The sequence below is a fragment of the Natator depressus genome, chromosome 25 (genome assembly GCF_965152275.1).
Source record: "Natator depressus isolate rNatDep1 chromosome 25, rNatDep2.hap1, whole genome shotgun sequence".
Classification (NCBI taxonomy): domain Eukaryota; kingdom Metazoa; phylum Chordata; order Testudines; family Cheloniidae; genus Natator; species Natator depressus.
The window spans coordinates 9,917,828-9,989,265 of NC_134258.1; the positions used below are offsets into that span (position 1 = coordinate 9,917,828).

The 71,438-nt window shown below is 41.9% G+C and overlaps 3 protein-coding genes across 5 annotated transcripts in view; 2 read left to right on the forward strand and 1 right to left on the reverse strand.

Annotated features, from left to right (window-relative positions):
- Positions 1-6,596: 6,596 nt before the first annotated feature.
- Positions 6,597-30,427, reverse strand: LOC141977905 (scaffold attachment factor B2-like). 2 transcript variants are annotated; one of them, XM_074939685.1, is made up of 21 exons: positions 30,122-30,427; positions 29,166-29,253; positions 26,876-26,940; positions 26,511-26,789; positions 25,284-25,346; positions 24,186-24,213; positions 22,780-23,269; positions 22,326-22,372; positions 21,215-21,315; positions 18,885-19,034; positions 18,677-18,777; positions 16,316-16,452; positions 14,989-15,080; positions 14,298-14,434; positions 12,266-12,559; positions 9,812-9,949; positions 9,217-9,256; positions 8,206-8,318; positions 7,278-7,387; positions 7,027-7,093; positions 6,597-6,801 (listed from the first exon to the last, which is right to left on the reverse strand). In XM_074939685.1, the coding sequence occupies exons 1-21, from the start codon at positions 30,308-30,310 to the stop codon at positions 6,675-6,677; spliced, it is 2,856 nt and encodes a 951-aa protein (XP_074795786.1). In that variant the 5' UTR covers positions 30,311-30,427; the 3' UTR covers positions 6,597-6,674. The 2 variants fall into 2 exon arrangements, with proteins under 2 accessions (XP_074795786.1, XP_074795787.1); XM_074939686.1 differs by lacking the exon at positions 26,511-26,789 and having other exon boundaries at positions 6,600-6,801; positions 30,122-30,425.
- A 275-nt stretch (positions 30,428-30,702) lies between these two features.
- Positions 30,703-60,159, forward strand: LOC141977906 (scaffold attachment factor B1-like). Of its 2 annotated transcripts, none has more exons than XM_074939687.1 (21): positions 30,703-30,991; positions 32,535-32,622; positions 36,389-36,450; positions 36,531-36,737; positions 37,770-37,832; positions 38,979-39,006; positions 39,904-40,402; positions 40,803-40,849; positions 47,752-47,852; positions 49,811-49,960; positions 50,057-50,136; positions 51,600-51,739; positions 52,813-52,904; positions 53,197-53,303; positions 54,927-55,220; positions 56,435-56,572; positions 57,297-57,339; positions 58,048-58,169; positions 59,262-59,374; positions 59,464-59,515; positions 59,864-60,159. In XM_074939687.1, the coding sequence occupies exons 1-21, from the start codon at positions 30,803-30,805 to the stop codon at positions 59,991-59,993; spliced, it is 2,745 nt and encodes a 914-aa protein (XP_074795788.1). In that variant the 5' UTR covers positions 30,703-30,802; the 3' UTR covers positions 59,994-60,159. The 2 variants fall into 2 exon arrangements, with proteins under 2 accessions (XP_074795788.1, XP_074795790.1); XM_074939689.1 differs by having other exon boundaries at positions 30,704-30,991; positions 59,464-59,543; positions 59,864-59,902.
- Positions 60,160-65,413: 5,254 nt separating this feature from the next.
- LOC141977877 (disintegrin and metalloproteinase domain-containing protein 10-like) overlaps positions 65,414-71,438 on the forward strand; it is a 17,460-nt gene continuing 11,435 nt past the window's right edge. Inside the window, exons 1-4 of the mRNA XM_074939635.1 lie at positions 65,414-65,483; positions 68,329-68,479; positions 69,941-70,059; positions 70,819-70,977. Coding sequence (XP_074795736.1) covers positions 65,414-65,483; positions 68,329-68,479; positions 69,941-70,059; positions 70,819-70,977 — 499 coding nt within the window. The remainder of the gene's footprint in view (positions 65,484-68,328; positions 68,480-69,940; positions 70,060-70,818; positions 70,978-71,438) is intronic.

A 71,438-nucleotide genomic window follows, 5' to 3' on the forward strand; every position in this document is an offset into this window, starting at 1 on the left:
CTAAATCAGGTCCCAGCATTTGATTTGCTGACCTGCGCCTCCAGTCAATGCCATAGCCAACAGCACTCCATGGGAAGATGCTCTTCCCTTTATTTCATCTAAAATGTAACCTGCCAGCTAGTTCATCATATGCCCCAATCTCCTATGCTATGGGACAGCATAAATAATCATTGTGTGTGTTACAGTAGCAACCAGAGACCCCCCAGCTAGGATCAGAGCCAGATTGTGCCAGGGGGTTTACACACAAACAGGAAGGTGCCTGCCCTAAACAGTTTACAAACTCAGTGACAGACCTTGTTTTGTACAGTGTAATACTCTCCTGGGACAGGGATCTGTTCATTTATTAAATAAGCAGTCCCACTGTGTATTAGGGTTCCATTTATAAATATAAAGGACTAATAAATTATGAATATTTTAATTAATGGTTAATCAACTGGATAGATTGTTAGAGCCCAACGGAGTTAATAAACTGCTGATAAGTATGGCTTATAGCCATCTATAATGTCTTCTACACATGTGCTTAAACCATGAAAAATGTCAAGCTTTCAGAATTTTGCTCCATCCCAAATCAGGGTGAAAAGCCAAAATCTTGAAATTTTTCATGAACCAAAAATCCAGAAATTTTTTTTACGTCAATTGAAATGTTTCATTTCAATAAATTTGAAACATTTTGTTCAGATCTAAAATATTCTTATTTAAAAAACACTAATGGAAAATAACGCACATTTCTAAACGAAATTGTGAGCTGAAAAATAGAAACATTTCATTCCAAAAATGTCAAAACAGGACAGTTTCAATTTTTTTTTTTTAAATAAAAAACATTCATCAGAACCAACATGCTCCCGTGCAAAGTTTTGATCTGGCAAATTGGCATTTTCTGATGAAAAAGGTTTTGTTGAAAAATTCCCAACCGACTCTATTTCCAACCAACTAGAACATACACCGCTCATGTATGTAACATGCTTATAATTGCTATTAATCACTTCTTAAAACTTTATAAATCATTAATAAATGGAACCTGAATATAAAGCGGAACCGAATAATCTCCTGTGGGAATAGGTGGATTTCCCATTGCTTAGGACATTTCAGACCCGGAAAGGTAAGAATACGAGGAAATATACCACACAGCTCGACACGATGTGCTCATTGTAACTTCTATGAGAGAAGCAGATAACTATGGAAGGATAAAGGCTAAAAGTCCCTAGTTATGCTATAACACTGCCAAGCTAGTATGGATTTGTAGAATGCTTGTGCCCTAGGGCCACATCACCTTACTCTACTTTACTAATCCACAGTGCGCCATCCTTGACCAGTGCATATGGAAAGCTCCCCTTTGCCCTGCTCCAAACAGGCAAGCGATCAAGAGCTCTCCATCCCCATCAAAAAAATATAGCACTCACAAAAAAGGGGCCTGATGCTGATCTCATTCACCCTGGTGCTGATCAGAACTAGTTTTGCAGAAGCTAGTTGAGTTACAACCAAGGTGAACCCCAGCATGAGATCAGAATCAGGCTCTGAAAGTCCTCACAACTTCCTTGGCCCGCTGCCTGGCATCAATATTGCATTGACGGGAGTTTGGGGAAATTGCATGGTGTGGGATTGAATTTAAAACCAACAGCAGCAAAGGCGTGCACACACACACTCTCTCTCAGCTCCAGCTTTGAAAGAGCAAACTGTCCTGGTCTCTGTGCACAGAGGACACCTGCAGGTTTACAGAGTAAGAGTTAGAGGTTACTTGGTGGAATTTTCTGGTATGGGGGGAAAAAAGAAACAACAACCCGCATGTTAAATGATCTAGTCAAGTGCAGACAGCAGGAAAGCTGAAAAATGGATCAGGGGGAAAGTATTTTCCTGTGGTTATTTGTTGCCGCGGTTCTTTATAACTCCCCGGATGGGAGATTCATGAGGCTGAGACAGAACCCTCACGCTCTCTGGCTCAGCCGGTGGCAGCGACATGACTCACAGGCTGCCAAGCGTGGGGGCAGCTGAAAAACAAGCAAAATTGCAAAACGTCTTGCAGAAACGCCAGAAATAGAGATAAACGGCTCAGCGCTGGAGAGTCTTGAAAATAACCTCCATGCCTGGAAGTAACCCCAGGCGGGGAAGAAAGCGGCTCCCTCACCCCAGGGCCGGGAGAGTTTCTAGCATCCTGGGGTAGAAGGTTAAGGCAGTGCGTTTCATCCGCAGGCAAAGCGGATTGAGAGATGCGTTGGTCTTAAAAGGTGAAGTGGGTAGAAATAAAGCATTTGAGGCTCTTCCAGCTATTCCAATACCCGCAAAATGGTAACCCAACAATCCTGCGGCACGGGGAGGCGGTGGATTTGTTGATCTGTGCTGCCATCCGGTGGCCGGAAAGGAGCCAAGCAGACGTGCAGCCAATCCCAGAAATTAAGAGCTGCAGCAGGTTCATGTACTCTAACCAGGGAAAGCTCGCTCCCTATAGTACTTCTCCTGGTGTTTTAAGACCTGATCCAAAGCCCATTGGAGTTAATGGAAACAGTCCTGTTGCCAGAAAGGAAGGATTTGAGCATTTGACTGGGAATTGGGAGAGTTGGGTTCAATCCCCATACACCGTGCCCCCCCACCCCCTTTTCCTGCATGATGCATTCTTTCAGACCCTACATACTTTTGAGGGCCTGGGCCTTCGTCTCTCTGTGTGTCTGTCCCCTACCTGTAGAGTGCCCGAGTAGCTCTTCCCTAAGAGTGCGAAGTAGTCAGAGGGTGGGTCCCTACGCTGCAATGAAAGACCCACAGCTGGCCCTGGGTCAGCCAACTCTGGCTCGCAGGGCTTAGGCTGTGGGGCTATAAAATTGCAGTGTAGACATTCAGGCTTGGGCTGGAGACTGGGGTCTGAGACCTCCCCCCTTCTTCTCGCCCCGCCCCCCCGTCCCAGAACCCAGGTTCCAGTTTGAGCCCAAACATCTATGCTGCAAATTTATAGCCCTGCAGCCCAAACCCTCCGAACGGGAATAGGCTGATCTGAGCCAGCCCCAGTGGTGCTGCAGTATACAACTGCGCTTTTATCACAGGGCAGACCTACACACAGAGTATGGGAACAGAGGCCCTGTAAGTACCATAGATTGATAGGAACAGAGACAGCTAGCTGGTCTAAAGCCCCAGGGAACTTCCCTTGGGAGGTTTTACCCCGCAGACTAGATGAGCTGGCTGTCGAGAGGTTTCCTCTGATATTCAACCTAATTTCATCCCATTCCTCCTTGGCGGATTTCCCCTCCCCTTGTCGCAGCCCCAAGAAACCATATCCCTTCTTGCTGTAAGCACAATAGGCAGCAGTCTGGTCATATCATTTGGAGCCACTGAGAATCTCATTATTTATATTACAAGTAGTGCCCAGAGACCTCAACCAAGATCACATCCCAATTGTGCTAGGGTATGTACAGACACCTAGGAGGAGATTACCCTTGCTGCCAAAGATTTCACAGTCTGAAGGTATAAGACAGCAAATGGAAGGATTGTTACAGAAGGTGATGTTGAAGCACAGAGAGATTAAATGACTCACCCAAGATCAGACAGGGAGTCTGTGGCAGAGCCAGGAATTGAACCCTGACTCCTGAGACCCAGTCCCTCAACCCCAAACTAATCTTTCCTCTCTGAGCCAAAGCAATGGGCTAAATTCTCTGCACTTTACACCACCTCCTGCTAAAGTAAATCATTCCAGGGACTCCAGCAGCAGAAAGCCCAGTGGGGAGGGGGGGGGGAAGAGACTGCAACAGTAACAGGGCTGCCACAACTTCCTATAGGCAGGGCTGATTACTAGAGGTTGCCTGACCAGGGTATCACATTCCTTAGAGGCCTCATTTAGCAGGAGTCCAGTAAAGTCCCCAATGGAAACCCCAGTTAAATCTCAAGGGAGGATGGTGGTGGAAACACCACATGCCCTTGCCATAAAGCTATGTGTCCCCGTCTTACTTATGATGTAAGCGGCATCACTGATGCAGAGGATGGAATCAGCCCAGTGAGGATAAGGACAGCCAAAGTCCTAGATAAATAAGCTGATTGAGTCACTCCTGGCAAGCCTTTCCTCTCTACATACAGCAATGCCTACACTATTAGCCAGGAGCATCGGTATGTGTGTGGGATGGGATTCGCTTCGCTCTGAAGCATCAGATGTTGGCACTCGGAGACTGGTTGCCTGACCAGATGGTCCTCTCAGAAGATAAGACCGTGGGATTGACCACGTCATGCCCTTTGAAACATCAGCACGGTGGCCCAAAGGGTCAGGATCTCAGGGCCCTATTCAGAGGTGCTGAGATATTTCTGCTGGCTCACCAGGTGAATCCCATTAGCTCCGGCGCAGGAGTATATATAATAAATGGCTTGAACCAGGCACAGCAAGAGAGGAGGTCTAGCAGGGAGAAACCTAGGGACAAGCCAAGCCTGGATTTTAGAGGATGAAGGTTTTATGCTTTTGTTGTTTTTAACGGAACACGGCGGAAGCCCAGGACTAGGAGAGTTTGATGCTGGGATGTGTGAGCATACATGAGAAAGAGAGAGAGTCTTTGAGATCTACTGATGAGCTGCACCATATACAACTAGCTGTTCTCATACTCGGGGAATTCTTGTCTTTGTCTCCCTCTAATGGCTAGTACAGATAAAATATTTTTGATGGCTGCTGCCTCATTATTAGACTGTGTCTTTTAGCTGGCGCAACTGAAGCTCATTCAGCTCTGAAGGTCTTGGGTTCAAATCTGTTTACTCCACTGGGGTCAGTTACACGGATTCATGCTATTTTGGGAGCAGGTTTGAGTGCTCAGCTACTCGTGGGCTGATTTTCAAGTGTGTTGAACACCATGGCCCGAGTTTCCAACCAGTTCAGCACCTTTGAAAACCAGGCCTTTGCAGCGTTCGCACTGTGAAACGGTTCTCAGGAGACTGAAGACTGGGATTTGTTAGGTCAGGAAGAGACAACACACCAGACCATGAATGAAGGAGTCATACAATTAAAATTCTCCAATTCCACTGATTGCAAGCCAGAGAACATATATTTGTGAACAAACGCTACATATAGTGAGAGTTCAGGAAACAGCAGGACACACCCATCCATCCAAAACCTTAGAAGCATGGAAATAAGGGGAAAGAACGGGCGGCATTTGAGCCAGCTAGTCACACAGCCCTGCCCCTTCAGACCAAGGCCCTGCGCCTACCGCCCCCCCTCGTCTACCAGAGCTCTGAGGCCCCCATCCCGTAGCCAGAGGAATCCCGGCCGAACCATCCCAGGCCGCTGGCACCAGCACCAGGTCACCCGCGAACCCCAGTGCTGGCCCCAGCACCAGGTCACTGGCGGGCCCCAGCTGCTTGCTGGCTTCTGACTGGAGCTGGGCCCCCACTGGCTTCAGGGGAGAGAGAGGAACATGAGGCGGTGCCAGGACCTGGCCTATTATACTGCCGCCCATGGGGGAAAAGGTTTATGCATTCCTTTCCACCTTCATATTTCTTACAATACTGTGGAGAACAAACTCCAGTGCTTCATTTCCATCTTCAACAGGTACCCAAAAGCAATACTTACCCCAGTGTCATCCCACTCACACACTGATGCCCAGTGTTGGGACCTGCTATGCTTTTTATCACCGATATCCACAGATCAGCACATCTGACTGTCACACATTCCATGCGCTGGGGCAGTTACTCTGCCTTAATACTGCTAAGGTTTTGTGTTAGAGGGCAAGCGATGAAGCTGGTCATGGAGTGTGCGTATCGTTTTTGTGTATCTGTTGCCATTATAGCGAAAAAGTTACCAAACAAACACTCCTGATGCCAAAGTGATGCTTTAGGACTGAGTGTATGAGAAGCAGCAATATGATCAAAGGAGAGCGTCCCAGAGTGCGTTAGATTTCTTGTGACTACAATGGCGGCTGTGCTTGTGTGCAGTCAGCAAGGGAACAATCGCCTTCGGGTAGAGAGCATTGTGCACCATCTTCCAGATGAAATGAAACAGATGCCCTGCCTGCTCGTGGTTAAAGGCATTAGGGTATTTCTGTAAGCGCAGGAGTTATTCTTTACTTCACCTAAAGAAGCTATAGTGTACTGTACCAATACATCGCACTCTCACGTATACACAATGCAAACAATTCCTTGTGCTTTCAGAGGAATGGTTACTTTGCAGTGGAGATTTAAGTAAATGACTTAACAGGGTTCAAAAAAGAACTAGATAAGTTCATGGAGGATAGGTCCATCAGAGGCAGGATGGGCAGGGATTATGTCTGTTTGCCAGAAGCTGGGAATGGGCGACAGAGGATGGATCACTTGATTGCCTGTTCTGTTCATTCCCTCTGGGGCACCTGGCGTTGGCCACTGTCCGAAGACAGGATACTGGGCTAGCTGGACCTTTGGGCTGACCCAGTATGGCTGCTCTTATGTTCTTAAATTCACATTTTTTTATACTTCTCTTGTGATACAGAATGGCCAAAGACCATGAAAACAAAGAAGAGCGTTAGCTGTAAACTAATTTTATTATTATGAAAAATGGAATGTTTCATTAACAGAAACTTAAGTGGTGTTTGAACAAGAACACATTTATTACAAAAAACAAACAAATGAGTTCACATAGTTTTCTATTACAATATGGCAGCAGATTTTTAATTACATAAATTCAAGGTGACCCTGGGTAATAGAATTCACCACTGTAGCCATCTTACATTCAGAGAAGGTTAAAAATTTCAGTAGCGGTGCGTGAAGCGGGGATCACTGGGTCTATTTGCTCTGTCCTGGTTTGCAAATGCTCCTGGCACTCCACTAGCCTGCACTATCTGGCTCTGGGTTCCACTTTGCATGAAGCCTCCACGCCTAGGAACAAAGTCAAGCTTTTTAAAATGTGTGTTTTAATCTTCATTGCAAATTTGCACCATTGCTGTGATTTTGTAGTATTTACATTTTTTTAATGATTTTTATTCTTGAAATAAAATGCATGAGATAAAATCACGGAAACATTACTCAACTGATTCAATTACAACATGCAGAGGGAAAGGAAGTAAAGGAAAATGACCAAAAATCTTTGACTAAGCTTCTTACCCAGATACTGCTCCTCGATTCATCACATGGGCTGGTGTGGACTGAGCAGGGATGACTCTATCAGCACCTACAATAAAGTGGAAAGCGTTTAAATAAAAATAAAGCATTTTTAAAAAGCAACACCTTATTCCCAGAATTTTGCTTGCTTGGTAATGCTTTTAAAGCTCAGTATGAGTTTTAACTACCACTACAAGTTCAACAGCAGTAATGCCTAGAAAAACCACAATCACACTGTTAAGCAGCAAGTATACCTTGCCATCTCTCATGATCCCGTCCCATCACTCCATCTGCACTGCCCTGCCATGAACGATCTTGATGCCCCTCTAACTTTCGACCATGATCTCCCCAGTCACGTCCATCTCTTAAAAAACAAAACAAAACAAAAAAAATGAAAGAAAATCTTCTAGGTGTGTCCATTATCACTTTGATAGCTAATGGTGAAGCCAAATACAATACTCCATACGTAGACTTATTAAAATCATTTACCAAGCTATAGCTATGCAAATCCTACATTTACAGTGGATACAATCAAATTAGGAAGATTGTTCAACAAGTTTCTAACACAGAAAACAATTTTCTTAATTGATCTACAGACAATCAGTTAATATCAAAACATACTGCAACACTCAATACTTAACATGGAGCTACTAATGGAGTAATATCACTTCAGGCAAGTGTAGGCGTATATTTAATACACAGAACAATAATGCAAAGTCTGGATGTTTTTTTTTTTTTAAAAAAACATCCGGGATTTCAGATTAGTCCCATCTCAGGTTTTCCACCAAGATTCTAGCTTGCTTTCTATTAATACATACAATCTCAAATCCAGACCACCAGCCCTAAATTAGCCCCTTTTCAGAGAACTTCTGGAGGGTGAGTGAAAGAACTGAATCTTATCCCTAGAAGAGGAAGCCCTTACAAGAGAACCATGATTCCATTGGCAGAGCAGCTTGCACAGCAGCTCTTTACTCACTAGAGAGCTCCATTCTCTTGATGCACAAGGGAGCTACATGTAAATTCACTGCACACCCAGGAGAGAACAGACCCTCAATGAAACTATCTGGAGAGAGGATTTACACTTGTAAAACTGATTCCCACTATGACCCTTCAGAGAGTTCATTTGACGTTTCGAAGAGCATGAGCACTGGTGAATGACTGTCCTCATTTACACATACTAACCGGGACTGTGGAGGTATCGTTCTCCCTTCGCTCATTCTTCTGTCAGACCCATAGCCAGCCCAACTGTCCCGTGAGTGACGTTCTGGTCCTCCATGGCGTTCATCTGGATAATGCTGAAAGACGAAAGACACATAGGAATGCTGTAATCTAACTCTCAAATTGGTAAACGCTGATCAACAGAATTTAACCAGTGCCACAACCTATCAAGTCACTAGGGCATTTTTGACAGCAAGATTCCATACAGCCCCTCTATGACCATCTACTTGTGTGAGCTCTGGGAGCAATATTTTCTCCTTTAAATAACTTTCAAAACTCTTCACTGGTTCCCTTACAATTCTAAGGCTCATTCTGTGTATTAATTAATATTTTGGTGGAATGCAATTTTACTCCAATCCCTTTAACCATTTGTCTTTGCTTCAGTTCTTTCCCCCAGGTTCAAATAACTTCACATGAACTATTCTCAGTTCAACTCTTCCACTTTGGTGAAGTGTCAACAGAATTCTTAGATTTCCAAAGTATCAATCCAGCCCCTACCTCAATGTTTTTAAAAAGGTAATATTTGTTGCACGGTTACATTTGCCCCTCTGTATTATGGTACCTTTGCAATTTCTATAGACCATTTTGCTATATTGAAGACAATGGGTTCTTTGCTGTTCATGGATAGAGTGCCAGAATAACTACCTTACACATGTTACATTTACTGATAATGCATCTGACACCAATAACCAGAACACACTTTCTTTTCACCACCTAGCCCCAAAAAGAGAATCCATATGGTAACTTCAATCATTTAGATGTGTGTTTTTCCTAATCTATGACAACTACTGTAGTTAGCAACTGATTTATGCATTGCATATTCAGTGTGGGAAATCAGTTGTTTATTAAACAGCTGTTGCGTTTCATGCCAGTGGCGGCTGCATTTAAGAGCCCTGTGCACCCAGGGATCCTTCCAAATGAAAGGCACTATCTAAATGCACATGTTTATGACGCAAGTGTTTCCACTTAACTCACCTGCCCATCTCGATCTGCCACTGCCCTTGAAACTTCTCTCCTGGGGTGAAAAAAAAGAGAGCAATTCAGTAACAATGGATAGATTTTCCAGTTAAATTATACTGGGGTTTTGAAGACGTAATCTACATTGAATGCTGGTATTTGTTACACTGTAAAGTATGGAAATAGGAATACTTATTTTATTAGAAATATAGTTTTAGGATTAGAGAAACTGGTTTACCAAAAGCAAACACATACCAGGGCACTAAAATTATGTGTGCCAGTGCAACACAAGTGGCAGTATCACTGAAATGTGACAAAGCACCTGAGGCAATAGCTCTGTATCAGATCTGACAGGAAAGAAGGGTTGGGACCACGAAAGGGTACACAATAAATATCACATAAACACAAAGAGCTGGAGAAATAATGAAAGTGGCACAGAAGTAACATACACAAGCTTGCAAATAGCAGATACACATATAGCCATAAGAACACACAAGTTCTAATCCCTACTTTTTTTGCACTATTTTACAAGCAAATAGTAAACCTGATACAATACTAGGTATTTTCTTAATTTCAGCGAATACAGGAGGAAAAAAAAAAACACATCACTAACCTATCCACAGAATGATCTTGGTATCGGCCACGATCCCTGTGATCAAAATCATGGAAGCGATCTTGGCGGGTAAAATCAGAATGGTATCTATCATCCATCGCCATGCGCTTTGCCTCTGGCCAGTAGGAGTCATCTCGCCTGTAAGAAAGTGCACGTTTAATACAATGTGAAGCAATAATTTTTCCATCTTGGTCTTTCTAAACCAAGTCTCACTTAACGCAACCTGTGGTAAGCTGAACATTCAATAGTTATATTTTTGATATGATAATTATGATAATTAAAATCCCTGACGTGCCAAACTGACTTCTCATTTCAATTTCAGAAAAGAAGTTAATTGCATCAATACTGCACACACCCTAATCTCAGCGTATGTTGAAATGAGAGTAGAAAGACTATTTAATCCTTCTGACATTTGTGTTTTATGATTCAAGTCCACAATTTCTACAACCCCTTGTGTATCTTCCCTGGAGAGAGTAGTTTCTGTAGGAGTCATAATTGAGTGCTGTCACATAGTATTACGTACATCGCAGCGCAGCTTCCAATTGGCTATTTTTTATTTCTGCAGTAAAACTGGTGACTGTAGGTGACCGAGTAAGGCAAAAAGGGTAGGTGACTGAGGGCAAAATTCACCTGGTGTAACCCCCCAGGAGCACTTCACCAGAATTAAACCAGGGTTGAATTTGTCCCCAAATGACAACATTTCAGGTATATCATCAAAAAAATAGGTATGAATCAGCTTTCAGAACATGTTAAATTCAGGCAACTCACTCTGATATTCCTCTATCAGCCTGCAGCCCTCCCAGACAGACAGACACTGCAAAGGTGAACTGATATCTAGCAGACAAGACACATTTGAGAGCACTATCATCATTTGTAAAGCTGTGTGCAGCTGGATTGTCAAATATCAATATTGTTCAGGATACCTGGTTAAGAATTAATTTGGAATTATCGTACACTATTGCATTGACTCATGCTCTAAAATCTTAAGAGTTCAAAAGTCACCAGCAATATAATTTAAACTCACTGGGCACTCAGCTAGCTATGTGAACTGAAGTTTATTGTGAATATTTGCCTCAGAAACAGACAGAGTCAAGGTGAAAAGCTGACAAGGCACAAGTGATTAAAATGCTTCTTGCCTTATATGTAAATCAAGATTTCAAGGACCACACAGAAATCATCAAATTAGCCCAATACCATGATTTTTCTTACAGGTGAGAGGCAGTAGCGGGGACTCAGCTGCTCGTGTGTGGTGGGGGCAGGGAGGGTCTGGCAGCAAGAAGGGCCAGCACTGACAACGCACAACAATTAGGAGCCCCAGCTCAGCCTGCCACATTGCTCCCCCAGCGGGTCCGGGGGAGATACCACAGCACGGGCTGGCAAGGAGCTCAGAATGGGATCATCCACTTGGAGCATGGGTGGGAGGGGAGCCTGCCCTGGCAGAGGGGAGTGGAATGGGGGATGGATCCTGGTCTCACCCTGATCCAGGGCTCCTCACACACTTTCAGCTCCTTGCCAGCTGGAGCTGCAGTATCTCCCCCAGGCCTGTGGGGGGCCACTATGGGATGGGGCTCCTGATTGCCATGCATTAACAACATTGCCCCTCTCTCCCCACCCGCCAGGACGCAGCAGCAGAGGTGGGCATGAAGAAAGCCAGGCCCCAAACCCTATTAGGCCAGGCTGCATAGAGCCATCAGCTGAGACACACCTACCCCAACCACCACCCACCCTACTCCCCAGGATCCAACTGACCTATTACCTCCGAATCCAGGATTGGAATCAGCCTGTTAACCCCCTGGAGTAGCTGCAGCCTTAGCAGAGAAGTGGAAACAGGGATGCCTGCTTCTGCCTCCCTGCTGCTGGAAAAATTGCAGCACTTTAGGAGGGATTTGGCAGCCATGCGTATCCACTGAAATTCAAATACTTACCCGTGAGACTACTATGAATTTATTTGTTAAAAAACACAATTTCTTTAGGTCCTTACCTAGAAAAGAGCATCTTTAATGCCAATGAGGAAGATACTCCCACCATTCTACAGGTCGAGGTAGATAAAAGGCTGCTTCAAAGAGCAGGGAGAGAAAAGAGTTCCTTCTCCTCAAGAATCATAGATGTAACCTTAATTCGTGTAGCTGCACTTAACACCCCATGGTAATGGATTCCTCATTTGCTGTGGCTGTTTGACTGCATTGTTTTGTAATCTACTTTGGATGTGCATTTACTGCTTTTTGAGTTTATTAATACACATCTGTGTGTTTTGCTGATTGTGCTTATTTAAAAACATCAAATTAAGTAGAAAAAAAACAAACAGAGCTAGAAACAGGGGTGGAGCTGAGAAGTTTAGCATCTGTTCTAAGAAGAGTTCTTACTAATTGCATAAAAAAAAAATCTCAGATTACAGCCTTAAACTTCCTGCTATAAACACATTCTAAAATTTGGAATTTCACTGCAGTCACTTACCTTGCATCAGTGTCATAAGGTCTTCTAATTGCCGATCGCCGTTCTTGCTCATAGCGCAGTTGTTCTTGCTGACGACGCAGCTCTTCTCTTTCTCGCTGTATGCGATCTTGTTCCTTCCTCCTTTCTTGCTCGATGTGCATCCTCTCTCTCTCCAGCCTCTCCCTCTCCAAACGCTCTCTGTCAAGCCGCTGCCTTTGAAATTCAAGTCGGTCGCGCTCTCTCTGAAGCCTCTGTCTTTCATCCCGTTCATGAATGGCTTGAATACGCTGCTCTCGCTCTCGTCGTTCTCGTTCTCTGAAAAGGGGAAGTAGAGATTTGTTGGTTTTAAAGGGTACACTACACCTTCAAGTGACGTATTTTTTGAAGGCTTCCTAGATCTTCTCCCACACTTCTCCCACAGCTGACTTTGTTATTTTCTACTAAACAAATATCACAGTCACTTGAAATAGTTTTTAAAAAACCAACAATATACACACACAATGAGAATAGAGGCAAGAATTTAGTAGTGATAACACCCCTTCCTTAGGGAGCAGTTTTGAAAACGCTTTCCTGTAAGGTGAAGAGTTCTATGTCCCTCTTTACATTCTTCTGGAAGAAAAGGTAGCAAGCATGCAACTCCCCGACAGAAGGGAGAGAATAATTTTACTCTCCCTTCAGGGTGAAAGTTCAATACAAGCAAAGTTAAAACCAAGGTATTTTAGCAAAGCTCAATGCAAAATTTGAAAATACCTAAGTGTTACTGAATAACAAGAAAAGATTCTGCTTCTGTTCAACAGATTTACTGCAGGTTCCATTAAAGCTCATGGAATAAATAACACTAGAAAAATATAAACCCAGACCAATGGACAAAGATACAGGAGACTAAACTTTGAAGTTGAATACAACAATGCATGAGGTGACAGCTCCAACACTAAACTGTCATTTTCATAACAGACTGTGTCAACAGAACAGTATCATCACAGGATAATGATCTCTTGCTACTACATAAATGCAGAGATTTTCAAAGCAGGGTAAATGATCCTGTAACATGTTCTATGACAATTCGTCCCTTGCATAGCAGTAAGGATAAAAAGTCATATAAAAACATTCCAGTTTTGCCCCGTTAGCAAGGAAGGAATACATTTAATTTCTATTACACCAAATGATTTATGTTGGTGCATTAGGGACAGTTCACTGCATTCTAAATATTGAATACACAATATAGTACCACTACGCCTAAGTAAATTTGTTAAACTGTACACTAAACCACTATGAATCACAAACCCATAAAAAGTCATCATTTCTGCAGACAATCTGCGATCAGAACAAGGAGCCAAATCTGAATGGTTTGAATTAATAGTTCAATCAGGTTGAATCATCATATTTTACTCCTGGGGGAAGCCTGTGTCACTGCACATGTGCAGAAACATGCTCCCTGCAGATTCTCTTTGCTTCCCACAGAAAAATGGTTTCTGTGGGGAAGCAAAGAGAAGCTGCACCAGTGCTCACTCACCTTCCCTGGCAGCGCAGGCGCATCTGTTCAGGCAGATCAACCCCCAGAAACCTCCCCTGGCTGCAGGAAGCTCTGCACGGGGATGGGTGTCTGGATGCAGGAGGAGGTGAGGCTCGGTGGGGTGGGGGTTCCGGGTGGGGGGGGTTGGATGTATTGGGGATGGGTGGACAGGGAGAGCAGCTCTCCATGCAATGACCCCTTCCCCCACGTCCTGGCCCAAATGCTGCTCAGCCACAGGGGGAGGGATCACTGTATGGGGAGCTTAGTGGGGGGTCCAGGTACTGTGGGGATCTGGATGCAAAGGAGTTCGCTGGGAGGTTCTGCGTGCAGGGGGAATGGGACTCTGAAGGGGAGTCCAGGTGAAGGTGGTTATAGGTCAGCATGGGGGCGGTCGGGGGGGGCTCAGTGGAAGATCTGGGTGCTGGGGGAGTCGGGCTTGGTGGGGTGGGAGGTCAGGGTGCAGCTGGTTGGAGCTCAGTGGGGTGGGAGTCTGGGCGTGGGGGCTCCCGATGCTCAGGGTAGCAATGACACTAAGCTCACCGGCGTCTCTCCGTTTCTCTGATTTCTCGTTCTCTCTGCCTCTGTCGCTCACGCTCTCGCTGTTCTTTGATTTTATCAAATGATAAAATATCTTGTTTCTCCTTGCTCTCTGACTTGCGATCCTGGCTCTTAGTATTCTGCATTTAATCAAAGTAATACATGAACCAGAATAAAAGTGTTTGGATTACATTTCCAGAGACCAGATAAGATGAATGCCCACAAACACGACCACTATTATCCCCCGTTCCTTACCAGAGGGACAAATAATTGTAGGCACTTTGCAGGTGCACTAGAAGGAAGAGAGTTGTAGGCAGCACCAATAATTTGGCTACAATTTTTGGGGAGTGAGTCTGCTAGCTAGTTTTGTCTCTGGGGCAACACAAACCATACCATTTTAAAGGTGTAGTGACACCCACTGCTCCTGACTCTACACATCTGGGGCAGCGTGATGTCTTAATGGCCTTGTTCCATTAAATATGTGCAACTCTGCCTATAATAGCAGTGAAGAAAGCTGTAGCATAGACAGGGCATAATCATTTACCAATATAGTGTCATATGACTTGCCAAATCCCCTTATTTACAAAGAACCACCACAGTTTTCAAAATGCAAGTCAAATACTCTGCAGAGGTACAGGGAAAGTTGGTTTAAATCTATTTTCAGAGATAAGTTTTCTACTGAAATTGTACTTACTCTCTCTTTTGATGTGGTAGAGGTTTTCACACTAATAACTGGTTCTCCTTTGGATTTATCCATTATTACTGTTCTTTCAATTCCTCGACTTCCTAAATGAACCAAAAAAAACAAAGATTGTGTAATGAATATAACAAACTGTGGCAAGTGCAATCTTTTATATCTTAGATTTTTTTTTTAATAAATATTACAACCACAGAACTACGTTCATCCTTTTTTTTTTTTTTTTTTTTTGAAGTGAGAGGCTGGACGTTAAATTTTTTTAACCTGAATATGAGATTTATATAAAAGAAAATGGAGTATTAGTAAAATTAGGGCTTCATAATGCTTGCCTTCGTTAACTTTGGGAAACAAGAAAAATAATGGGAGATTACAGTAAGACTTCTGCTGTTATCTGAAGAGGACAAAAAAATTCAAAATAGTGAATTTAAGTCCACTTTTGCACCTTAAAATGCATTTTTTTCACACAATGTAGGACACAAAACTAAGTTTCGCATTCAAAAGACAGACCATGAATTGCACCAGATTCTATACATATCAGCAAAACTTTAGACTAAATTTACTTCCTGCTTATAACCAGAGGCAGGAGTTTCACAGAGAATAAAAAAAAATACAAAAATCATACATTTTTATTCTTTCCACAAATTTTGCAGTTTTATAAATCTAAACCCATTATGCCCTAAATCAAATAGCTGCTGCTCTGTTGAGAGTCTGACAGAGAAACAGCATAATGCTGTATGAATTAGCTTCAACCATTCTTCTTAATGGAGTGTTAAACTTGCTGAAATACCATCTGTTGCTGAATATAATAAATATTCTAAATTGCAATAATTTAAGTAGAATAATAAAGACTTCTTTAAATTAGCTGTGTCTTCATAATTAAAATGTATTTTATACAACATGTGAGATTTTTTTACAATATAAAAACACACTTTGTTCAGAATAGAAAAATACTTTGGGGGGAGGAAAAAAAACAACTAAAAACATTTATCTACAATGTAATAAAATTTCAAGTATTTTGAAGAACACTAAATTGCCACAAATATTTAGATTATAGGTCTAAATTCTAAAGAGTCAACAATTCTCAAACAGTTCCCTATTTGTACTCTTTTTTAAAACACAGGGTATTGAATATTATGAAAACTTCTCCAGCACAGAGGAAGAATTCTCCATGTTTTATCACTTTCCCCACAGATTTCACTGGATATGGCATGACAATCTAATCTAATCTATCTATATGTCTGGAAAGTCTATCTTTTGTCACTTAGTTGTCCATACAAACCATGTCTGTAATATAGTTCTCTATTTAGAAAGCAGTTTACATTACCTGATTTGCTAGTCCTAGAGCGATTGGAGGATGTAGTTTTCTGTTCATCTTTCTCTTTTCCTTCTTTTTCATCTCTCTCTGTTTTCTTAGTATCATCTTTTTTATCTGTCTTCTCGTCCTTTTTAATACTGACAGACCTATAAATAAACTGAGCTTTAATAGTACAGTACATAGGAACACAGTTATCTACACAATTCCACTTCTTTTGGATTTCTACATGAGCCACAAAAGACATCCAAAAACTGAAATTTCGTAAGCTCTTCCAATTTGCCAAATCCTGAATGCAACATATACTTGCACACATTTTCCTTAATTTAGCTGACTGAATATGAAAGCTAGAAAGATCCAAAGAAATTAGAAAGAACAGTAGGTGATCCTTTTGAATATTAACAGTTTTCCAAATTGTTGTTAATTCCATCCATAATGAATCTTCACATATAGCTCACTCTTTGCCATTTAAAAACAGACATCCATACAGAGTGAACTAGAGTAGGATAAAAGCTTTTGCAAATATGTTCTGCCGTAAAAAACTGCTCAAATAATACTCAAAGTAATCAGGACTTTGGCAAGTAAATTAAATATAGAGTGTAGCATCTAAGGGCATGTCTTCACTAGCAACATTGGTGGTAAAAAAAAAACCCACCTCCACGAGGGGAATAGCTCCCAGCGCTGGTGTACTGTCTACACTGGCACTTTACAGTGCTGAAACTTGCAGCGCTCAGGGTTTTTTTTTTCCACGCTCCTGAGCGAGAAAGCTGCAGCGCTGTAAACTGCCAGTGTAGACAAACCCTAAGAATACTGTGAAATGGAATGCCGCTCAAATAAGCAGTACAGGCTATCATGCCCCAGGGAAAATAAATATTAGCAGACATCTCATGACCCATTCTAGCAGCCCTTTTAGAAATCGGGATTAGTCTTTCAAGGAAGCTACCTAAGTAACAGGAAGATTTGAAAATTTAGGATGCTGACTCCGTTCCATTAACATTACAGGAAGACCCTTTAATACCTCATTTATGAGGACAACATATATGAAACAATTATGATGATCACAGTGTCTATGCTGGTTTACATAAAAATGAACTGGATCAGGAGATACCAATATAGGGCCCAAAGCAATATGACCAGATCCCAAGCTACAAATAACTGGACTAAGCTAATATGGAAGGAAAAGCCACACTATGCAGTGCTTTACTGCATTGAGGATTCTTGGTCACCTTATTTGTCTCACACATTCAGTGTACTAGCATCCCAGAAGACACTACTTATCTCTTTCTTGTATCCTTGAAAGGCATGAATAATTCCGAAAAGAAACAATCGTGATATTGAACATATCAGCTCCAGATGTTAGTTACAGCAAGTAGTACTGAACTGTCACATTCCAGAAGTACAGGATTTATCAAGGCTAGTCAGGCCTAAGAAAGGGAACGATCACTACATGGATCAGGAGTCTGACATGACGCCCCCTGAAGGCCTAAGGTACTGAAGTAAAGTTTGCACCACTTTAAAATAGAAAGATCTAGGATTTGGAAACAGAAGTATGAATTGCAATCTAAGTAGGGCCAAGTGTATGCTAGAAACTTCTGCTAATATAGTGTCAATTAGTGGTGTGATTTTTATGATATTTTTATACTGGCAAAAGCCCTAGTGCAGACATAGTTGTACCAGCAAGAGAGCCTTTGCAAGTATAGCTTCCTTCATTTGAGGAACTGGTATAAGCTATACTGGCAAAAGCATATTTCTGATAAAAGCTGCATCTACACTAGGAGGATATGACACTCTAGTTACACCAGCAAACCTTTTCCAATGTAGATTAGACATGAGAGACCTTTTCTGACTCTAAAGAGGTATCAGCCTTGGATCTTACAAGACTAACTTGATGCACACAAATTAAAAGTTAACTGTACCTATCGCTAAGAGCGAACTGTATAACTATTACTAATATAGTATATTATATACTAATTGTATAACAGAAATGTGTGCACCAGGGCAACAAGACAGCTTTGAGGCCGTAAAAGCAAATGGAGAGTACTGAACTGAATCAGGTACACAAGTTTGCATAAAGGGGAATCTATGAACTTTCAAAGAAAGAAAGAAACTACAGGTTATATAACCTCTTGATATTTCCATTTCATGGACTCTCAAGGTCACAAATACAGGATCCATGAAGCAAGATGTGCAGTGCAATAAAAATGCTTATTCTTCCTTGATATCAATCAATCCTTCAGGTGCAGCATGAACCAACAAAACATGTTTGGGTACTTTATAAACAGTTATATCAATAAAACTAAATTCTGTTCAACTATTATTTGTCTTTCACGGTTACATTTCACAGTTTTGTTCTGTTTTTTAAACCAACTTTACTTTTCAGACTTGGAATCTGTAGAATGGTGCCTGTCTCTCTCCTTCCTCGCTTCACTTTCTTTTTTGTCTGAAGGTTTTTTCCCGGCTGGTTCATTTTTTGCCTGGAATAGTATTTGCCAAAAATATAATCAATTACAAGTCTGAGATCATTAATGCATGCATTCTTATATTTCCATTATGGTATCCATCTTGGAAAATTACCACTTACTTTTTCTACAGAGATCATTTTCCCATGTAACTCTGTTCTGTGGAGGTGACCAATACATTTGGTGGCTTCCTCAGATGTTGACATTGTAACAAAACCGTAACAGCGAGCCCCAGGACTGCGTGCATTAGTCACCACTTTTGCACCAACCACCTTTAAGAAATGTTATTTTTTATTATTGTTTTTGCAACATCTTCAACCATAGTCTCAGACTAAGACTCATAGACTTTAAGGTCAGAAGGGACCATCATGGTCATCTAGTCTGACCTCCTGCACATTGCAGGCCACAGAACCTCACCCACCCACTCCAGTGATAGACCCCAAACCTCTGGCTGAGTTACTGAAGTCCTCAAAATCATGATTTAAAGATTTCAAGTTACAGAGAATCCACCATTTACTACTTCTTTGATACAATGTACTTGGTATACAGAATAAAATGCCAGCTATGCCACGTGTACCAGGAACGTTGGTTTTGCATCATTCCATTGGAACACCATTTTCATTATTTATTATTTGTATTATCGTCACGTCTAGAAGCCACACGCATGGGCCAGGACCCCAAATGTGCCAGGTGCTGTACAAAGAGAACAAAAAGACAGCCCCTGCCCCGAAGAGCTTACAGCACTTCAAAAGAAACCACCTGACTTCAGTTGTCCAGATTTTGATACTGGCATCAAGGTTACATTTTGGAACCGAGGTGTACCCAATCTGGCCACGAGTATTCTAAAAATATTGTGCTGAGAAGCACCTATCGAAGTGAAGTATAAATACTAATAGAATTTCCCTACATGCCAATGGCAGTGCCAACATTACTGAAAAGACCAGAGTTTAAAATTCTAGAGCAGATTCTAGCACTGCTGAAATAAGCAATCTTATGCTGGAGCTTCCCTCCTGACAGTATCAGAATTAATACCAAAAACTTAGACAGCGCTACTATAGTACTATGCACAAAAGCACTAATTCAGTTGATGTTGTGCGACGTGATAACTGCAACATTACATCTTCTCTGCGGCACTGAGCAATACCAGTGCACTGCCTTATTAACATCACCATCAGTATGACATGGTTAATATACTTCACTTCAATGATATAAAAAAATGAGAGGAATAAATCTCCACATGAGCATAACCAATTTCTTTATTTAATCCCGTAACACAATGCAGCATTTACATATTTCTCAAAATACATTTGCAGTAGTACGATTTTCGCTGGAACATTTATAAGCATGTTCAACAACACAAAGATGACCTTTTCTGAAGAGATAAATGACACAAGGAATTACTGAGTCAGAAAAACCTCACTGACTTCACCTTGGGTCTAAACTGAAGTTAGGTCAACCAACTCTGTCACTCAGGGGTGTAAAAAATTCGTACCTCTGAGTGATATACTTAAGGAAATCTAAGTCCCAGCGTAGATCCATGGAAGAATTCTTCCATTGAGCTAGCTACTGCATCTCAGGAAAGTGGATTAACTACAGCAACTGGAGAATCCCTCCTGTTGGTGTAGTAAGTGTCTACACTGGTGCACTACAGCAGTGCAGCTGCAGTGTTTAAGTGTAGACATAGCCTCAGACTGCCTCTCACGTAGCAGTGGATCCAAGAAGTCCACCAGCTGACCTTTCAGAGCATCCCAGTTAATTTTTTTTTCTATAAATGGGAAAAGCCATTTGAGGAGTGGAGGCAGAAGTGGCTACCAGCTGTTCCAGATTCCACTTCCTTGCTGACACTAAAAAGCTCCAGGAGGAACCATACTGTCACTGACCTGGTTTCTCATAGTAGCAACTATGGAAGGGTCATCCCTAAGCCAGTACTGTGTGATAGAGAGCATTAGATTCCAGTGGGATAACCAGGCGGCGAAGAAGTGACTATGATGGGGAAGGTGCCAGATCCTGGCTCTGCCACTCCTGTATTCGAACAAGCATGCCACCTCTCATGGACACCCTCTGCAGAGGGGTCAATCTGGGTAACCATTGCATTACTTTACCGGATATTTCTGAGAACTTTTTGATAGAGGACTGTACTCTTGGGGGGATTTTCAAAGGCATAAAAGGCAGCCAAGAGCCCAGCTCCCTTTGCCTCTGACTTTGGAAATCTGACCCTCAATAATTGACAATTCTATGTTCTATTAGCTTAGCCTGTTCAGCCATACAGCCAGTTCACTCCCATTTTCCTCTTAAGGTTTTACACAAGTAGGCAGAAGACAAAATTTATTTCAACATGATGCTCATTATTACATAAACAATAGCAAGATTTTAAGTCACCACTTAATTTTTATAAGTTGTTTAAGTAAAAAAATTGCATTTAATTTAAAAGCACTATATAAAAAACACATACCTTTCCGTACTTGCTGAAAAGGTTCTTCAAGTCTGTTGCTCTGGTAGAGGAGGAAAGTCCACTAACCCACAAATTTCTACCAGAACTGCTACTTGTACGACCTAATTAAAAAATAAATCACTACTGTATCAGAAAAATGTCACAGTGAAAAGCAACTGTCCTAGAAACTCCATTTCCTTCAGACCATTTTGAGCTTAAAAAGGTTGAGCACTTTTAAATACATGAAGTTTAACTTTTGCAGTTTCAAAACACACTATTTTTTGACATAACTATTAGTATGACATGGTAATGTCAAGGCCCCTAGCCTTTGTTTGCCAGAAGCTGGGAATGGGTGACAGAGGATGGATCACTTGATTGCCTGTTCTGTTCATTCCCTCTGGGGCACCTGGCATTGACCACTGTCGGAAGACAAGAGACTGGGCTAGACGGACCTTTGGTCTGATCCAGTATAACTGTTCTTATGACATGCAGAATAATGAAAATGTAAGAAATTTTCATCTACTGAAAGTCTGATTCTACCGGACAATGGAGAATACTACTGGAGACTTGAATGCTTTTGAAGAGTGCCACAAAAGTTATAAATCTAATCATGGAGTATTAGATAAAATTTCTGCAAACCTTGCCTTTGTTTTAACCAATAAGCAAGAAGTTTTTATATAGAATGACATTAAATCAAAATGGATAGTACCACGAAACATACCACCTTATGCTAGTAACTTTAAATGGAATCAATGTTCACCACGCACTAAAAGCTCACCTCAGTGACTACAGAGCGTAAGGACTCATTGCAATGACGATCTTGATTAGAAATGATCAGAACCTACATTAGAAGTAGGAAGCAACTTTTTACAGCCAAGATTATATTTTTGAAGATGCACCCCAGTCCTATCAACACACCTGCACTTAACTTTACTACTGCGAGTAGTCCCATTGACTTCAATAGGACTGCACTGTAGTGAAATTAAGCATATGGCTAAGTGTTTGCAGAATCAAGCTAAAAAATGCAATTGGAATGTGTCCTCAATTACTCCCTTGGATCTTTGATGGATGTGGAAGAATAAGATTTAGTATTTTAACATTTTTCCAAATCAGTCTCAATTTTACAACGTACCTTTCTCATCTTTTGAGACTGTCTTTGTCTCTGCATCCTCAACAAAGCTAAAGACAAAAAACAGTGTTATTCAACCAGGAAAAAGTGAAAATAACTCTTAATTATGTGTGCTAGAATTCAATACCTACCAGAAAATTAGTTGTGAAATAAAAGACACCTTTGCAAACTTTTTCAAATCTGATATGTGGGAAGTCAGATGTTTAAACAGACAATTAATTCTGTTTGCCAGAAGATAAAAATTAGGAAGAATTTAAGAAAACAACCTTTGAAGGTTGAGGAAAGGAAGGAAATCAAACCATCAGTTAAAAATTGCACAAGAAGAAATAAAAGATTCTTTAGGAATAGACTACAATTTCATCAGTCTTGCTGGCCAATTGAAGGAAACAGCTTATTTGCATCACTTAATGACCAATGAAAAAGATAGCATCTGGTCTAAAACTGAGAAAAAACAAACCTCTTTTTCTGATCACCGCCCTCATTGGTAGAGGACTCTTTAGTAGCAGATGATTCTTCAGAAATAGCTTTGTCTTCTGTTTTCTTGGCATCTTCTTTACTATCTTTGGTTTCAAGACCTGCATCTTTATCCGCTGTTTCCCCACTAGAGGCTTCCAGACCTTCTGATGGTTTGCTACTCTGATCACTTATTACTAAAGATTCAGAGTCCATTTTCTCTTCATCTATTGTCTGTTCACTTGTCTCCCCTTTTGCTACAACTAAATGCTTTGCTTCCTTCCTTGAAAGATCTTGTGCTGACTTGCTGTCCAAATCTAAAGCATCTTCCTCCGACTGACTGGCAGCAAGAGTGTCCTCTTCCTCTGCTAGCTTTTTGCCTGCCACGGCGTTACTTGCTTCTTGTGCATATGGCTGCTCCGCTTCGGAAATTTCTTCTTTAAGTGGTTCAGATTTACAAGTTTCCCCCAAAATCTCGAGTATTTTCTCATTTTCTACGGATTTAACAGGAATAGAATGGCACAAGATTTAATCACCAGGGAAATAAAGCAATCACAAATGTGGAACTGGCATGGCTGCCACACTAACACCAAGAGAAGTTCTAAGCTACACAGAGATTGGAAAACCCTAATGTACACAATATTAAAGTTCTAAACTGTCTGCAGTCTAACAAACTATTATATTAAAGCCTGAAAGCTACATGGAAGAAAAATGCCCAATAAACAAACACAAAACCTTCTGTCTCATCCTTGACAGTCTTCTTCAAGTTGAGTTCTAGTTCTTCCTAAGTTAGCTTCCAAAGTCCAAGATGCTTAACTGACTGCATCAATTCTTTGACAGTTCAATTCCCAAATTCCTGTGAAATTCTTTTAGCAGAACAGTCCAATATGAAAACCGGAACATCTTCTGATGGTGCATGAGTATGTTTGCAGTCCAGAAAAGTGAACAGTATCTGTATGAAATTTCCATGAAGAAACTCTGTCTTCCTTCTTCCGAAATCCAGGCACTTTTTAATTTTAGTTCCCTACTATAGTATTACACTACCTGTACTTCTCCACTCAAAATTACAGAGTTAATGTACTGTGTGATATCACAAGATCTGTTTTACGTGCAGAACCTTTTTAAGGCTTAGGTTAATTACCATGCTTACTTAAAGAGGTTTTAAAGCAACCATTTCACCACACTGAATGTATTTCTCAAACAACAGAGATGACACTGTCACAGATCTGGTGATATGACTGGGTTTCCAATCTCTATGATCCTTGAATGATCTGGGCTGTGCACCATTAGAATAATGCACACTATAGTAATGCAGTTAAATAAAACAAATAAGTGTACAAGAGGAATCGGTGCAAGAGCAAAACCATTTCAAAGCCTAGCTTTTTATTTTCTTTCCCCCCAAAACAGTACCTGGCTCCAAAGGTAGTTCTTCAATTTCCTGTAGGAAAAAAATATACATAGATTACAAAACACTATCCTATGTAAAGATGCTGAGCTTGTCTAAAATTATTTACAAAAGAGAATACGGGGAAAAATTACTGTAAGTTTTATTAACTCTTATAAACCTTGAAAAGGTTAGATTTTAAAACAACTTACTTACAACAATCATTTTTAGAGTAAGATTTTTAAGGTAAATACCTTATAATTTCTACTGATGAAATATAAATATAAAAAAATCTAAGACTCACCACAGTGAAGACACCACGGTAAGTTGATCTAAGTACGTCGACTTCAGCTATGTTATTCACATAGCTGAAATTGCGTAACTTAGATCGATTCCCCCCCCCCCCCCCGGTGTAGACCAGGGCTAAGTGTTTTTGTGGGTATTCAAAGCATATTACAGTACTAAGGCCATGTCCCATCATATAAAGGATGGAAAAAAATCACAACAGTGCTATTAAGTCAGCTGAAGTATATACTGTACTGTTCACTCTAGTGCCTTAAATACAGGCAAACAAATCAGCAGATAACAGTTTTATAAATACATGTGCCTATGTGAGAGAGACCATTTTCCCCCAACACTATGTAACTACTACAAATTTGATTTGCCGAAGTACAAGTCACCTACAACTCCTGTTGAAGTCAACGGGAGCTGTGGATCCTCCAAACGTCTGAAAACCAGGCCCTATGTTTCAGTTAATTTATATCACACCCAATCACGTTAACAATGAACATTATAAACATGAGTGGATACAAAAGTCTAATGGTATATGAAATATAGCCAAGTATATGACAGTTATATTTTGACAGTAAATTATTTTGGAACAAAGCATAAAAAAAGGCCCGATCACCAGATCTTCCAATCACCAGACAAATTCAACATAGGGAAAGGTATATAGTTTTGTTACTATGCATAATATAACTTAGAATTTGTTTTTGTGATTCACTGTTTTCTGAAGATAAGAATTAGGTATTTGTATTTTCCCCCCAGAAACTAAGGGTTTTTTTAGCTCTTTATACAGCACGTGTCATTATTGACATTAAATTTAAGATTAAAAAAGAATTTACCTTCACTACAGTTAAATCAGAAGAAGAAACATCTAAACTGTTTCCAATGTCCTCACTTTCTGCCTAAAAGAATAAATAGGAAAAATATGTCACTGTATACAGAAGATTCATCACATCTTTATTGATAATGAAACCTGAATGAAAAATTGTGAGGTTGGCAAAATATTTTATCTGATTTTTTTCAGATAACTGCTATTAAGCAATTATTTGCTAGCATTCAACAGAGCAACAAAGAAAGTGAAAAATGGTTACGGATGACTGCATTAAAAAAAAAAAAAGGACAGACAGACAGACAGGCAATGAGCTCTCTCTTTGTCTCCAGGCTCTGCTTGCCTACTTTAAAAGTCTGAGCTTTTTTAAAAAATAAAAACTTTTAATCTTAACAGAAAATCCTATATGGCATTTTTATTTGCCTTTCAATCACAGCTACAAAACAAAGCAAGAAAATCAACTTCTAAACAACAAGCTGATCTATTTAAACAGTGCTTAGAAAATCTCAGACTTCATTAGTATTACCTTAATAATATAATCAAATCTGAATTATTTACTACTTCCTTAGTTATTCCTGCTGTTTCTAAAGTGAACCAAAAGCAGCAATCTGGATCCCCATAACCCAAGTTGGAGACAATGCATGTCAGAGGTAACATCTGTACTCCCTATCTGAGGCTGGACAATAATAATTATCTTTCGTTACCCCACTGTATGTTTCAAGTGAGTTTTAACTTGTAGATTCATGAGAAAGATTATCATCAACCATTAATGGACAAAGCTGAAGTGGCAGTCTATTACCAGACGATAAGCACAGAAAGCCAGCATGAAAACATTCCAAAAGTCAGAATGGAAGCCCCAAAGCTAACAAGAAATTTGAAATACACTGAATTATTCCAGAAGCAACATACTGTACAATTATGAAGTCCCTCAACTAAAGCATTTGGATCCCTCACTGCCCTCCAGAACAAAGGAAAACATGAGAAAATGGGAATGTAAACTGAAGGCAAAATAGAGAATTCAAAGATTCAATAAAAATGATGCTTTCTAGACTACTACTACTGTGGGTAGCAATATGATGCATGCAAACAAAACCTAAATTTCCACAAAACAGAAAAAAATCAATGGCCATAAAAATTTAGATCCCCAAATTATTTCTGCTATTGTTTAGATAATGGTGCACTAATTAATTTGAAAAAAAAAAAAAATTCTGATTCCACACATGTAAGAGATCCATACCATCACTACTGGTATTTCTCTTGATTCTTCTTTAATTTCTGAAAACTGTGGAGATGCCTCCAAGTTACCTACAGCATATTCTGTAGGCTGATCTGGAAGTTCTTTCATTTCTGCATCAGCATTTTCTTTACTATCAGACAGTGAGTCAAGAATATTATCAGCACTGTAATCCTCTCCGCAATCTACAGCACTGCCATTATCTATTTCAGCTTCATCTAACACACTAATATCCATCATGTCAATATCCTGCAAGTTATCCAAACTTGCTTCAATATCCTCCTGTAAAAAGAAAAAAAGTATATATAATAGTCATTGTGACTTGAATGCAGCACTATTATTCTTCACCTCAAATGTGGTTCACGTACCTGCCCATCTCCAGAATCCTCCTCCAGTCCATTATCTTCAACTCCCTCTTCTTCTAGTCTACGCCCTAGTAACATTATGATTATTAGAATGATGAATTCATACATTGCTAATTTTCAGATGTTTCTTCCTAGAATAGGTATTAAATCCACTTTCTTACAGAAAAGTAACATACTTTGCCTTATTTTCAACAGTCCTATAACTCTGAACATCACATTTCTTTCTGTAAGTTACAATAAAAGTTCTGAATGTTCAACAACACGTAAGTTGTAAAAGACTAAGCTAAAGGTATCTTTAGGCCGACTATGCATGACTGTAGTTCTTAAGTATCTCAAAGACCATTAATTTTCTCTTTTCAAAAGCTTATTATAATGATCTGTCTAAAAGTCTTACTACATCAGGAATTCATTCAGCAGCTTGATCCATAAGTAACACTCATTACTGAAACAACACACTTCAGTTCTAGCACAGATCAACAGGGAACTCATGAAAACAGACAATTTCTCACACATTTACAAGTGTATTTTCCTCAAAGAATACAAGCACAGTAGAACAAGAAAGGGAGAGAGGTTTTAGAAACAGCCCTTCTACAATGAGAAACACAGCTTGAACATTTTCATTCTATTAACATGCTGACATGTTGCAATCATGTTTTAGGTATTTTCTGGGAAGGGAAAAATTACCCAAAATAATTTATAAGTGAATTTAATCCACCCAATGTTAAGAGTGACTATCAACACTGGTCTGAGCCAGGCATAGTATTGTTAGGTGAGCATTTGTGCATCACCAACAACTCCACATCTAACACACTTCAAAGCTTTTAACTATTTTATATTAGGCATTTAAATGGAAGTTAGAAGTTTTTTAAAACCTCTGTTGTATACAATTCTAGTACTAAAACAGATTCTTTCTTTAGTTTGTTAGTTATGCAGCAGTAACACACCACCACCCCCCATTTCAGAAGTAGAGAAATTTCTTTCATACACAGCATAAAATGACTCCAGACCATTAGAAATCTAATGACTTGTGTTTGTTCAAGTGAAACCTGGTATTCTGTAATTATAAATACTATCTGAAGGAAGCTTTCCAGGTAAATAGGAAATTAAAGGTAACCCTAACAGCCCTTTAACTACAGCAATGCAAATGCATCAGTTATAAACTCTAGAGGTTTTAAAACTATAAGAAACTCTCAACCTGGGATATGAAACTTTAACTTGAAGTACTAAATTCATGTCTTCACATGTAGCACAACTATTAAATGACTTTCCCTTCTGCCTTGCAGCCCAGTATATACTGAATTAAGTTTAATCTGGAATCAATTTATTTATATTTAAAAGGGTGTTTGAGTCTTCAATGTGCTATTTGTTGAAAAAGCTTTAGAAACTCCCTTTGTGATTTCACCTTCCATCACACAAACAGCTATTCTATATTTGTCATGTAGCTAGTTGCCATCTCCATATATAAACAGGAATGTGAAAAATACTTGAAAAGCATATATTAACTTCCTGTTGCAGACTAACTTAGGGGAGCTCATCTATATTGATTAAATTTATCACAGCAAATGAGTAACGCATTTTAATTTTAACATTTTGGTTACAAGCTGAAATAAATTAACACCCTAACCTTTCACCTCTGGAGGCTGGGTCTCAAATTCTGAGTTTGGTCATAAGTGTAAATTAATTTGGTTGTTTCACCCTGTTCCTCATTTGTCCACAACCTGACAGGGCTAGCAACCACACCTCAAAATGGTTCAATGCCAAACTAGCCTCCTGCAAAGACGACGCATGATAAATTTTCACTACGTTGGCAGCAGAAGTCAATCCTTTCTAAGCTGGTCTTTCAGGAAATTCTGATTAGCAATCCAACAAACTTTGTTTGGGAGTATTCCCAGTTATGCACGGCCCTGTGATTAATATTTAACAAAATGTGCAATTCACTAATGAGGGACTTGGTATCATACTGAAACTCACATAAGTAGGGAAAAAGAAAAGGAGTATTTGTGGCACCTTAGAGACTAACAAAGAGTGTCAGTAACACAAGAGGTTGATGGTAAGATTGAGCTGCACTGGCCTAAACCATACATTTTATATTACAGTGCTCCTGTTTGTGCTATATCTGACTCAACCAAATAATATTAATCACAAATTCTGAAGCTCTATAAATTCACTCTCACTTCCAAAATTAAGACACTTTTCAGAGTGAAAGCAGGGAAAGAAAAGAAAAAAAAGGGAAGCTAGATTCTACTTTGTAGGTGCAAGATCCAAAAAAAATCCTCTCTCAACTCCCTTGTACCTTTGCTGCTTCTCTTTGGTGTTTTCTTGATGATTATCTCTGACACCATTGGAATTTCATCAGGATTTCCCCCTTCATCCTCAATAGCCTATTGGAAAAAGATATAAAGCCACTCTTTATTTACAGAGCACTCTTGGTCTTGGGCACTAAACACACCATAGAGAAAAATGCTGTCAATAGCATGTTTAATGTTTAATAAACATTACAAGTAGGATCAAATGAAAGTGAAATATCAAAAATTCCCAGGGCACTGGTGAAAGAGCAACATGTGTGGGGTATTTTCTATAATGCACCCCAGCCCCTCTCCATTGCGCCCCCCCACCGGTGATCAGATGAATTATAGTGTCTCCGTTTCAAGGAAGTGGAGAATGGCAGCCATGGACGGCTATGGTCAGTGGTAGCATGACCAGAGAGCAAGCGTGAAAAACAGGGGCAGAGGATGTGCGGGTAACAGATCCCTATATAAGAAAAAGCCCCAAATACCAGGACATCTGGTCACCCTTGTCAGTGGCGCCACAACATTCCCACTACGGCACAGCCACCTGCGGCGCACGCTGCTCCCACCGTCCAGCCTCGAGTTGTTTAAGGTCTGCACTACGCACTGCACTCACATCTTCTGACTGGAACAGGGGACCCGCGGCCCAAGCCTGCAGGTGCCATGTGCACGAAAGTGTGTGTGTGTGTGTGTGGGGGGGGGGTTCCTGCGTATGGTTACTAGAGGGGCCGGTGCGGGGCTCCCCCACTGTCCAGGGGCGGGGCTCGAGACCACACCGGCCTGGGCGAAGGAGGGGGGAACACGTGACCTGCACCGAGCGCTCCACGGCTCGCGCCGGGCCCGGCGGAGTCACGTGACGCCGCTCGCTCCCTACTTGGCGCCATTTTCTCAGCAGCGTCCCCCCGCCCCCCAAGCCCGGGAAAGCCTCAGCGCCCCTCCCCCCGCGGTCCCCCTGCCTCACCTTCCGGAGCCGCTCCATCAGGACGCTCTTGTTGCCGCCGCTGTCCAGGTTGCGGCGCTTGAGCTCGGCCCTCAGGTCGATGACCCGCAGCTCGCTCAGCCGCCGGGTCTCGGGCTCCGAGCCGGGGGGAGCTGCCCCGCCCAGGGGCGCGGACTCCCCCAGCCCGGCCGCTGACTGACTCTCCGCCATGACGCCGCTGCTCCGGCTCTCACGTGCGCGGGACTCGGCAAGGCAAAGCAGCAAAAGCCCGCGATCCTAGCACAAAATGGTGGCAACGAAGCCGAGAGAGAGAGACACGCACAGGGGCTGCGGCGCAGGCGCACTGAGGCGAGACTATAGGGCACGAAGGCTGCGCGCAAGCGCCGTAGCCTTGATGCGTGAAACGGGTCTGAACCTGGCGCATGCGCCCGAGCCGCTTCAGGGCCGCAGTCACCCGCATGCGCAGTCAGCAGGCACGGTGACGGCCTGTCTGTGCTACAACGGAGAGCAGCCCTTCTTTCTGGAAGTTCGTGCGCCTGCGCATACCCCTTCTCCCCTCCTTACTGCGCCTGCGCGCCGCACCCTCTCCTTCCCCCCCCGCCGGGGCGTTTCGGCCTCGCCACCATTTTGTGCTAGGATCGCGGGCTTTTGCTGCTTTGCCCTGCCGAGTCCCGCGCGCGCGAGAGCCGGAGCAGCGGCGTCATGGCGGAGAGTCAGTCAGCGGCCGGGCTGGGGGAGTCCGCGCCCCTGGGCGGGGCGGCTCCCTCCGGCTCGGAGCCCGAGACCCGGCGGCTGAGCGAGCTGCGGGTCATCGACCTGAGGGCCGAGCTCAAGCGCCGCAACCTGGACAGCGGCGGCAACAAGAGCGTCCTGATGGAGCGGCTCCGCAAGGTGCGGGGCGAGGCTGGGGTGGGGGAGGGGCGAACGGGGGACGCTCCGCCTGGCTCCTTTGTCCCCGGGCTGAGGCGCCTTGGACGCATGCGCGTCCCGGGCCCGGCGGAGCCCTCTGCCCGGGCGGGAAAATGGCGCTACCCGGAGCCCGGTGCGAGCTGCTCAGCTCCTCCCCAGGTTCCTCGCGCCGCTCCTAGAACCACTGACTGCCCCAGCACAGCCCCCTGGTGCGAATACCCTTCTCTGGGGCCTCTAGCGCCCCCCCTCCCCCACAATCCTCCTACCCCCCTTCTCTGGGGCCTCTAGCGCCCCCCCTCCCCCACAATCCTCCTACCCCCTTCTCTGGGGCCTCTAGCGCCCCCCCTCCCCCACAATCCTCCTACCCCCCTTCTCTGGGGCCTCTAGCGCGGCCCCCCCCCACAATCCTCCTACCCCCTTCTCTGGGGCCTCTAGCGCGGCCCCCCCCCACAATCCTCCTACCCCCTTCTCTGGGGCCTCTAGCGCGGCCCCCCCCCACAATCCTCCTACCCCCTTCTCTGGGGCCTCTAGCGCCCCCCCCCCCCACAATCCTCCTACCCCCTTCTTTGGGGCCTCTAGCGCCCTCCCCCCCCAATCCTTCTACTCCCTCCTCTGGGGCCTCTAGCGCCCGCCCCCCCTCATCCTCCTAGCCCCTTCTTTGGGGCCTCTAGCGCCCGCCCCCCCTCATCCTCCTAGCCCCTTCTTTGGGGCCTCTAGCGCCCCCCCCCCCCAATCCTCCTACTCCCTTCTCTGGGGCCTCTAGCGCCCCCCCCCCCAATCCTCCTACTCCCTTCTCTGGGGCCTCTAGCGCCCCCCCCCCCAATCCTCCTACTCCCTTCTCTGGGGCCTCTAGCGCCCCCCCCCAATCCTCCTACTCCCTTCTCTGGGGCCTCTAGCGCCCCCCCCATCCTCCTACCCCCTTCTTTGGGGCCTCTAGCGCCCCCCCCCCCCAAATCCTCCTACTCCCTTCTCTGGGACCTCTAGCGCCCCCCACCACCGCCTCCTAGCCCCTTCTCTGGGGCCCCGCCCCCCACCACCATCTCCTAGCCCCTTCTCTGGGGCCTCTAGCTCTCCCTCCTTTCCTTCCCCCCCCCCCCCCCCCAAGCACACGCCCTTCATTGAGCCCCTTGGGACCATTGTGCTGCTGCTGTCCCTCTACCCCTTCACTGATCTCCCACGAGGCTGTGGGTGAGGAAACGTTGTTACGAATTTGTATTCCAATGGTACCTGCTTTAGGTTCTGTCCAAACCCATAAAGAGCTGGTCCCTGCCCCCAAAAAATTTAGACTAAGTAACCTGCCGAGCCTTTAGATATGATGCTGTTATGTACAGAATGGATGTCCTGGTGCTGATTGTATTCTGATTTTTCTGGGAAATTGTGAGCAATGCACCTTGATATAGCTCCTTCTCACTCCGAGCTGTTTACTGATGGCCGATATCTGACTCCCCTACATGTGAGATGATATTGTGGAAATGGGCTCTTGAAAACTCACCAAAACAAAAATTACTTTCTCTGTTTCCAATAGGCCATTGAGGAAGAAGGGGGAGACCCTGATGAAATGCCAGTGGCTTCAGAAGTTAGCAATAAAAGAACACCAAAGAGAACGAGCAAAGGTACAAAACAGTTGACACTCCTGGTTCACATAGTCTTGCTTATCTTTCTTTTGTTAGTTTTCTCTAAGATTACTTGTCTTGTAATTTTCCATTTTTCATTCCAGTTTCTGTTAATGTGCCCCTGAAATCATGCTATCAACAGCTTATTACATGTTTAAGCTTAGAACTGTTTCCTTGACCAGGGAAGACTATTTAAAATTGTATTATGAAGTTCAAATATACCTTATGTTAGTATACCTTCAACCATAAAGTGGACGTGGTCTTAAATTGCAAGTGTATTTTTAGTACTCATGGCAGTGAATACAGGATTGTGCCAGGCATAGGAGAGACAGCTGCTCTGAAAGCCCCTTTAGCAGAGTTTGTGTGTTAGAAAGAAATCCCTCCTTTTCTGAAAGGAGTTAGTTTATTTATGAGTAAACTATGTGGTTGCAAAACCTCAAAAATTGGCTTGGGGCATGCATTTTCTGAAATTGCTTGTAGCTCATTTTTATAATTTGACTAGATTTCAAGTTGTTGTTTTTGAGTTTATATTGGGCCACTTGCCTGTATATCCATTATGGTAGCACCTGAGAACCAGAAAGCGAAATTGACTATTTAACATTTATATCATCATAAGTTTGTCTAGTCACAGACACATGATCCATGTCCTGAATACCTTAAAATCAAAGGTTTCAGAGTAGCAGCCGTGTTAGTCTGTATTCACAAAAAGAACAGGAGGACTTGTTGCACCTTAGAGATTAACAAATTTATTTGAGCATAAGGTTTTGTGAGCTACAGCTCATGGATGCATTCAGTGGAAAATATAATGGGGAGATTTATATACATAGAGAACATGAAACAATGGGTGTTACTATACACACTGTAAGGAGAGCGATCACTTAAGGGGAGCCATTACCCGCAAGGGGGTGGGGGGACATTTTGTAGTGATAATGGAGGTGGGCCATTTCCAGCAGTTGACAAGAACATCTAAGGAAGGGGGGGGGGATAAACATGGGGAGATAGTTTTACTTTGTGTAATGAGCCATCCACTCCCAGTCTCTATTCAAGCCTAAGTTAATTGTATCCAGTTTGCAAATTAATTCCAATTCAGCACTCTCTCGCTGGAGTCTGTTTTTGAAGTTTTTTTGTTGAAGAATTACAACTTTTAGGTCTGTAATCGAGTGACCAAAGAGATTGAAGTGTTCTCCAACTGGTTTTTGAATGTTATAATTCTTGACGTCTGATTTGTGTCCATTTATTCTTTTACATAGAGACTGTCCAGTTTGACCAATGTACATGGCAGAGGGGCATTGCTGGCACATGATGGCATATATCACATTGGTAGATGTGCAGGTTAACGAGCCTCTGATATTGTGGCTGATGTGATTAGGCCCCATGATGGTGTCCCCTGAATAGATGTGTGGACACAGTTGGCAACGGGCTTTGTTGCAAGGATAGGTTCCTGGGTTAGTGGTTCTGTTGTGTGGTTGCTGGTGAGTATTTGCTTCAGGTTGGGGGGCTGTCTGTAAGCAAGGACTGGGCTGTCTCCCAAGATCTATGAGAGTGATGGGTCGTCCTTTAGGATAGGTTGTAGATCCTTGATGATGCATTGCAGAGGTTTTAGTTGGGGACTGAAGGTGATGGCTAGTGGCGTTCTGTTATTATCGTTGTTGGGCCTGTCCTGTAGTAGGTGACTTCTGGGTACTCCTCTGGCTCTGTCAATCTGTTTCTTCACTTCAGCAGGTGGGTATTGTAGTTGTAAGAATGCTTGATAGAGATCTTGTAGGCGTTTGTCTCTGTCTGAGCGATTGGAGCAATGCGGTTGTATCTTGGAGCTTGGCTGTAGACAATGGATCGTATGGTGTGGTCTGGGTGAAAGCTGGAGGCATGTAGGTAGGAATAGCAGTCAGTAGGTTTCCGGTATAGGGTATTTATGTGACCATCGCTTATTAGCACCGTAGCGTCCAGGAAGTGGATCTCTTATGTGGACTGGTCCAGGCTGAGGTTGATGGTGGGATGGAAATTGTTGAAATCATGGTGGAATTCCTCAAGGGCTCCTTTTCCATGGGTCCAGATGATGATGTCATCAATGTAGCGCAAGTAGAGATGGGGCATGAGGGGACGAGAGATGAGGAAGCGTTCATCTCATCCTTCAGAAGGAGTCCACCCAGAATCCTTCTTTTTGTAGTCTTGGTAGGAAGGTCTCGGTGGGTTAGTATGTTGTTCAGAGGTGTGTTGGAAATATTCCTTGAGTCGGAGATGTCGAAAATAGGATTCTAGGTCACCACAGAACTGTATCATGTTCGTGGGGGTGGAGGGGAAGAAGGAGAGGCCCCGAAATAGGACAGGTTGTTCTGCTGGGCTAAGAGTATAGTTGGATAGATTAACAATATTGCTGGGTGGGTTAAGGGAACCACTGTTGTGGCCCCTTGTGGCATGTAGTAGTTTAGATTAGTGTCCTTTCTCTTTTGTAGAGAAGCAAAGTCTGTGTTGTAAATGGCTTATCTAGTTTTAGTAAAGTCCAGCCATGAGGAAGTTTGTGTGGAAGGTTGTTTTTTATGAGTATCCAGTTTTGAGAGCTCATTCTTAATCTTCAACAAAAAAAAAACTTCAAAAACAGACTCCAATGAGAGACTGCTGAATTGGAATTAATTGGCAAACTGGATACAATTAACTTAGGCTTGAATAGAGACTGGGAGTGGATGGGTCATTATACAAAGTAAAACTATTTCCCCATATTTATTCCCCCACCCCCCACCGTTCCTCAGACGTTCTTGTCAACTGCTGGAAATGGCCCACCTTGATTATCACTACGAAAGGTCCCTCCGTGTGTTGTCCCGTCCCCAACCCCCCCTCCCCGCCTCTCCTGCTGGTAATAGCTCACCTTAAGTGATCAATCTCGTTACAGTGTGTATGGTAACACCCATTGTTTCATGTTCTCTATGTATATAAATCTCCCCACTGTATTTTCCACTGAATGCATCTGACTAAATGAGCTGTAGCTCACGAAAGCTTGTGCTCAAATAAATTTGTTAGTCTCTAAGGTGCCACAAGTCCTCCTTTTCTTTTTTTCTTAAAATCAAAGTCCTTGATCCTGCAAAGTGATGATATGGACTTGCTTGCAATATTGGGATCTAAATTATAAACTAATAATTGACTAATCTATTTTTGAGATGAGCAGAATATAAATGGAGAAAGCGAAATATTATGATTCTGTTTATTGTAATTTCTAAGATGGCTTTTTTAAAATTTTATTTTTATAGTGTCCTTTTATTGAGGTATATAGGGGTAAGAGAATGATGTAGGGAAATCTAAATAGTCACCTGGGGTATGACTACACTGGAGCCGCTAAAGCGGCATCGCTGTGGTGCTGCAGCAGCACATAGTGTAGATACTTCCTACGTCAGTGGAAGGGGTTTTTTCTGTTGATGACAATCCACCTCTCCGAAAGATGGTTGCTAGGTTAACCTGGCCACGTCTACATTGGGGGTTAGGTCAACCTGTAGTTAGGTTCAGGGTGTGAAATCTTTCACAGCCCCAAGTGACATAGATAGGTCAACCTAAATTTTAGGTGTAGAACAGGCACTAGAAACACTACACTTGTTCAAGTTGATGCCATTTAATGACATGGTCGTGGTAAATACAGCCCAGATTATCTGCAGCTCTAGAATCGGGGTCTTAATGATTAATTTTTGGAACAAACTCAAGGTTGAATAGCTAATTTAGCAAAGAGTGTGTATTCTGAAACAGATATTGCTCTTAATCCTTTGAATAATGCTGTTTTCAGGGCGAAAACCAGAAGAAGGCATTGAAGACAATGGACTGGAGGAAAACTCTAGAGATGAACAGGTATGTGAAACCATGATGAAGATTAAATAGTGTTGCTTTCAAGTCACAATGAATATACAGCTATTCTTTTCTTTTTACAGGAGGATATTGAAGCAAGTTTGGATAATTTGCAGGATATTGACATGATGGATATTAGCGTATTAGATGAAGCTGAAATAGATAATGGCAGTGCTGTAGACTGTGGAGATGATTACAATGCCGATAATATTCTTGACTCATTGTCTGATAGTAAAGACAATATTGATGCAGAAATGAAAGAACTTCCAGATCAACTTACAGAAAACGAGGTAGGTAACTGGAGATACAATTTTTCATATGTTTAATTTCTGAAAATTGTAGATGATATGCATCACTTAAATGTCAGGAATCAATATTTATTTATTGCATGTTAGTGTTCCACTTAATGGAAATAATTTGGAGGTTGAACTTTTTTCATTTCGTCCACACCATCTATGTAAATAATGTCCTTGTTAAAAATATTTAGGTTTTAAGGCTTTGTGTATTCTATTTTGCCCTAATTCTACATTTGCATTCTTTTAAATTATACCTTCGTATGTCTGAGAGCCTTGTGAGAGACCCACATATGCATTATTATACAATATATTTTCACTGGGCTGACACAGAATTTTAACTAATTTGCTCACTTCAGGGCTCCCCCAATGTTACTTTCCTCTATTTTGGGAATGCCAATTTTGTACTAACGTTATTACTCTTACATTTTAAGTTCTGCCATTGCAGCACTGGCCCCTTAATCTGGAAGGCAAAACCTGGTATTCTGCAAGTTAAAACTGCTCTAAATCATATAGCAGCACTTTGAGGGATGCGTCTTATTGTTCATTTCTCAGCAGGGTCCAAGTATGTTACTTGTAGGACATGTTTTGTCTCCAAAAACCTAGAGTATGAGTCTTGTGTTAACTAATTCAGATTACTTTTTTCCCTTTAGAAACAGGAGAAGCAAGGCAATGAGACATACTAATGTTAAAAGCTATCAAACAAATTAACGAATTTTCTCTTCAGATCAGGAGCTTTAAATGTGCAAGACCATTGTAAACTGATGTTTTATTGCTGATGAATAATTTCATTAAATTATTAGAATAATTTTCCTGACATTTTTCAGCATTCTTGGGTAGCATTTTGAGGTTTGGGAGCAAAAGTTCCTCTGATTATTGGTAAATATTTATACAAATGCTATCTCCCTGGGAAAGTCAGATAAAGTAGTGTTGTTTCTCCTACCTTCCAATATTTTATTTAGGTTTTTATCTGTAAAGCTGTAGTTAATTTTTTGTAAGGAGTGAAATATTTTCCATTCAATCTTTCAGGAAGACTGTGAGGAAATTGGAAACAACTTAGATGCTGCCTCATCTGATTTAAATATCATGAAGGTAAATTGAAATTTTAGCTCTACTGCGGGTTATTTTCAGTACTACATAGAAAATTGACAATCTCTCAACATAATAAAACTGAACTCACCTCTTTTACTCTAATTGGAGTTCATATTATGATTTAGTATAGATGTTGTAATACTTAATAAAGTCATAATGACAGTGGGGTCTCAGGGCAGTGCCTACTTATTTTGGAGTCTGGACACTATCTTTACTCATATCTATAAACTGATTGAGCACATCTGCCAGTTTTGGCTGCCCACTTTGAGAAATCATTATCCTCTACTATTTGAGTTGTAAATAAAAGTGGTTTTAGTTTGGAAAGCTTAACTTCCTTTTGTGTGGGCAGCAATAAAACTTAAATACCCCCTGCTTATACATATTTTAATGAACTTTCTTTTAGAGAGGAAACAAAAATATTGCATTAATGCTAACATTACATAATCTGATTTTCAGTTCACTTCATTTCCTTTTTCATCATTGTGAATTACAGTGGTTAGTACAAATGTGCAATATGTTTTCTCCATATTTATTTTCGGCATAGTAGACATAAATGTTCTTTCTAACGCCTTTAGTATTCTGAGGCTTTTACCAACAAAAGTGTTAGTGTAGACAAATTTTTGTCAGTTGGGGTGTGAAAACAAAACAAAACACACCTTTCTGACCAACAAAAGTTTCACTGACAAAAGCGCTGGTGTGGACAGCACTGTGGACAGCGGGAGATGTTCTCCTGCCAAAATGACTGCCACTGCTCATTAGGAATGGTTTAATTATGCCAGCAGGAGAGCTCTCTCTCACTGGCATAGAGCAGCTACAGGGGAGACCTTACAACAACACACCTGTGCCACTGTAAACAGGTCCATAGTGTAGACATAGCCTGAGTTATCTAGAAAGACACACAACAAATGTAGGTGAACTCAGGTAGTCTTGATTTATTTTGTGGTTTTGTTTAAGTAAATTTTCATTATTTATATAAACATTCGTTTGAAATGGTTCTAGATGAGCCAGTTTTAAATACAGTAGCTTCAAATAGTCTAAATTCTATTTTCGTAATTTAGACTCAGTTTATTAGGTTTATAAAAGTGTTTGCAAATGTTTTATTTTTACTTTTTTTTTTTTTTTTTTTTTTTTTTTTTTTTTTTACAGAAAATCGAGGAATCACCCTTGGAGCCAGGTACTATTAAAGAACAATGTAATCCCATCTTTTCAACTAACCCTTTTTAAAACACTAGTTGTTTTAACAAAAAATGCAATGTTATAGTTTGCATTATTCCTATGGTGGACAATCCAGATCATGCAAGGGTCATAGAGATTGGAAACCCAATCATATCCCCAGATCTGTGAACTAATGTCTGTCATTTAAATATTTTCACTGACATAAAGTGGTTATTTAAAAGCCTCCTAAACTACATAAATGGATCTAGAAAAGTTAATTTCAGTTTAAAAGCTAAAGATTCTACATGTAAAACAGATCTTGTGATATCACAGAGTATCTTAATTCTTTAACAAGTAGAGCAGAAAAGGCAGTATAAAGCCATTGTAGGGACCTAAAATTTAAAAATTAGTAACTGGATAAAGAAGAAAGAAGACAGTTTCTTCATGGAAATTCCATACAGATTCTATTCACTTTCTGGACTGAAAATATACTCATGCACCATCAGAAGATGTCCCAGTTTTCATGTTGGAGTGTCTGCTAAAAGAATTTCACAGAAATTAGAAAATTGAACTTTCAGTGCATTGATACATTCAGTTAAGCATCTTGGATTGTGGAAGTTAAATTGAGAAGAACCAGAACTGAACAATTTCATGAAGAATGTCAAGGATCAGCCAGAAGGTTTTTGTTAAATCTGTGGGGGCATTTTCTTCCCTATAACGTTTGGGCTTAATATAATTTGTTAGGCTGCAAATAGTTTAGAACTTTAATATTGTGTACATTAGGGTTTTCCAATCTCTGTGTAGCTTAGAACTTCTCTTGGTGTTAGTGTGGCAGCCATGCCAGTTCCACATTTGTGATTGCTTTATTTCCCTGGTGATTAAATCTTGTGCCATTCTATTCCTGTTAAATCCGTAGAAAATGAGAAAATACTCGAGATTTTGGGGGAAACTTGTAAATCTGAACCACTTAAAGAAGAAATTTCCGAAGCGGAGCAGCCATATGCACAAGAAGCAAGTAACGCCGTGGCAGGCAAAAAGCTAGCAGAGGAAGAGGACACTCTTGCTGCCAGTCAGTCGGAGGAAGATGCTTTAGATTTGGACAGCAAGTCAGCACAAGATCTTTCAAGGAAGGAAGCAAAGCATTTAGTTGTAGCAAAAGGGGAGACAAGTGAACAGACAATAGATGAAGAGAAAATGGACTCTGAATCTTTAGTAGTAGAAAACATAAGTGATCAGAGTAGCAAACCATCAGAAGGTCTGGAAGCCTCTAGTGGGGAAACAGCGGATAAAGATGCAGGTCCTGAAACCAAAGATAGTAAAGAAGATGCCAAGAAAACAGAAGACAAAGCTATTTCTGAAGAATCATCTGCTACTAAAGAGTCCTCTACCAATGAGGGCGGTGATCAGAAAAAGAGGTTTGTTTTTTCTCAGTTTTAGACCAGATGCTATCTTTTTTTATTGGTCATTAAGTGATGCAAATAAGCTGTTTCCTTCAATTGGCCAGCAAGACTGATGAAATTGTAGTCTATTCCTAAAGAATCTTTTATTTCTTCTTGTGCAATTTTTAACTGATGGTTTGATTTCCTTCCTTTCCTCAACCTTCAAAGGTTGTTTTATTAAATTCTTATTTTTATCTTCTGCCAGACATAAGTTTAAGAATCTGACTTTCCTTATTTCATGTCAGATTTCTTAATACAAGTTTGCAAAGGTGTCTTTTGTTTCTCAACTAGTTTCTGGTAGGTATTTTAATACCATAATTTAGAGTTAATTTTCCTTTTTGTTTCCTCATTGATTAATGTTAATTTTTGTCTTTAGCCCTGAGGAGGACAGAGCTACAAAGACAGTCTCAAAAGATGAGAAAGGTATGTTGTAAAGGAAAATAATCTGCATCCTAGGACTCATTTGGTAAAACTTGTGTAATTTCTTTTGCTTTTTTGCAGAGTAGGTTATTGTAAATGATTTGAAAATAATTGAAATCAGTGGCAATGATTGCAAGATTTAATTAAGGCTTTCTATCTGCATTATGTAACCATTGTTTCAAAAATACTTAGTGTGTACCATGGAAAGCTTATTGTTCTAATCATTTTCTATGGATATTAGGTGACTATATCCTACAAATTGTAACAGTGACTTCAAAGAAAACCTTTAATACATGGCAGATACGTCCTTCAGACCAATGAAGGTGCTTATGGACATCTCATTGAGTGAAGAGCCTTTCATAATTCTACTCAGTTTAAATATATGAAACAAATTTATCATATATAATTTTCTGTTTTGCTAAAATAAGGATTCTAATAATTGCCTATAAATCTAAATTAAAATAGCTGTACACTTCTGTGACAATCTTCAAAGGCAGTCTCCCTTAGTCAAATTATTTTGTTTCTTCATGGAATCTGTCTTTGTGTATCCCACTTATGGGACATGTACATACCATATGCAAGTGAGATCATAATCTTTCACCCAGGAGTGTCAGCTGGGCCCCATTGCCTGTGCATGTCCTTATATCTGTCTCCTCTCCCCATTCAAGGGTATGTAGGGCAGTGCAGATCCAGTTGCCTCCCCGTTCGCTCTGACCACTCCAGCAGTAGAACAGAACTTGGCAGTGTCTGCCTGCTGACACCCTTTCATCAAATCAATTTTGGGTATATATTAGTAATTGCTATAAGTATTTTAAGGACACTTTTCTGCCCTTTTGGCTGTGTCTTATTCGTTTTCTTTGCATTTTCTTCCTGACTCCTACTTGGCACCTCTTCACCTAGTGGCTGAGCCTAAACACTGACATCGAGCCAAATGGACTTATTTCATTAACAGATAGATGCTTTTAATTCATTAATCTGTTTTTATGAAGGCCACATTCTGGACCATATGCTGATCTTTTTCCACCAGAACTCATCACTCTAGATATTTCTACCTTCTTGAACAATTCATATAGGGAGTGTTGCGTTTGGAAAGATGTTCCTCTGACTCCAAAAAGGAACTTTGACTCCCAGAGATTCCACCTCTTCAGTGCCTTAGGTCCCTCACCAAAAAAGTAAAGTAAGCTGTCATGGGATAAGAGGGCACAGTCCTCTCATGGATTGGTAACTGGTTAAAAGATAGGAAACAAAGGATAGGAATAAATGGTCAGTTTTCAGAATGGGGAAGGGTAAATAGTGGTGTCCCCCAGGGCTCTGTACTGGGACCAGTCCTATTCAACATATTCATAAATGATCAGGGAAAAGGGGGTAAACAATAAGGTGGCAAAATTTTCAGATGATACAAAACTACTCAAGATAGTCCCAAGCAGACTGCGAAGAGCTACAGAAAGATCTCACAAAACTGGATGAATGGGCAACAAAATGACAGATGAAATTCAATGTTAAGAAATGCAAAGTAATGCATATTGGAAAAACGTAATCCCAACTATACATATAAAATCATGGGGTCTAAATTAGCTGTTACTACTAAGGAAAGAAATCTCAGAGTCATTCTGGATAGTTCTCTGAAAACATCCACTCAGTGTGCAGCAGCAGTCAAAAAAGTGAACAGAATGTTGGGAATCATTAGGAAGAGGATAGGTAATAAGACAGAAAATATCATATTGCCTCAGTATAAATCCATGGTACGCCCACATGTTGAATACTGCATGCAAATGTGGTCACCCCATTTCAAAAAAGATGTACTGGAATTGGAAAAGGTTCAGAAATGGGCAACAAAAATTATTAGGGGTATGAAACGGCTTCCATGTGAGGAGAGATTAATAAGACACGGACTTTTCAGCTTGGAAAAGAGGCAACTAAGGGGGGGATGTGATAGATGTCTATAAAATCATGACTGGTATGGAGAAAGTAAATAAGGAAGTGTTATTTACTCCTCATAACAAAGGAACTAGGGGTCACCAAATGGAATTAATAGGCAGCAGGTTTAAAACAAACAAAAGGAAGTATTTTTTCACACAACACACAGTCAGCCTGTGGAACTCCTTGCCAGAGGATGTGTGAAGACCAAGTCTATGACTGGGTTCAAAAAAGAACTAGATAAGTTCATGGAGGATATGTCCATCAATCACTATTAGCCAGGATGGGCAGGGATGATGTCCCTAACCTCTGTTTGCCAGAAGCTGGGAATGGGCGACAGGATGGATCACTTGATTACCTGTTCTGTTCATTGCCTCTGGGGGATCTGGCATTGGCCATTGTCGGAAAACAGGATACTTGGCTAGATGGACCTTTGGTCTGACCCAGTGTGGCCATTCTTATGCCTTTGTAAGTAGGGACTGTGCACTAAGTCTCCTTACCAGTATTGAGACAGGGTCAGCAAACCCTTTGTTCAGCCTCTGGATCCTCCAAATTGAGGTTGGCCAACCCAGTCCATAGCATTTTTATAGGGGCTTTTCTAGATTCCAATACAGCAAAGGAATATCTTCCTCAAGACAGATTTGAGGCTATCGTGTTCCTGATCTTCATCCTCAGGGAAACCCTGCAAGAACAGCAAGAATCAAACTGTTAAGTTACATGGCCTTGTGCACTCATGTGACACTTCTTGCAAGTCTTCACCTTCAAGGCTGGCTGAAGTCTTCTTTACCAACCCACCAAATACAAACATTTGCCTTGTGTTTCCAAATCCTATAGTATTTCCCTGGACTGATGGACCTATCCCTAGTTGAGCTGCAAAGAAGAGATACCATTCTACACCTCTCTTCCCACAGCAACAAAGATTACAAGTGTCTCCATAGCAGGTTTCTGGTCCATTTAAACCACCTGCAAATGCAAGGCATGTTGTTCTGGAAAGAGTCCTTACTCCATATCAATTTGCTGCTCTTGAAAAGAACCACAGTAAAGCAACACCTTGGTAAAGTAATATTTTATATCAATAGGCAGGAGGGTACCAACTCATCCTTTCTTTGTCAGGAGACAATCAAGCTGTGGCATTAGTGCCATCTTTACAGGATAACTACCAGGAACAAACAATTGGCATAATTGCCTCAACATTCAGTACTCAGCCAACCACTAGTAGTTGCTGAAGAACTCCATCCTCAAGCCTCTATTCTGCAAATAGAGCCCTTCCGTAATCAACCTGTTTGCCAACAAGAACATCAAATACTTTTCCTTTTTCTTCAGAGCAATTACCATCCCAGGATCCCTCCAGGATTCTTGCCTCTGAAACTTTGAGACCCAAGGTCTGGTGGAAGGACCCAGGACATCCAGAAACATGTGTCATTAATAGACATGCTCAGTAGCTGCTTCTGAAGCTGCGGGAGTAGCATTCATTTAGGGCGAGCAGTTGTTCAGGTCCCACACGTTCACCAGTTGAGAGCTATGCCAATCACAGTTTAGGTGAGGGAGGAGGTGGAGGTTAAAAGGGGGTTTTGTCCAAAAGAGAACAGAGCAGAGGTAAAGGTAAAGGTTTGTAAATTCTTACCTGACTTAGCTGGGTTTGTTGGAGAAAATATGGTACCCTACAGAGTGAACGCTTCATAGAAATGTTGATTCCAGTGCCTCTACCACTTTGGTTATAGACTTCAGATTTCTATTTCACCAACAACTGAGACCAGGAACTATTAATCCAGGGGCTGGAATCCTCCTAGCTGTAAGGATCCCCAGATTTTTGTTTGTTGACAAAGCTCTGATGAGTTTGGCAAAATCTCTATTCTTTTCCATTCTTCTCAAGCTCTGAAGAATCCAGGTGATGCTATACATATTAGGGCCACACTATAAAGGCTGAAAAATCCTCTGAAATCGGATCAGTGGGGTTTTCTTTATATGTGCATGCTAAAGTATAGAAGTGCAAATGTTACGTTGAAACCTTAACATTAAACATATATAACAGCAACAAAATGGGACAGTCTGTAAATCTACCGATATTTCTATTACATTCTAAAAGATGTTTAAAAATATTCATAAGTATTCCAAATACTATTTACAATATTTTTGTGTCTTAAATCTTTGTTTATTTAGAAATTGTATAGTACTCTCTTTGAAGCTGACTAGGAACAGTTAACAGCTACATTCAGAGTTTTACATACAGTAGCCATGAGGTTTAACTGCATAATGCATAAAGAGAGAACTCTGGCTTGTACCTCAGAAAAGTGTTAAACTGAGATGTAGGAAACGGGGGAGTATAATAGTTATATGTAATATTTCTTCATCTACCCCCCTTCCTGTTACACAAATAGTGCCCAAAATTGGACTTGAGGTTTACACAGTTTTAACTGATTTCTCTTTCTGAGACAATCAGTATCATTCAGTCAGAGAGAATAGAGTGGTAGTATATGTGTGTGCATGTACTGTATTGATTCTATTGACTAGAATCATGGATACTTGCAGACATTTGGGCCGAATTCCTACAGACCCATTTTCATCAGTGATGTGTCTCATACTGACAGTACAGAAGCAATAAGGTGGGCTGATAGGTGGGCATATGGTCAGGTAACTGATATACAGAGCTTTGAAGGAGAGTGGTTTTAAATGTTTTGTGAATTTCCAGATCTTGCCTCCCTTAATACACAGGGGGAGAGTGTGTGTGAAATACACAGATTAGTGAAGAAATGGGTTGAGATATCTATTCACCATAGGATTATGCTACTTATATCCATTAGAACTGCTCACAGATTCCCAGCACAATGAGCATGGGGATCCTGAACATTCTGATGGAGGATCTGATACTGACAGACAGTTTACACATGTGACTGACAAACGAGAGGGTTAACAGGTAGTCATTCCGTGGAAGCATCTGTTGCTGCTGTAAATCTTTGTCTTGTTTACAAGAGCAGGTTTTGAAATCTACCAGTGAGACAAGGAACGACAGATGTAAAGTTTAAACTGAAATGTTTTTTCGGGCAGTTCACCCAGACTCAGTGGATAGGTTGATTATCCTGCCTGGCAAGCTCAAACCAGAGACTTTATGGAAGGTGATGAAATCTCTAACAAGATAAAGAGAGGTAATATCACTGCAAATGCATTGACCCCAGCAGTGAGGATAATCATACTAGCTGGTATCAAGACAAGTGTTGGAGACGGTTTTTAAGAGTCTAGAAAAGGCATATGGAACTATAGAGAGAGCATCAGAGCTTAAGCCTCAGTTTCTGAAACTGATCAACATACTGGAGAACAGCTGTGTACCTGAGCAGATTACATGCATTAGTCCAAAAAATTCTTGAGGTGGAGTGAAATATGCAGAATTAGACTCTTGTAAACAAGACCAGTTTTAGAAGGTTGTTGGCACAAATCATTGCTAACCACACTGAGGATCACAAGGGTATTAGTCCAGATGGTCGACAGAGAAACATTTCCAGTGCACAATTCTTGTTGAAAGTGAGAACCTATGGAGAAGGAATGCTGTGATTCGGAAAAAGAGAACATTGTCAAGAGAAGAGAAGGGCTTTAGTAAAGCTAGCCTGCATTTGGTGAAGGAACTGGAAGGAATATCAGAGCAGTTCTAAGAGACTGAAAGAGAAATATCTCCAAACTGAGCAACTGTTGGTTCAATTGCAGATAGCTAGATCAAGATCTGCTCCACCCAGTTAAGGAGGACATTTGACCACTCAGAAGCCTAAGGAAATTGGTAAGCGAGGATTGATAAAAAGACTTGGAGTACTTGTGGCACCTGGGAGACTAAGAAATTTATTTGAGCATAAGCTTTCGTGAGCTACAGCTCACTGATGAAGTGAGCTGTAGCTCATGAAAGCTTATGCTCAAATAAATTTGTTAGTCTCTCAGGTGCCACAAGTACTCCTTTTCTTTTTGCGGATACAGACTAACACAGCTGCTACTCTGAAACCTGTCATAAAAAGACTTGTTTCAATTATGGACAGCAAGGACATTTCATAGGTGGCTGAAAACTCTCCCAATCCCAATTTAATGCATTGACAGCTCATTAGCAGATAATCAGAGCAGAGTAGACCCACACCTGTATAGGGAAGAACAAGGGATTTTGCAAGGCAGAGTTGCCAGCTGGAGGATGTGTGTGCAGAATACAGCTCAACTGGAACCCAGTAAAGCATTTCAACAGCTAGTAGAACCTGCTTTTCAGGGCTATGCTTATGTGGATGGATCCAAGTGGATCACTCAGTGCATTCCAATTTGTTACCAACTAGTAGATAAGTCCCCTCCGTTGGGCATCAGGGCCCACGCAACTAAAGCGAGACAGCCTTTTCAGGGTGCCTAAGAAGTTTTCCTATATCAGATCTGCAAGGCTGCCACTTGGAGCTCAAGCCATACCTTTAACAGCCATTATATGCTGGATTATGTGATTGAAAATTTTACTTTAGAAATACCGAAAATCCATTTTTTTTCAAGTCACTTAGGTTCCTAGAACACGTAGGCCCATATTTTTAAAGGTATTTAGGTTTTGCGGCACTCGGCAGCACAACTAACTAATTTATGAGCCTAAATCTCATTTTCAAAAGGGATTTAGGCAATTAGGAGTCTAGATTGAATGGTCAAAAATATCAATCTCTCACACATGAGGAATATTTGTGCCATAAGTGGGATCCACATGGACAAAACACCTCTAAGAACCACAGTTACCTAAGGTGAGTAACCATTCTATTTAGTGAAGTCTGAGTCTTTGTAAAGTAATGTACTATATTTTTATCATGCATGTCAAAACTTGTAGTTTGTTACAACTGCAAATACGTCGAACTTAAAGGTACTAATCACTTTGAAGAATGTCAGTCAGTGAAGGTAAATTTTACACTTTATATTTCAGTTGACCTGTGACTAAAGAATGTGAACTGGAATTGCTTTTTTTAATTATGGTGAAATGAGTGTTCTTCTTGAATTAGGTCGCACTAGTAGCAGTTCTGGTAGAAACTTTTGGGTGAGTGGACTTGCCTCCACGACTAGAGCTACAGACTTGAAGAATCTTTTTAGCAAATATGGGAAGGTACGGTTTTTAATCCTTTTACCCCAAACTAGCTAACAATATTTCTTCTCTTGGTATTTGCTATTTAAAGTATTTTAATGGAATACCAGTACCACAGATGAAGTACAGGTAATTGGAAGTGTAAATTATCAAAAATGTTCTTGTTGCACGCAAAAGCAAATAAGATGTACTAATCTAAGCTATTTAAGCTTTTGTATTTTCCCTCACCCATACAAAAAATATCCTTTCCTCTCCAGATCCTGGTTTGAATTAATTTAGGCTAATGTCTTTGTTATATATATATATATTTCTACATTTCCTATACTGTAGTGTCACCCTCATGGTCACTCAGCGTAAATTTAATAATATGAAGGGGCTATATTTGAAACTGAATGAAATAATATTGGAATTTAGAGCCTGCTTTTTGGTGTAGTATGTAAGAATGGTGTCTCCAAATGTTCGTAAGTCCAAAGATTTGTTTGGTCTAAAATTGACACTGATACTAAAATTAACACTTGAAAAAAGGTTTTGTATACTGCTGTTAATGGTGTGCTGAATTAAATCCCATATCCCCTGTTAAGAGGAAAATTGGAAGGGCTGATTTAATAGATGATGGATGCCAAAATTAATAACTTCCCTCGTATTTGAAGGAATATTTAAGTATTTTTCTCAGAGGTTCAGTAGCGTACTTTAAAATGATGTTGTCAGATGCTGAGAATGCTTAAATACTGTTCCCACTGCAAGCGGTGGCAATGGCTTTCCGCAAATTTAACTTAACATATTGTGATCTTACATTAAATCAAATGAATTAACTTCAGCACATCTGGGTATTTGTTTGAATTGCATGTGGTTATTGCATTTGATGCCAAGAAAATTAACTGTGTCAAACTACATTATTAAAATGAGGTGTACTCATTTTCTTAGTTTAATCCAAAATTTCATCCAATGATCTGGGAGGAGATGATTCTAGAGAAATGGCACAAATGTGAATCCAAAATACCGGTGACAGCTGTCTTTGTATTGGCCTGAATAATCTGACAGCAGTCATTGTAATTCAAACAAAAGAATCCATATTCTTCTTTGGAATAATAATTATGGACAAAGTTAAATTTACAAGAGGCAAAAGTACACCTGCGGTAAAGTACACGTTAAAAGCATATTCCACCTTCAGCTGCACTTTAAAATGGGAAGCCTGTATGAATTTCTGATTTATTCCCCCAGTATTAAGTGTGCTCTATAGACTTTTTCTGCATAAACAAAGAGCTTTTATGGAAATACTTATCTATACATGCTGTTTCAACGTTTTCTTCCCTGTCTTCTGTAGCATACGTGAAAATTGCATATAAGCAGGCTTTTTAAAATCATATTTTTGGTGAGTGCTTCCCACCTCTCAAACTGAATTTTATTTGAAAAAATTTTTAATTAGTTAATATTTTGTGCGTACAACTACCAATGACTGAAAAGTTACATTTTTGTTGGGACTCATCCTAGCAGATTGTTGAACTCATATCAACATGAGTGGAAATTATACTTGCTCTCGACTGTTGTTCCTTTTATTACCGTTCATCAAAATGATGCTGGTGATGCACATTTTACAGGATTTCTTATAAATATACTTCACATTGTCTGCTTTTCACCAGTTGAACTTTTGCAACATTGCACTTACAATGCTTGGTTCCAAAATGTTGTTTTCATAGTTGTTTGTCGCTTAAAAACAGATATTCCAGGTATGATAGGCTGCATTAGAGTAGGTAAAAGACATGGTGAATGTGTCCAATGAAGTGAGCTGTAGCTCACAAAAGCTTATGCTCAAATAAATTTGTTAGTTTCTAAGGTGCCACAAGTACTCCTTTTCTTTTTCCGAATACAGACTAACACGGCTGCTACTCTGAAACCTAATATTTTAAGGTTATAAATGGGCTGTGTATGTGTGTGTTGTGTACTTATATTAGAGTGACACTATAATTGTCCTCCTTAAGGTGGTTGGTGCAAAAGTGGTGACCAATGCTCGCAGTCCTGGTTCTCGCTGCTATGGGTTTGTTACAATGTCTACGGCTGAGGAGGCAACAAAATGTATTACACACCTTCATAAAACAGAGTTACATGGGAAAATAATTTCTGTAGAAAAAGTAAGTGATCATTCTCAAGAAAAGATAGAATAACCTGTCTAAGAATTCCTATATTACTGAAATGTTTCACCTGGTGTTTGTCAAATATAATTTCAGGCAAAAAATGAACCTGCTGGGAAAAAACCTACAGAGAAAAAAGAGAGTGAAGTGAAGAAGGAGACAGTTGTCAGTGAGAGGTATCATTCTATGATCCCATATCTGAAAAATAGTTTGATAGTTTGGGGGTATTTTCTGCTTTGTCTGGAAAAACAAAGCTGTGTTAAGAAGTGAGCAAGTTGACTATATAAAGAGGTCTGGAGTGATGCATGCAAAAATAGGAATATGAATGGAAGCAATATTTGTGTTTCATTGTCACATTTCTGGTCAAGTGTATGCAGTCACAAATCAAATCTGTATCTGATTATCTAGGAACTAATAAGGCTTAAGTAGCAAAAAAGAAACCACTGAAAGCACAACTCCCTGATGGAATTTCATTAAAAGGTCTCCACCCTGACTCCCCTGTGTAGACTTCGAAGTATCCTGATTATTGTTGTGGGTGGAGAAATCTCAGAAATTGGTTATTTTCCTTGAATGCTAACTTTCCCTTGTATGTGCTTGGAACCTTACTCCCTATCTCAGTTGTAATTCTCAGTTCCATTTTCCAGTTCAGTTTTTTTTTGGCTCTCTGATGTTTTATCATAATGACTGTTCTTTCTGATCTTTATTACCAAATATACTATTATAAAAGTTAACAGTGAGTGAAGTGCAGATATTTCAACTGCATGCCTTGTTAGGTATATATAAGACCCATGTTTTCTCGGTCATAGGCTTTTTGGTATGTCTAGATCTTCTTATGCCAGGCTGCAATAAAGCCTGCTACACATCAATATCATAAACCTATAAAGAGCACCCCTCTAGAGTTCTGATCCATTCATTAGTCTGTTCCGTACTAGAGCTTTTTACACACAAGAGATTCTCTCATGGAACAGGGCTACCTAGGGCTACTGTTGGAGATCAGATGTTCAAGATTCTGTTCCCACCATTTGTTCTCATCAGCGCCACACTGCTTTTTCTTTTTGGAATACTTAGTGTAGCCAGAAGGGTTAAGATAACTCCTCTGCTTTAAATGTTTTCTTGAAGTATAACTCTCTTGTCAAATGCTGTTTGATAACTAGTTTTTGGCTTTGTTTAATTTAGCTCTCATCTCTGGAAACTTTTAATTTTATGAGAGGCTCTGCCCACCTACTGTATGGTGTCGATTTTGTTGTGTTCAACAGCCATGGTACAAAAACTCTACTAGGTTTGACGTTGGTTGCCATGTTTTCTCTCAGGAATCTTCTCTGGCATTAGGCACACCATAGTGTGTGTTTTCCTATTGTGTATAGTTCAGTTATCTTGATCTTATGGTAGGCCAAAACTTCTTTGAAGCTGTACCGTAGGTTCTGATCTTTTTCACTTCATGCCAACAGAGGAATTAGCATTTTCAGTATCAGCGTTGGACATACTGTGCATTTCTTCCAGAGACTTAAGCCAAAGCCTTATATGTAAAAGGACATTTATTTCAATCTGCTTTTAGCTCAGACTTTCTACACATTTATATCATTCTTTGTCAATGTGTTGAGTTTTTTCCTTCAGTTTTAAATCAGTTTATTTTCTATAGGTCTGGCAGTGTTAAAAACGATGAGAAGACTGACCAACAAGATGATGCTAAGAAAGCAGAAGGAAAAGATGAAAAAGAAGAGAAGGATAAAGATGAGCTGAAGTCTGGGTCCTCAGATCAACTGAAGACTACAAAATCAGGTAATTTAACTGCTGTTTTGTTATAGAGTATTAGGCATAATTCATGTGGATGCTTACAATTATGTCTTCCCAAACCAAATGATTTAAATGTTTTGTAAGATGGAAGGTAGGATAGTACTTTTTAAAAATTGCTGTAGCTGACTACGTTTTGGTCATCATATTAAACAGAGTTACAGTGCATAATTTTGGGTGATGAAATGCTGCTGGTGTTCTGTCAAGACTTTGTGGCACTGATCATTTGAAAAATTGAGGTATTACATGCACGTATGTGAAATAGTCAGTTACACAACTGCCTATGTTCTTATTAGCCTTGATTTCGATCAGGTCCATTTTTAGGGGGAAAGCTTAGGAACAAGCACTGTTTGCTATATATGTTAGGATACTTCAAGTGAATGTAATTAGAAATAGGATGTGTAGTCAAAAAATGTCACGCTGGACGTTTACATCACCCTAGTTATGTAGTAAATGCTGGGTAGAATGAGAAAACAGGATTTTGTTTTTCTGTTTCGACTTCTCTTATGTCTCCATGCCTGATATATTTGTGAATACGCAGGGTGGGTAATTTAATCAAATATAACTTAGTAGTAAACTAAACAGTAAGTAAAACTTAACCATAACTAGTCAGTAGAAATCTGATGGAAACTGCCAAAATTACAAAACTTATAGATATCTTGTTTATGGATTTGGTTTCTTTTTGTTATAACAATCATTATTGAATGGTTCAGGTTATGCTGACAAGTGCATTTCATATTTAGTATCTATTGGTTTTAGAAATTGAAACAGTTGTATAAAAATGTATTCACTATGTACCTGATCACTTTGCTATCAAGTAGCATCTAAAAGTCTTACAAGGGATCTGCCCCTGGTGTTACTCAGTTTAAGTAGAAAAGATAAAATAAAAATGTTACTTTACTTTATGGGTACAAATTGCAGAGTATTCAAAAGTCACTTCTGTGAAACAGCATTTTGAAAAGGGGTTAATGTTAAAAATGTTCACATTGCAAGGACTTTTACCATTGAAAGTTAAAGCTCCCATTATATTATGTAATCTCCTTTTGTTGTGGTTTGTGTAGGAAGTAAGGGAGCAGAAAGGATAGTAGTAATGGACAAATCCAAAGGAGAACCTGTTATTAGCGTGAAAACTTCAACTACATCAAAAGAGAGAGTAAGTTTAATTTTTCTGGGTTCAAAATTCCCATTAGTCAAATAGCTTTTAAATGGCTGACATCACAAAACTCCAGCACTACACTCAAGCTAAGACCTATTTCTTTTGTGTGTTTTGTCTACACTTATAAAAGGAATAAATATGTTTAAAAAAATTCATGCAGAGACTAAGCTCTCAGACACACCATTTGTGAAAGGAAGGGATGTTATGAGTATTGTTTGATTGGTTATCATAATTGTGTTCTTATAAATGCACTCCAGTAAGCCTTTATCAACTTTTATATTAACTATAGAGCCTTAAGAGCCAGGACCGCAAATCAGAGAGCAAAGAGCGACAAGGTATTGTGCCATTCGACAAAATCAAAGCACAGCGAAAAATTAGAGAGGCGGAACAACGCCGGTAAGTTCAATGGCAAAGTTGTGTGGAATTTTTTTTCTTTTTAGAACTTTGGTGACTGTCTTCTCACTAAAGCTATTTAAAGGGGACATAGTCCCTTTATCGTTGGTATTTGAAGTTTAGTTTTTTTTTATTCAGTTAACCATTGTCTATGTAGATGCCCGCTGTCAGGTCACACATCGGGAGGCCACAAGCCCCAGAAGAGACTGCAGAGCACTGATTGTTGAGGTTATTCATATACCCTCTTTGGATCTGAACATGCAGTGTGAAGTTATATGTGAAAACATAGCTCAAATTGTCCTCTTCTGCCTTTTCTATTTTGTACATAGGTTTAATTAATGTTAAGTATGCTCTGCTGCTTGGCAAGAGAGAGGAAAATCCCCCAAAACAATTCCATCCCACCCAATTCAGTGCTTTCAGGAAAATGCCTGAGGGGAAAAAGGAAGATTGGCTCAGAATCAGGGACAGATTTCCATCCAGACTCATTCCATCGGGCAGCGTGAATCTTAGCTCCCTTTTAGGTGACTCACCTTGTCAGACCATTCAAAGTTTACAAGTAATTTGAAATTTAAAAAAAAGCTGGTTACACATATATGCAAAGAGTGGGCTTAAATTGCAGCAAAGGTGGTTTAGGTTGGACGTTAGGAAAAACTTCCTAACTGTCCGGGTGGTTATGCACTGGAATAAATTGCCAAGGGAGGTTGTGGAATCTCCAACATTAGAGATTTTTAAGAGCAGGTTAGACAAACACCTGTCAAGAATGGTCTAGATAATACCTAGTCCTGCCATGAGTGCAGGGGACTGTACTACATGACCTCTTGAGGGTCCCTTCCAGTCCTATGATTCTATGTATAGAAATATAAATAATGGTTTACTATCCATGCTTTGAGGGACCCTAGTGCAGATGCTTATTTTTTTCTGATACTCCTTTCATAGTGTTCTATAAAAGGATAAAGGTAGTACTGTGTCCACATTCTAAATTCCTTGGCCTTTACTCATCTTAATCAGTGCATCCATTTCCCATCCTTTGCAAAATGTCACAGCTTATCTAGGGAAAGCTAAATCTGGGTAGGGTTAAAAAAAAAAAAAAAAAAACCCTTTCATAAGACTTCAACATGGTTTTTAGTATTTTTTTGGACAAGTCCAGAGAATCTGTATCTGTTCGTAGATCTAAATGGATTAGACCCTGTATTCGGTTTTCAGCCCTCTTAACAGTGGATATTCTGAGGTAATTCTTGATGGGAAGAGAGAGGTTACTCACCCACCTGTAAGTGGAGTTCTTAGCCTTTGCAGATTCACACTAACCCACCCTCCTTTCTTGCTTCTTCATAGTCCTTGGATGATATTTTGAGTAATAGGAATGAATTTAGGGCATTTAGGATCATGGTCCCTTGGCCTTGCACCTAATGTTCAGATCTGTGAGGATGTGCGTGCTTCTGCAGAGGTGATATAATTAACTCCAGTTACAGGTGAGCAGCCATCCTCAGTGCTGAATACCCCGTAGCCTGGTTAGAGGGAACCCCCAACACAAATCTAGGATTATTGCAGTTTCTATTTTTGCTTTATAGTTCATTGTCAGCATTGAAGGGTTAAATCTTTAAGCCTTTTACCTTGTTATTTATATAGCACCCGTGAGCGTCGGGAGAGACAGCAGCATTTGCAAACCATACGGGAACGAGAAGAAAGAGACCGGCTTGAGATAGCTCGAGAGCGCCTACAAATTGAACGAGAGCGCCTTGAACGAGAGCGGATGGAAAGAGAGCGCCTGGAGAGAGAGCGAATGCACATAGAACATGAAAGGAGACGAGAACAGGATCGCATACAGCGGGAGAGAGAGGAGCTGCGTCGTCAGCACGAGCAACTTCGCTATGAACAGGAACGGCGATCGGCATTGAGAAGACCATATGACATAGATGGGAGGTAAAAACTACAAATACAGTGAGTTAATGATTTCCCGTTTGATGCAAGTAGAAAAGCTAGCAGTCCTTAGATTCTCTCTGGAAGTCCCAAACCACGGAGAGAACTACGTAGGCAGACAGTCATTGATGGGCTTTTGTGTCAAATGCTCCACTAGATTACATGCAAAAATGTGCTTGTCACTATTAAATAGTTCAATCAGTAATCATTCTTAAACACATTAAACTCTTCATAGAGTTACCCATACCAGTTCTCTCTGAATTGAAAAAACTCAAAATATAGTAAATTTCCCTACAGGTGGATTAGAAGATCCATGTAATTGCAAAAAACCTAGTCTGTCTTTCTCCCTGTGTTGCTGATCAGAATCTCGTTTTGACTGGAGTTAAAGCAGTCTGTTTTATAAGCCCTAAGGGAAAAGTTGACTGAGGGATTGTGTGTGGCACGTTGGGATGTAAAGCTACCTTGTGCTAGCCTGCCATGCACTAACTGTCTCTGTGGACCCTGCTGCTGCCCACGAAAAGTTTCGTGGTGTACTGAAGAGGGGTAGGTCAAAGCGCAGTAGGGAACTTTTAGTGCACAGCATCAGAGTCTACACAGTTAGTGTGTGGCAGGCTAGCACAAGGTAGATTTACATCCCAGCGTGCCCTGCACTAATAGTTCATATAGACAGACCTTGTGACAGATGGACAAATTACTGTAGAAAATCCTAAAACAAATGCAGATAGAAGACAATATTTCTTCTTGTTTCAGCACATGCACAATAAGGTAAAGATTGATATAGGTTAACTTAAAGCAGTCTTTTTTCTGAAACTCAAAGATACCATTTTGGCAGATCAGATTTTAATAATCAAATCTAAATAATTACTGACTGTTCAGATTAACCCACAGAATAGAAATTGAATAATGTATTTCCTTAATTTAGATTCAAAGAAACATGGACCAAACATGGATGGAACTGATTAACAGTGTAATTCATATAATTTTGGTAATTCTGTGTACACGTACTGTAACTCATAACTTGTACTGCCTTAGTTCTGCTGTATTCCTTTCTCATGTGTCACTTTTTTCCTCTTCTGTAAGAAAATATCTTATCCTATCAATTATGCTTACCTTTAAAAAAAGGTAATAACTAAATGAGACTAGATATGAAGAGAACAAAACAGAAAGATGATTCTGTCTGGACTACAATATTGTATTAAATCTGTACTACTTTGTAGGCGAGATGACTCCTATTGGCCAGAGGCAAAGCGAATGGCGATGGATGACAGATACCATTCTGATTTTAGCCGCCAAGATCGCTTCCATGATTATGACCACAGGGATCGTGGCCGATACCAAGACCATTCTATGGACAGGTTAGTGATTTGTTTTTCTGCATTGCCTGAAATCAGGTAACAGCAATAGTATATTTAGTATGACATTTTTCTCTATTTGTTTGATAAATGCTGCTTTTTTAAAAAAAAAAAAAAAAAAAAAAAGGTGTGGGGGGGGGCTCAGAGCTTGTCTATTCTTGTTCCATGCTGAAGTTTGTAATTGTCTGTGGGGTTTACTTTTGAAACCTGTGTAACCAGAAGAAACCTTACAAAACAAGGTGTTTGAATGTACTGTGTCATCAACTAAAAGCTTCCAACAGATTTGTTCAAAATGTGGGAAATAGCATTACAAGCAGAACTGATTGCAATAGGACTCATAAAGTCCTTGAAATAGCATTATGAGCACCCAGTGCTTTTTTCCCATGACTAATTGGTTTCTTTCGTATTTATATATTCCCAGTGTTGCAAGTCAGAAAGTTGTCAAATGTTTTAAAAGCTCACACTAACATGTAGACAAGATAAGTCTTTATACAGTGAATATTCTATTTACCTTCTTATGTTGGGACTGACTAGGTTTTTAAACTGGCCAGAATGTTTCACGGTTTCCATATGTGCAAGTGAAATTTGATAGTTTGTAGAGATTGAGAATCTGCAATTCCAGCAGAAACCTGTGCTCAGCACCTGTGAAAATACAGCCCTAAATACTTCGTATAAATTAGTTTTATAATATCATAGCAAGATTCTGATTCGAATTGCTCCTTTTCAGGAGAGAAGGATCAAGAACAGTGATGGGAGATCGCGATGGGCAGGTGAGTTGTATGTGGATACGGGCCTAGAGTAGCTTAATTTTTATAAACTGATTTCCTATACTGAGTGTCAGATTAATATATAGTGAACTAGTGTAAGAGATGCAGATAAGGAAAGGAAAACCTATGCATTATAAATCTTAATTTCTTTTTTAAATAGGTAAAAATGAAAACACTTGAGTAATCTGACTACTTGTTCTATTTACTGGTACACAAATACATCAGAGGTAATTCCTCTGGCACTATAAACACAACTAGTGAGTGTCTCAGTATGGTAAAAAGAAAAGGAGGACTTGTGGCACCTTAGAGATAGGTGCTACAAGTCCTCCTTTTCTTTTTGCGGATACAGACTAACACGGCTGCTACTCTGAAAGCAGTATGGTAAAGTGTACCAAAAGTGTGCGTAGAAAATGCAAAGACACAACATAGAGGTAAAAGTGAGTAAGGAAGTCATTGGAAGAATTTAATTCCACACAGTAACTTTCAGATTAAACTAGGCCAAAATGGAATTAGCAAAAAAGTTTTGAAGTTGTTCAGAGGAAAATTTTTGCTCCAGTGGTGACACTCCTGGATGGGCTTTCTGAAATCTTGTGATCCTAACGTGCTCTCTACTGATGGATAGGTTATTGAATTGGGTAAATTCTATTGATCAGCTCTTACCAAGTTGAGGATCAGGTTACAGCATTCCAATGTGTACCCTTCACCTTTCAGCATTATGGAGATGAGCGCCATGGAGGACCAGATCGTCATTCACGAGACTCACGGGACAGTTGGGGTGGCTATGGGTCTGACAGAAGAATGAGTGAAGGGAGAGGGATACCTCCACAGTCTCGGTTAGTATGGGGAAACGAGGACAGTCTTTCACCAGCACTTGCAATGGTCATGCTTCTTTGAAACTTCAAATGAACTTTTTGAAGGGTGATAGTAGGGAAGCAGTTTTACCAGAGTAAATCCTCTCTCCAAATAGTTTTACTGAGGGTCTCCTCTCTCCTGGCTGTGCAGTGGATTTACACATGTAGTGCCCCTGTGCATCATGGAGCTCTGTAGTAAAGAGTTGCTGTGCTTTGCCTGTATTCACAGTTCTCTTGTAAGGCTTCCTCTTCTAAGGGTCAAATTTGATTGACCCTGGTGCTCCTGAAATTCTTTGAAGAGGGAGTAACTTGTAGCTAGTGGACTGAATTTGAGACTGTTAAATGGAAGAGAAGCCAGAATCTTAATGGAAAACCCAATATGGGACAAACTTGGAATCCCAGACTGTTCTTGTTTAACCATCATGCCAGTCTTAGCATGAATTAAAATTTTCCAACTGTATAGTGGGGAGCACTCACAGGTATTCAGTGAAATTACTTTCCTTTTATCACAGTATTAAGATTTACGGTTTGTTACTTCTGTGTCATCCACATTTGTCAGTTCCACAGTGGGGTTTTACCTCTGATTTTCAGTTGAAGTGGCAGGGACCAGCCTGGAATTTAGCACCCTTCAGGAAAACAACCCAGTAAAAACGCTTCCAAAGCTGAACATTTTGTTAACTTTAAAATTAGATACTGTTTCCTCTGAGTAAGCCACTATGCAGAACATGACAACATACATTGTTCTCAGATTGAATTTTGATTAGTGGGTTGGTCAGAGTGGCCAGCCTGGATACTCAAAGAAGAAGTCATTGGGCATCAAATATACCCAGTTGCAGAAATAGAATTAAGGAACTCCTATTTCCTCATTTGTTACGTTAGGTGGATTGTTCAGCAACTTTATTACTGAGATATGGTTAAACCAGCTGAACACTGTAGATTCAGGTTTGGTAAGCTTGTATCTTGGTAAAGGATACTAATATGTTTATGAATGAGATGTTACGTTTGGCTTCACTGCGTGCTATGAAACTGGTAAGAAACATACCTAAAGATTTTTCTTTCTTTCTTTCTTTCCAGTGACGGACGTGATTGGGGAGATCATGGTCGAAAGTTTGAGGGACATAAAGATCGTTCGTGGCAGGGCAGTGCAGATGGGGGAATGATGGGACGGGATCATGAGAGATGGCAAGGTAAACATAGAGCATTCTTAGCATAAAGAAAGCAAAACTGGAATGGGGGAATAATGAAGGGAATGTTTGAACATTCTTTTTAATTCTAGGTGGTGGTAGAGGCAGACCAGGCCATGCAGTGCATCGGGGAGGCCTGTCAGGGTAAGCAGCTTTATCAAGGATAATTGGGGTTTGTACCTTTTATTCCTGTTCCCTTCCCTTTGTAACAGTCATTCCTGTGCATGTTTAAATTATTTAGCGGAATCTTTTGAGAGAGAACAAAAGTAATTTGGAGTTATGCAAAGTAAAATAATTCAAGAATGTGTGTGATTTGTCCTTGATATAATATCTGTGAGTAATGAATATTCCCATGATTATATCTGGTGCATCTTACTGAATGAAAATCATACAAGAAATGCAAATGGCACCAATTGTATCCATTTGATAATCAAAGTTGCAGTGAAAACTTAAACACTTTGAAGATAAATTAGTGTGTGACTCTCTTTGTAGGCGTGGAGGCTTCATGCAGAGTGGCAACCAAGGCCAGATGATGCATGGCGGAGGGATTCAAGGGGAAGGATTTGCAGGCCAGGAGAGAGCAACCAGACCCAATGACCCCCGTTTCAACCGTCGCTACTGAATGTTTTAATTTTTTAATGTGAGATGGCAACAGAGGTGAATTCTCTATTACCCAGGGTTACCATTAACTGTAACTGATGGGTTACCCTACATGTGTAATTTTTTTAAGCTGCTGCCACATTATATCGCTCACTACAATGTGAATTCCTTTGTTTTTGTAATGTGTTGTTCATACCCCATTTAAAATGTTTGTCGATGAAGCATTCCATTTTCCATAAATAAAACCAGTTTACAGTTAACTGTCTTCTGTCCCAATGACACTGCAGACGCCAGAGTTAGAATTTGACCAGGATGTTAAGACTGACCAGGAGGTCGCAAAAGGGACTGCAACTTAAAAGGAGGATTCTCTCACCAGCCATTTTAGGAAGAGAGAAAGGCTAAATGGAGAAGAAAGAGAGAGGAGGGTCAAGGGACACAGAAAAGACACTGACCAAATCCCATAAGGCTCTTGGAGTGATGAGGAAACAGGCAGAGATTTGTGTCTGGTGTTCGTTTTTCCACTAGGTCTCTCGAAGTTCCTTTGTGAATAATTATACTGGAATTAACTCACTTTTATTCTGGAATCGTGTGTGTCCATACAGGGAACATTGGGAGTGGTGCCCCCAAGCAAGGCAGAGGACCATTATTCTTATGGGTTGGTCTACACTTAAGTTAGCTACGTAGGTCAAAGGAGTGAACAAAACACACCCTGACTGACATAGCTATGATGACCTCACCCCCAGTGTAGATGCAGCTATGTCGATGGACAAAAGTTTCCTCAATAGAAACAAACTTTTGTTTCGGGAGATGTTCCTACATCAACAGTAAAACCCCTTCCATGGGGGGTAGGCTGCATCTATGCTATGAGGTTATGGTCGCACATCAACATCAATACAACTATGCCAACATAGTCTCTGTATTGTAGACATATCCTTAGTCGAAGGATGCTTCTGTGACAGCAGGCACCCAGAGCAGGTCAGAAATCTGAGGAAATCAACCCAGAGCTTAGCAGCTGCTGCAAATTGGAACATGAGAATAATGAAGGGGATTGCAAGCACTGGATTAAAAGCAAGGGAGAGGAACATCTAGACGGGGAGGGAGTTGAGTTTCATAGGATGACTTGGGAGGATTAAAATTTCTTCTAAATTAATACCAATTACCTTCTGTGCCACTAATAACCCCTGACATAACTTGGACAGATGGAAACTTTACCATCTTCGCTTGTTTTCACCCTTCTCCCTACTTAGATGGCCAGGTCGGACTGGGCCAGTGGGTTCCAGTGCATCCTGTGCAGTGGTTGCCATCCTAATCACAGTCTCATCCCAGCACAACCCAGGAATTTGCTTACAAGGTGGGGGATGACCCTGTCCCCTTACCTTGGTAACCATGTGGTGTTACACATCGTGCCCCTGCAATTGGCTGGTTGGCTGAAAGAGAGAATTGGGTGGGTTTAAACGTTGGAGGCTACCATATGTACAGCTCAGTTGTACGCTGAGGATGGGTGACTGCTGGGTCCATGTGTAGCCTGGGAGCCCCCATGCTCCTGGGCCCCGTCACTCTCATCTCTCCAGGTCTCCATGAGAGTAGCTGTCTGCAAGGCCCAGGAGCTGGGCTCTGCATGCCGGGTTCACTCCCTGCCCCTTCTGATCTCTGGGGTCGCTCTCAGGCTGCTTCTGCGTCCCTGCTTAACTCCGGCACAGACCCAGCAGTATTTGTCTCTCTTGCATACAAAAGCCTCTTCAGCTTAACACATTTAGAGGCTTTTTTTTGTTTTTACGTTTTTGATGGCCAGAAGAGTAACCCGTCTGCTGCAAACACCTAATCATAGGGCGACTGACCAGGGTCCAGTGCACCTGGGACTTGTCAGCTGCCTCCCAGCTGGGCTTAAGAGAAGGCATCTGGGCCATATAAAGGAGAGAAACTGAAAGGGGCAGAAGAGAGCGGGAGCCATAAGGCAGGGAAGCTTGGGTGTCCTTGCTCCCCCAACACATGGCACACTCCCAAGGCAGTGAAGGGCATGGGAGCCAGACACCGTGAGGATCCGTCATTGCATGCACTGTAAGTATGAGCTGTAGGACACACTGCATGGATGTGAGTCACTGCCCAGAATTGGGAATCAGGCATTTGCCCCGGGGGTGCAACTTGCTGTGTGGTCTCGGGAACCTCTGCTCAGCTGGGACCAACCCCCACCCCACCACACCCCATCCCCATTGCCATTTGCTGGCAGAGCCTGTCCAGCCCAACTGTCTCCCCTGGGTCCCTTGCCTCCCCCCTCCTCTCATATCCCCTGTGACTCCTACTCTCCTGCCTTGTCCTCCGTCCCCTGTTTGTGACCCTCTGCACCATCTCCCAGTGCCTTTTATGGAGCCCCCTCACCCCAGTGTATCTTCAGCAGTACTCCCCGCTCCAACCAGCCTGCTTGCTGACCCTTCCCTGTCTCCCTGTCTGTGATGCTTCCTGGGGGTACCCAGGGTTGTGATGCACGTCTCTGCCACCTGCCCTTAGCTGGGGGGAAGTCTTGTCTGGGCACAACAGGGCTCAGCTCCCCGACTCACCAGCCATGGCAACATATGAGCTCCCCTCTGGACCTATGCAGGCCGGGTGCCCTCTGCAGGTTGGCAATAGGCACCCTCCAACCACCAAGCCCTCCAAGCATGTCCCTGAGCATCCAGCCCCTGTGCTGCTGGAAACTCGCTGTACAGATTCATGGCTTCACTGCGGCCCTTAGCCATGTCTACCGTTTATGTGATGATATACAGAGATTCAAGTGATGGTAAGTAGGAGCATTGGGGGCAAATGATTACACAGAATAAAATCAACGTGCATTCTAGAGGCTAGACTTGCTGGACAATGGTCACCCACAGTCCTTCCAATGTTTTACAGCCAGGCTTGGCTGTGATCTTCCATTCATGAGACAAATTGTGCTGTCAGCTTGCCTCCTTGGTGAACGATCCTGGATGCCTGTTTGCACCCCCAGATAGATCAGAACAATATGTTCTCACACCCCCGTTGTTTTTTCCTGTATACTCCTCTCTTGTAGATTTTGCAATCTATTAATCTGGCTCAGTTTGCAAATAGGCCTACAGGGTGAGGGAGAGACAATGACCAGGCAGTGGGATACGCAGCTTTTACCCCTGGCCTGAAAGGAACCTGTCCGAAAGAAGTCACCTTCTGGTTATCTGCCTTAAGAACATAATTTTCAGTATAGACACACAATTCCTTGAATATTAGTGGTACATACATTTCACAATGATTGATGACCAGTGGGCTACTGGCTCTTGGTAGAGCTCTGGATCAGGGAGGTTGTGGAATCCCCATCATCGGAGGGTTTTGAGAACAGGCTGGACAAGCTAGCGATACCTCCTTTGTAAACCATGTTGTGATTCACTGCTGAAAAGTACGATCAGGAGCTGGGTTTTATTACTGTGTAGCACTTTGGGTGTTGTGTAAGTCCTACAGCTGGATCCTTCTAAACCTGGTAATTGACACAGTTCAGATTCCCTCAGGCAAGTAAGTGGATTTAGGAGTTTATCCCAAACTGGGGAGCGGATCCTGAGCACAATAAAATCAACTTACTCTAAATTTCAGAGTGGTAGCTGTGTTAGTCTGAATCGGCAGAAAGATCGAGGAGTACTCGTGGCACCTTAGTTTGCTAGTCTCTAAGGTGTACTCCTCGTTCTTTTTACTCTAAATTGTTTCTGTTGATTGGTTGATTTTATTATTTACACCGTTCACAGTCATAAGTGTTTGCAATCTCAGGTGCATTCCTAGGTGAATTAGATTGTAGAGCAAACCTCCAAACAGGCACTGCCATTTCTAACCCTATGGTGGGGTTTGCTGCATCTGAAAACAGGAATTAACTTCAAGATGAAAGCTTAGTGTAGATTTTTCTCCGAGGGGTATCAGAAGACAAGTTGCATTTCTCCCCGATTCCATTGGGTGGCCGTATTAGACCGTATACACACAAGGTAGGTGAGGAAATATTTCTTTACTGGACCAATGTCTGTTGCTGAAAGAGACGAACTTTCAAGCTACATGGTCATCTTGATTCACCCACCTTGGCTCTCTAATATCCCGGAACCAACTGCCTAGAACAACACTGCGAACAATGTGTATATATACATACATCCCTTTTCAAAATAGCAGCCGTAGTCCGTGTAACACTTCGTACCAAATCAGTGACATTTTAAAGGTGCATTTGATAACCTACAAGCCCCTATTCAACCCAGCGCCTGTAAATGACTGACTGTTCGACAAAACGCAGCCAACTCAGTTGCATCCTGAGAAATCAAGCCTCGTTAGAACTGGCAGCTGTTTTGAACAACTGCAGCAAATATCCCCACACTTAAATCTCTGTATATCCTTTCCCCTGAATCTATCTTTAGGTTTAGGTTAAATATTAGGAAAAACTTTTTCACTAGGAGGGTGGTGAAACACTGGAATGGGTTACCTAGGGAGGAGGTGGAATCTCCTTCCTTAGAAGTTTTTAAGGTCAGCCTTGACAAAGCCCTGGCTGGGATGATTTAGTTGGGGATTGGTCCTGCTTTGAGCAGGGGGTTGGACTGGATGACCTCATGAGGTCTCTTCCAACCCTGATATTCTATCTTCTCTATTTAGAGTATAAGTACATTGGGACAGGGACTATCTCACGGGACAGTGCCCGGTACCACGAGGCCCTGTTCTTAGCTGGTCCTCTAGCACTACTTAACAAACATGCTAAGTACCTAATCAAACTGTCTTCTTGCCTTATTCTGTGTTGGCCTACATTTTTCTAGTGATTTGGGGGGATGTCATTTTTCAGAAGCCAAATGTGCGATACCTTGAAAGGGGGTTGATTCTCAAACAGCGAGCAGCATCCACTCTTGGAAAACGGGGGCCCTTTCAGGTGCCCAAATCAATGAATCACTTCTGGAAATATAGACCAAAGGTATTTTACATGTATTTACTACCCAAAAAAACACAGATGAACTGAATGCTGCAGCCGTGTACCACGTGTACGGCTGAGTTACTCTCTACAAACCCAGCTGCAGCCTCGGCAATAGCAGGACAAGTTTCCCAACGGTCTCTAGCTCTTCCCCCTTCTCACGTGAAATCGGCTGAAGTATGTAAAAGCCCCAATGGGAAAATAAAGCAATTCTAACTCCCGTTAAAGGAGACAGACCTAAACTGCTGAATGAAGGCCCAACGCTGGAGGGTTTTTTGAGAATTCAATGCTAGGTTCACTCTTGCTCCCAGTGAAGTCAATGGGAGCAGAGTGGGGGCGGCCGCCTGCCTGTTTTGGAAAAAAAATCTCACCCCTAGAATGCAATCTGTTCAGCGCTTCTAAGCAAGTCTGTGCAGGCAGGGTCACGAGCGATGATGCATTTCCCTGTAAACTACGCCCTGGGGTGAAGAATCCCTTCGCTTGACGCGCCTCAAACGGACCGTACCTCTGCCAACGCCATGATTGCTTCCCGGTGCTTTGCTAGTTTGACGCTGTGCAGCCTGGTCATTGCCCAAAGCGGCGGCTCAGGTAGGCTGATTTTTTGCTCCTTTTTCCCTTGGTTTGATATCTGAGAAGTGCAGCGAGGAGTGACTGCAAATGCTGTTTCCTCACTGCAGAGAGGCTGCCGTGTTCGCAAAGGAACCAAGCCAGGTCCCGTCGGGATTGCTTAGTTAGCTCTCATAATGGCTCCTGTGCAAGCAGGGAAGTAGTCTGCCAAAGTTCCGGCGCGTGAGTGCCATCCGGCCTTGGTGTAAATGCGGAGTAGCCTCTGCAGCCCATGATGTAAGACCAGCGTGAAAGTAGCACAAGAGGAGAATTGAGCTCGACATTCCTAACGGTTCATGAGACTGACTTCTGAGGCCAGGCCTAGAGATTTTCAGTGAACCCTCTGTAGATAATGAAAAAAGCACCTGATCTGAAACATAGTGGGCCTGACCCGGAGCTTGTGAAACCTGGTGTAGCCCTAGTGAAGTCACCAGCTGAGGTCCTGCCTCCTGGCATTCCATGTTAACCACCGAGCTTTCCACTCACTTCTGGTAGCTTGATCCTGGTGTGACTTGGGTGGGAGTTGCTGGTGTTAATGCTTAATTCCCACTGGTTTCAACAGGAGTTAGGGGCCTAAATACCTTTGGGGATCTGAGCCTCAGGATCAGATCTCTCCAGAGGTGAAAGGAAACGGAGCATGTTTTGATCTGAGAATCCGTAAGAGCCAATAAACAGCTGGTTTCCCTACAAGACGATTGTCACAGAGCCCTTTTTCACCAGCTGGGCTGAAGGAGAGAGCAGTAAATATTTCAGGACAAATAGTAATTAGTAGCAAATGTTATGGAGGGAAAAATAATAAGGCGACAACCAAGTTAACTTCTTGTAGGCATGCTGGAAACCTGGACCACTTGATCCAGACTATTCACCTAAGCTCCTGACCAGATAAGTAGGGGCGGAACCCACAGTCAGGGCCCTGAGTGTTAAGACTGAACTGGGATTCTCCATTGTCTGGCACCCTGTGCTGTCATTCGCACCAGTGCAAAGTGCTTGTAAAATGTTACACAGTGAATGGCTGCATTGGTTTACCGCCAATCGGTTTTTAAACTAGCTCAACCCCCGTGTGGATGCTCTAATTTCAGTTTGCTTTACACCCATACCCAAAATAAGCCCACACAGAGCTTTGCACTGGCTTCGTTAAATCAGTTTCAAATCACACCTCTACTTAAGCCCATGTAACTTGCTCGTGTAGGCAAGGCCAGGACAGTAGTGTTATACACCCATTCTGCGCTGCAGGGGACCAGCCCCTGTGTCCATCTGAAGTCTGCATCCTCCTCCACATTCCTGGAAAGAAGTGGTTCCTGCTCCCCAATCTGGGGAGCAGAGCAGCCTCCGGCAGCTCCAAAACAAGCAGCATAGGGGCTGAAGGGAGGAAGGATGGTGCGGTGATTTATGACTCAGGAGACCTGATTCAATTCCCTGCTTCGCCACAAACTCTCTGTGACCTTGGGCAAGTCCAAGGGATTTAGGTGCCTAACTTCGACTGATTTCAATGGGACTTAGATGCCTAAATCCCTTTGAGAATCTAGGCCTTGGTCTGTCAGTGCCTCAGTTTCCCCATTGGTAACCGGGGACAATAGCATTTCCCTAGCCCACAGGGGAGTTGTGAGGATAAATACATTAAAGACGGTGAGGTGCTCAGCCATGGGGGCCATGTCAGGACCGTAGCTGGCTAGAGACTCTCTCCCACTCCCAGCCTGTCTAGGCCCCTGCATGGAGCAGGCAGGGTGGGGCTTCTGCACCTGAGGGGGTCTGATAACTCCAAACAGCTCTTTTCAACAACGGCAAAAATCAGTCCCATTTTTAACACTAGCTCCGGGTTTCTTTTAATTTTATAAACCGAGGTTTGTCCTGCCACATGGAAAACAGTGGATTTAAATTTTCCTGATCTGGTTTTCTTTAAACCAACTGAAATAAGAACGTTGCCCCCCCTCACACTTTTGCCCCCCCATCTTTACTTATTTAGCAGCTAGAGCTACTGCCAGTTCCTGTGTGTGCTGGGGTACCCATGTCCGTCCACGTACTGGGGTCTTCGAGGAGAGAGAGTAGTGGCGGGAAAGGGGAGAATTGCATTCAGGGACCACGCACCTGAGCTGAACCTTTGTGCGAGGTCACTGCAGCCTTTGTGCAGGCAAAACTGTTTTGCTTCTGCAGGGACTGCAGTCGCGAGCCCTTTGCGGAGAGCCAGCAAGTCAGGTTTATCCAAGACCAGCAGATTTTTGTTGAGGGAGCAGGGCTCGGAGAGGGCTTATTAAGTGGGTTATTTAAGTCTCACCCACCTCTAACACTGTACGCGACGAGGTCACCCTTAAGTCTCACGAGCACTGCTGCTGTTACAAATGGGGAAACCGAGGCAACGAAGTCTCACACGGAAGCTCTGGCAGAGTCAGGAATGGAACACAAGCCTCTTAAGGTTTGTCTACATGGCACAAGGGAGCGTGGCTTGTAGCCCAGGTAGCTGGACACGTGCTAGCTGGCTGAAAATAGCCGTGTGGATGTCATGGCAGAGGCAGCTGCACACAGGCTAGCCAGCCCAGCTCAGACTCAGGGTGTCAGGCAGGCGTCGACTTGGGCAGCTAGCCTGAGCGTCTACCCGTGCTGCCATGTCCACGTGGCTATTTTTAGCGTGCTAGTTTGAGCGGAGCTAGCACAAGTCAGTCTACCCAGGCTGGGAGGTTTGCTCCCCGCTGCAGTGCAGACACCCCCCGAGATCCCAGCCTTGTGCTTTAACCACCAGACCATTTCTTCCTCTTCAAGTAATAGAGCAAATGCAAACCTACTCATTTCAAAACCTGCATTCATTTTTTATGTCTTTTCCCGCCCTTGTTAGTCAATAGCGTTGAGTATTTAAGGTCGTTCGTAAAGTACCGGGAGAAAGTGGCTTATGACAGAGCGGCTTTAGAATCGATGCATCAGAGGGCAAAAAGAGCCACCGAAGAGCATGACAAAATCATTCAGCTAGAATTCCAAGCCTATCAGAGGTACGTGGGTGACGGGTTCCCCCCGGGGTGCCACCTGAAACTGAGCCCCCCTGACCCACCAGCCTGAGCTCCCTCTTACACTGTGCTGCTGTGACAAGCTGCTGGACCCACTCCCGGTATTACACGTCCACCAGCATTCACACAGGCAGGGACACACCCTGCTGCAGTTACATGCAGGTTCTCTGACCAGCCACGCACCCCTGGCTGGAGTATAAACCCAAAATTTTACCGTCTTGCACTGCCCAGGGAACTGCACAGCGTAAGCTCATAGAGGTCGCCCCTCCCTCAATGTGGGGAGGAAATGCAACAGCTCCAGCCCCTTGAGCTAAGATTCCCACGCCCTTCACTCCAAACGAACTGGTTTAGATTAAAACAAAAAATAAGTTTATTAATTACAAAAAGATAGATTTTAAGTGATAGCAAACAGATCAAAGCAGATTGCCTAGTAAATAAACAAAAACGCAAACTAAGCCTAAAATCCTAGAAAGATAGGGTATGAATTAGCAAATTCTCACCCTGGCTGATGATACAAGCAGGCTTGCAGATTCTTAAGGGACAAGCTGCATTTGCTTTGCAGCTTGGGATCTCCACTCACTTTCCAAGTCCACTTCTTTTGGAACTCCTCTTAGGTGTTTGGTTGTGGGGGAGTAAAGACCGATGATGTCACTCCCTGCCTTATATAGCTTTAGCATGTGACAGGAACCCTTTGTTTCAAACTTGGTTGCCAGACCAGTTTGTGGAAAAATACTGACATCCTAGAATGGAGTTCAGAGTCATGTGGTCTGGTCACAGGCCCTTGAAGAGTTATAGCCGCCATTACTTACAGGCTGGCCGAAACATTCACAGGAACGTGAAGCTATTCCATAGCCCATTGTCTTTGCTGATGAGCCATTAGCACTGGCTGACTTCTTCACTGTTGTACCTGAAAGGCTGGCTGTGGGTATTTCCTAGAGTTAAGCCCATTTGAAATGCAGATCCATAGTCATAACTTCAGATACAAAAATGATACATGCATACAAGTAGGATAATCATATTCAGCAAATCATAGCTTTTCCAATGACACCCGACGCGACCCATCTTGTACAAAACGCATCACAACTATGCCAGAATCATATCATATATATAATATTACTAGGATGAATATGGGGTGTAGTGTCACAACGTTATTCTATGTCTTTGTGGACAGTGCATGCATATGGGTAAAATCCTACTTGGCTTAAAGTTACTGCAGTTTGCAGCCCAATAATAATCGGAAATGAGGGTGATCTGTACTGTAGGGACCTTCACTGTTGTTGCAGGAACTGAGCGAATACGTTTGCCTATTCTGCTTTGTTTCCGAGTGTATGCATAGTGTTATTAGTGCTGATCGTTTGTACTGTGGTAACGCCTGGGAGCTCCAGTCACCGACCAGGACCCCTGACGTCCTGTGACTCCCTCTTCACCTTTTCGCTTACCTTCCAGGACATTCAAGCTGAGGTTAAGCAGGGACATGAGTGCTTTCGCCAGAGACTTTGAGGTGACCGGGAAGGCCACCTCAGAGCCTGCAGATGTGTCTTTCATTTACTCTGGTGTCTTGCAAGGTAAAAATTAGACACAGCCCTGCAGAATGAAATTCTGCGATCGGATAGTCAGAGCAGGGCATGCAGCCTGATCCTCTGACCTGGAGGAGAGGGGAGCTCCGTCTCCAGGGTCCCTTCTATTTCAGGTCTTCCCGCTAGCTGGGCTGGTGGTTTTGTGCTGTGGGCACCTACCTGCTGGCACACGGACTGAACCCCCATCAGACTCGTTCCACAGACACTAATGCAGCTCCCATCCTTACTGACTGCAATTTGGGCATCTGGTTTGATTATGCCGGGCACTGCCAATATTCCCAGGAGCCAGCCAGCAGACTAGCAGGATAGCCGGGGGGGGGGCTGAGTTCAGTCTGGTGCGTCCTGGAACGTTGGGATTAACAGTGGCTGGGAAAGTTGCAGGGAGGCTGGAGGACAGGGAGCCTGTTGATTTGATCCCCTGTGGCCATCGTAGCAGGCAAACCCCGCCCCAGCAACGAGCGATGCTGGAGCCTGAACTCTGTGGCAAGCTCAGAGTGCTAGAATTGGCAGGGGCAGAGGGTTACATGCCCTCCCTGCTGCAACAGCCGTGGCAATAGGCTCCGGAATAATGTTGCATTTTGCACCACACCTTGGTGATGAGCTATACCCGGAATCCAGGGGTCAGTCCCATCCCAGATATGAGCAGCTGATCAGTAGTTATTAACCCCAGGCAGGCCCTTCAGTTACTGGGGAGAACCAGGTCAAGCCTTCCTTCTCATTGTCTATGTCTGGATGCCTGAAAAACAGATGAGCCTGGATCTTTCTGCCACGGTGCCATCATCAATGGCCTTTTTGAAGGGTTTATCAGAACCAAGAACGGCACCTACTACGTGGAGGCTCCCGGCGCATCTGTCAGCAATGCGACGTCTCCAGGCCATGCTCTCATCCACCATGAAAGTGACATCGGTGAGTCCTTGACTGGGCTTTGGCATGACTGAGCCTAGTAAAACTATTCTTGGCACTTCAGTCTCCCCTGCCCTCTTGGCCTGTTCCCTTTGCACTTCAATAACAACGCCTTTCCCCTCTTGACCTCGAAGGATTTCGTAAACACTGAATACAGTAATTAAGACTTGTAAATCCCCTTTCAACGGTACATTATGATGTTCCATTTTGCACATGGGAAAACTGAAGCACAGCGAAATGAACTGACACACCTACGGTCATCCAGCTAGTCAGTGGCAGAGCTGGGAATGAACCCAGGAGTCCTGACTACAATCTATCCTTGCGTTAGCCACTGGCCTTCACTGCCCTCCCAGAGCTGGGAATAGGAGTCCTGATGCACAATCCCCCTCCACAAGCAATCTCAATATTGCCCATGGGTGTTTGGAAGTGATGTCGCTCATTTTGCGTATCGCCAACTTGTGATA

Coding starts and splice junctions, on each gene's coding strand:
- LOC141977905 (XM_074939685.1), bottom strand. CDS start 30,310: ATGGCGGAGAGTCAGTCAGCGGCCGGGCTGGGGGAGTCCGCGCCCCTG. Junction 15,081..16,315: donor CTCTAGGACTAGCAAATCAG/GTAATGTAAACT, acceptor TGGTTCATTTAG/GAAGTCGAGGAATTGAAAGA. Junction 7,388..8,205: donor ACGATACCTCCACAGTCCCG/GTTAGTATGTGT, acceptor TTGTTTTTTAAG/AGATGGACGTGACTGGGGAG.
- LOC141977906 (XM_074939687.1), top strand. CDS start 30,803: ATGGCGGAGAGTCAGTCAGCGGCCGGGCTGGGGGAGTCCGCGCCCCTG. Junction 30,992..32,534: donor TGATGGAGCGGCTCCGCAAG/GTGCGGGGCGAG, acceptor TGTTTCCAATAG/GCCATTGAGGAAGAAGGGGG. Junction 40,403..40,802: donor GGCGGTGATCAGAAAAAGAG/GTTTGTTTTTTC, acceptor TTTTGTCTTTAG/CCCTGAGGAGGACAGAGCTA.